The sequence below is a fragment of the Mauremys reevesii genome, linkage group 18, assembly GCF_016161935.1.
Source record: "Mauremys reevesii isolate NIE-2019 linkage group 18, ASM1616193v1, whole genome shotgun sequence".
Classification (NCBI taxonomy): Eukaryota; Metazoa; Chordata; order Testudines; family Geoemydidae; genus Mauremys; species Mauremys reevesii.
The window spans coordinates 4283747-4344044 of NC_052640.1; the positions used below are offsets into that span (position 1 = coordinate 4283747).

General features: G+C 49.2%; 2 protein-coding genes across 4 annotated transcripts; one reads left to right on the top strand and one right to left on the bottom strand.

The window, feature by feature from the left end:
- Positions 1-4227: 4227 nt before the first annotated feature.
- TMEM119 (transmembrane protein 119) lies at positions 4228-42834 on the top strand. Of its 3 annotated transcripts, XM_039504441.1 has the most exons (4): positions 4228-4351; positions 4910-4985; positions 18735-18872; positions 41400-42834. In XM_039504441.1, exons 3-4 carry the CDS (start codon positions 18801-18803, stop codon positions 42321-42323), a joined length of 996 nt encoding a protein of 331 aa, XP_039360375.1. In that variant the 5' UTR covers positions 4228-4351; positions 4910-4985; positions 18735-18800; the 3' UTR covers positions 42324-42834. The 3 variants fall into 3 exon arrangements, with proteins under 3 accessions (XP_039360375.1, XP_039360377.1, XP_039360376.1); XM_039504443.1 differs by lacking the exons at positions 4228-4351; positions 4910-4985; positions 18735-18872 and adding an exon at positions 31232-31342; XM_039504442.1 differs by lacking the exons at positions 4228-4351; positions 4910-4985; positions 18735-18872 and adding an exon at positions 33214-33463.
- Positions 42835-55001: 12167 nt separating this feature from the next.
- Positions 55002-59136, bottom strand: ISCU (iron-sulfur cluster assembly enzyme). The gene is made up of 5 exons (XM_039504456.1): positions 59021-59136; positions 58441-58554; positions 57492-57602; positions 56584-56662; positions 55002-55593 (listed from the first exon to the last, which is right to left on the bottom strand). The coding sequence occupies exons 1-5, from the start codon at positions 59117-59119 to the stop codon at positions 55496-55498; spliced, it is 501 nt and encodes a 166-aa protein (XP_039360390.1). The 5' UTR covers positions 59120-59136; the 3' UTR covers positions 55002-55495.
- Positions 59137-60298: the final 1162 nt, after the last annotated feature.

The window sequence follows — 60298 nt, forward strand, 5'->3', positions numbered from 1 at the left end:
TCTCTGGGGAAACACATTGGCGGGAATGTTTTTACTGAGGTTTGAAAGCCAAGAAATGGAATTTGAGAATAGGAGCTTCCCAGTGTTGGATCTTGTTCATCTGCCTACTAACGGAAATGAAATGCATGGAGCAATAGTCTCTCACTGTTCATGCCTTAGGTCTGCAACTTTCCACAGGACATGTGCAAAGCTGAGCCCTCTGCCTGTGTCCGGGGAGCAAAGTGACTGACCATTTCTCGGGCTGCCCACATTGGCAGAGTTTTCCTCCTGCAGACCGCGAGTAGCAGGAAGAAACCGCCTGCTTTATTTGAGGGGCTTGCTCAGCTCTGAATAAGATGCTGGTTGGTTTTATGCTAGAACATGGTGTTGTCACTAGAGGGCGCTTAGACTTTGCCCATTTCAGGGCTGCATTGGCGAGGTAGCACCAGCCAGTGCACGGAAGGGGAGCACCTGGGACGGGTTCTGGTAGCTTGAAGATTTTTTTTCAATTATATTTTAAAAAACTCATGTACTGAATTTAAAAATACCGATCGTTAAAGTATGCAAAGGGGTTTTCTGCTGTGCTGCCAATGTTAGGAGGGTATTTCCATGTGGGTGGCCTACAGCAAGAATACCAGCCACCCCTCCTACCCTTCCCCTCTCTTCACATGCCTGCCTGCAAGTTTTAGCTTTGCTGCTGCTCCTGGGAAGCACCCCTTGCAAGGCCTGGGGCATAACTTGTATGTGAGCTTGTGCAGGGCAGCGTGGGAGCGACGAGGTTACACTCGGGCAAGAGACGCCCAGTGCAAATGACCATCAACTGGGGCACAGCGTAGTCCGGGAGCAGCCCTAGAGCCGAGATGTGAAGAGTCAGAGCTGGTTAGCTCAGGATTGTTAATAGCATCATTGTCCCTCCTCAGACAGAGCTGATATCGATGGGCTCTGAGACCAGAACATACCCCATCGCTACACAGCCACACACACTCCCTCCATGGCTTTTGGTGATAGCTGGAATGAAAGTAACATGATTATTAACCTCAGCTGATGCTTTCTGCCCATGCCTGCTCATTCCTAGAATTTTCCGTGTAGAGACCTGGCTTCTCCTGTACACCTGCACAGGTGCCCTACCATCACCACTCATCCCAAGCAAAATGCCTCCCCTGTGATCTGCAGGCACCACCTACCTAACCAAACCGTGGGTCTCTCTAGCCAGAGGGTCTGGCCTTCCCCTGAGCTAACAAGCCCATGCCTATCTCAACAAACCAGAAGAACTTACTCAGAAGCTAACTCCTGCTAACAGGTCAGGCCAGGAGAAGACTGTGATGTCTGGTTACTGAATCGGGGCCATAGTAAGTAAAGCATCCTTATTCAGCTGGAGTGGTTTGCTGAACAGGGATGGACGTGAGCACATCTTTAATCGCTTTCCTGAATCCTGGGCAATGTCTATTGTATATTCACTCCTATAAAAATAGCTTCGTCTAGCAACTGCTCTCACACTGCTGTAACTGACTATAAAGAACAGGCCCTGTCCATCCATGACATGATACTTTTGCATGAATAGTCTTGTTGGATGTCATGGACTGCGTGCGAACAGCTGCATTATTTGTAGCTGTATTTTCTTCACTAACTGCATAATTTTAAAAAGCTTTTAAACTCCCAACCCTTGCCATCCACCCAGTTCTCTGGAAAGGACTTAGCCACTCACAATGAGGCACAGATTTGACCCTTTAATCTTTGAGTGTCAAAGCATTTTCCCTCCTCCTGCTTTCCCCGCAACAGCAGCGCCTACCTCCTTTGTTTTTTCCTGGGATAGCAGCTGCTTATCTGAGATCGCTGCCAGCAAAGGCCTGCTTTGCTTTCTTGTTTAGCTAACTAGTAAATATTTCTCAAACATCATGCAATGCTTTCACTCTTCGTTTTGCGTGAGAAACTAGATGGGGAGACGTGGAGCTCAGCACTACTTTTAAAAAGTAATATTGATCATTTTAAAATAATGACTCTCTCCTATGGGGCCAGTTACATTTATGCACTAAATAATAATCCCTAGCTCTTGTACGGCTTTTTTCATCCATAGAGCTCAGAGATTTACAAAGCAGATCAGTATTCTCTCCATTTTACTGATGGGTGACCTTGGGCAAGTCACTTCCCCTCCCCGTCCCTCAGTTTCCCCAACAGGCCAGTGACAAGGCCAGGAATAGAATCCAGGTCTCCTGAGTTCCAGACCAATGTTCTATCCACTAGGCCATACTGCCTCCTGGAAGCCACCTATAGGCCTAATCTGAAATTCAATGAAATCAGTGGCAAGACTCCCATGTGCTGTAAGGGCTTTGGATAAGGCCCTGATTGGGAGTTTTTCTACTTTTAAGGCCTGCTCCTGCTTCCGCTGAAGGTAATTAAAAATCTCTCACTGCTTTCAGTGGAAGCAAGATGAGGCATGAGTGCTTGTGCAGACACTGCAGCCAGGCACTGTGCAAGCTTCTCCCGTGTTGCTCTGCAAGCCTGGCCCAGGATGCTATCACTCCTAGGCATCTCTTGTAGGCAGCCTGAAATCGGTGGGTGGGCAGGAGTTCCTTATCGCGATACAAGGGGGTTCAGCCAGGAGCCTGGGGCTGCAATAATGGAAGGGAGATAGCAAGAAAAATGCCCCGCCAGTGAGATCGGTTTGACTGTGGAAGAATCTCCTAGGGAAAGTGGTTAAATGAGATTGGAGCGACACCACCCTGACCCTGCTCTAGACGGGGTTCCTCTGGGTCTCTGCCTCTGAAATGCCCATTGACCTTGAGACCGTCAGCCTCATTTCACTAGTGGCTGATGCTGGGGGAGGAGGGTCTAGGAGAGGGGTTTGGAGACAGGATTTCCTTTTCTTTAGCCATTGCAACATGTGGCCCACCCCAGATGAGGGCAGAACATGTGAGGCCTTTCCTGCTATTCCAGAAATGCTGCCTCTTGGGCTTTCTGATTGTTGAGATACTGCAGACAGAGGCCAGGATGTTGGAAGAATTTCCCCAGTAAGGCTAACAAGGAGCGAGAGAGAGCGCTTTGGGTGTCCGCCATGCGGATGCCAACTGCATAAGCCACAGAGGGTCTATTTGAAGCATTTCCTTCGTCAGTTGCCAGCAGAGTTTGTGTGCTCCTTAGACCTGTGCTGGCTGCATCTGGCAGACAGTGCCAAGTCACGGGCTCAGATATGGAGGTTAGAGGTTTGAGCGAGGTGAGCAAGCTTGCCTAGGTTGGTACCTGATACTGTTTCCTTGCAGTATGTTATTCAGCCACTTGGTGACTCTGCCTTCTGTACAGAGCTCCAGATGGGGTGCGGACTGCGGTACATGGTGAACAGAGGAGACCAAGCAGGAACCTGAGCTGTGTGGAGCCTGTTTGCATGTGTAGTTGTAGCTATCTTCTGTAATAAATGCCTCCTGTTTAAGATGGACTGAGAGGGCCGAGACTACTGCAGTACAAAAGCACAAAATAGCGCACAGACGCTCCACCCACGGTAGGAATTCCCCATGAATTGTCCGAACTCCTCCTTGCCTGGTCTCCAGTTCAAATTCAGCATAGCCATTACCACCTCAGAGCTGGATGGGAGCCAGTGACAAGGACAGAGGGATGGGCATGTCGAAAACCACAATGATTAGCACCAACTGTGTCCCCCTTTGGGTGCTCTGAGGGGAGAAACCAAGGAATGAATGGGACATGCAGCCGGACGTCTCCTTTCACCCTCAGCAGCTGGTACCTGCTGATCAGAGGTGAGCCCTATTGCCTGGGATGGGTGGGGATGGGCAGCAGATCTACTGGGTGCATTATAGCTATACCATTGATGCACGGCACAATCCAGGGCACGTCTGCAGCACCTTCCATCTGAGGAGCTGAGTGCTCACAGCTCTCCTTGGGGTCTGATCTCTGTCTTGTTTGCAGATGGCTCTGCCAAGGTCGCATTGCGAGTTTCTGGCAGCTCCAGAGACAGAATCCAGCTCTCTTGATTCCACATTCTAGACAAAACCATCTTTCCCCCACTTCTCAGTGTGTAGATAAAACTTCCCGCTCCAGGACTGTCAACCAGGCACTTTTTGCTGAGAGAGGAACTGAACAAGACAAACTCAGATCTCAGCAGTGGTGCCCACTTATCTAATAGATAATTGATAGACATGCTGTCCCATAACAAGCCCTTCCATTCTTGGGCATGAGCTGTAACCCTGAGATTCCGCTCACAGTCCTAGACTTAAATTCAGTCATTTAGTGTTTCCATTTCTAGGGGCTTTACTTTAAATGTTTCCTTTTTAGTGCTAATTAATAGAGGCCACAGTTTGCTCCTGAACTTGAGCCAGATGTTGGGAACATGACACCAAGGCTGTTGACCCCGAAGATGGCCCAGGTAAGTATCCTTTGTCACCAGAGCTAAACTCTGAGCTGGATTTCTTGGTCGAAGTTTGTAATTACACGTGTTATTTCTGGGTCTAAAGTGGCATTGCCACATGGCTGGGAGTGCTGGGTGCAGCCAGCAAAGAACGCTGAGGGTAGTGGGGGGGTGATCCTGGATTTTATGTTTGTAGCTGAAATCGTCCCATGTCTAACAGCGGGAGGGAGACGAATGCCTGTGACACAGAGGCAGCACTCAGTCAAAATAGGAAGGAGATTTAGGATTATTGCTGGGCCTGGATACCATGGGCCAAACTTTTAGAGAAGCCCCACACGGCGTGTGCCCTTCCTCTTGGCACTGCATCTGTTCATCCCATCCAAGTAGCTGGGTGTCTGTTTTCCCAGTGCAGCTCGCATGCTTGCAGTCAGTGTTCTGATGGGGGTGTGAAAAGTTGGCTCTGGCTGTCACTGAGATCACAGCCGTAATCCCAGAGAGGCAAGAAGTGCTAACTGGCTGACTCTAGCTCACCCTCATGCTGATTAACAGAACTGCTAAATCTTCCTTGTTGTTCAGATGGGGGAAGAGACGTACACTGGTTGCCAGCAGCATTCCAGGGGGAGGCAAATCGGAAAAGAAAAGGCTGATAAAGGTTGGTCTTATTTTTCTTACTAATACACCAATTAACGTCTAGGGTACTTAGTCCGTGTAGAACTCATTGGCTTAGGTCATGTGACCTTGTCTCCCTCTAGTGGCGGCATCAGCAAGTACAACGGCGTGCCTGTTACCACTAACTGCAGTTACTCCTCCAGCTCCAGTGGGAGGAGCTTGTGCTGTTCAGAGGCAATGATGGCCAGCGGAGAGGCCACTGGGCTGGGAATTGAGGGACCAGGTTCTAGTCCCATCTCTGCCTTGAATTGCCAGGCAACCTCGAGCAAGGCAACTCTCTGCTCTGCGTCTCCGCTTCCCATCTGTAAAACAGGCACCGTGGTGCGGCCCTCTTAGTCTGAAGTGCCTGGAGAGCTGTGAAAAGCTGCTCTGTTGGAGCTAGCGTAAGTTTGGTGCTAAGGATCCCATGATCAAACTCCATTTACAGCCCTTAGCACGTGGCTGCGGTTTGTTAGACAGAATCGGGCCAAATTTCTGTTGCAGATGACTCTCCTGCTTCGGCTTCCATGGAAGTCGAGGGGAATTTTGCCTGAATAAGGCATGCAAGGCTGGGCCCAGAACTGTAATAAATTGTGAGATTCCGTTGCTGCAATGGCCTTCAAAGGGATGTGGGTGAGCGCAGGAAGATGGTCTGTGATGGAAACTTTACTCGTAATAGCCCTGCAAAGAATCTTCCTGTAAATAGAGAAGTGATGCCAGTTTGGTTGTTTATGTGGGCTGAGGATGGATGCTCCTTCCCCACCCTGTGGGTGCTAACGGCTTATGTTTGTTACAATGCGACTTGGAGCGCAGCTGTGGTCAGCACCATCACCAGTGTCCTCAGAGCTCAGCAGCCTCAGCTTCAGGGGAACTGGTTTGGGGTCTGTTGTGAGAGGGATCGAATGCTGCAGTCTTTCCTCAGGCAAAACTCCTATTGAAAGCAGTGTTTGTTTACCTCTCACCAACTGGGAGCGAACGAATCTGAGCTGTTAGGTGAATGCTAGTGTCACACACTCAGCAGCGGGTTCAGCACTAGCACCTGGTGTGAGTGATGCAGTGCACACCCGCTGTTCTGGGTTGCGAGATCATTTCACTGTAAAGGGATTTCCAAGACTCTTGTGGATGTTTTTAACCAGCCCCATGGCAGGCTGCAAATTGTAAAGTCTTTTAAAATACCATGAGCAAGTTCCCCTCTGAGCTCCAATACCAGTCCTGGCAAAGGGAACTCCGTGTGTGCAGAGAGAGGCAAATATTTGCATCGAGGTGGGATGGGAAGTCTTGCCCTGACATGTATTTTGGGCTAAATTTGGGAGCTTAAATCCCACTACATTTTTTGTTGTTGATTTAGTCCAATGTCCAGCTTGAACCAGCTGTTGCTATTTCGGCTTAAGTCCAAGTCCCGTTAACTTTAGTGAATAGTTTTAAAACATGCAAAGAAGTCTTAGATACAGTGTTTTGTTAGAGCATTGGCTGCAACAGAGATAAAATCTGCCTGCTTTACGAGCTCCATCTCAGAGGCCTAGGCGCTCCTAGGAAGCCATAAAATACACAAGGGAAAGAGATTCATTAGCAAGCTCATTGGTGTTATTTTTTTTGTTTTTTAGCCCTCTTCATCTAGCAAAACCAGAGAGATTAAAACCCAGGACAAAACAGCAGTCGGGGAAGTAAAATAACACTGGAGGGTAATTTTTCCCAGCAGGACACAGAGCAGACCCAAGGGCTGTCTTTTTTGGCACATCGCCTCTGGAGCGGCTATGAATTCGTCTCACAGCGCTGTTCTTCCGAGTAGCGGCTCTAAAAATGGCACGGTCTGGCTCCATGTTTATTGTCTTCTTGACTCCAACTCTCAACTGCGCTTTGCTGACAAGTTGAAAGATGCGGGGTGGGGGTTCTGACTGCCAGCCCAGAAAACTTCTGCAGGGATCTGAGAATCAAGCTGGGTTCCTTTCGGTTTCTGCAGCAGGGTCCTGCAACTGGAACTTAGTTAGCAGTTTTGCAGATGGCATATGAGACCGAATAGAATCCAGCTCTCTTTCCGCTGCTGCAGAGCGAACAGGAGTAAAAAGGGGGTAACGATGTATTTATGTCCCTGAAGTCATCAGCTGTAACTACACATTATTAGCAGGGCTGTGGAATAGGAAAGGCTCATTTCACGTAGCCCCTTTCCAGATTAGAACCACATTTCAAACGACTGTCTCTGCATTAAAAAAAAATTGCTGTTAATTCAGCTGCTTTTGCCTTCCTGGCAATGCCACTGACTGCGAGGCCGGGGGGGCTGACTGAGGAGAGTGGCATGCTGCTAGACCACAGTGGGTTTCTTCGAGCGGCAGAAGACATCTGATACAGCAGCCATCTCTAAAGTGTCTGGGCTGTGGGTGAACTTAAGGCAGCATTTTTTGCTTTCAGGGCTGAGAGTCCTTTAATTTTGGTGAGGGCTGGGCTCCCATCAAAGATCCAGCCCATCAAACCAAAGACGAGGGAAAACGTATATATTTTTTGAGAGGAGCGGTATTTGCAAGCTTCCCACTCACCTTCTGGTCTGACATTCTCAGAATTCAGTCGAGGGGCATCAGAACAAATTGCTTGAAGATCACATTTGAAGATTTTGGTGTTTACATTCATACACTGCTTCAAATATTTTCCATCTGAGGCTAATAAACCTCGCTCTGCCCTCGCTTTATTCTGGTGAATGTAAATGTTTACAAATGAGTCAGCAGCTGGTTAGCCTGTGGCCACAGGAAATGGGAGCTTTGAGCTCGTTAGTTTAAGCCCTGGGTCAGTAGGAATCTGCAGACTGTGATTTTTCCATTGCAGGAATCGAGCCTCGAGCAGCGCTCTGACTTTGCAAATTAAAGGAAAACCAGAGGCCATCCAGATGTTGGCCATGGCGACTTCCTCCCGGGAGGAGGAGGAGGAAGGGGGTAGATAATTTTGCTTAGTTATGCAGCCTTGTATTTTAAAGCTGGGGCAAACGGATACTAAAACATTTCGGTACCTTGAAAAAGAGAAGCGTGTTCCACAGGTAGGATGGGCAGACTGGCACCTGTGCTCCTTCTGAATCCTGCCATCTCTGCCCTTTCTGAAAGATACAACCCCCAGCTCCCCTTGGTAACCAGCCTTTTCTTGAGTCAGGCTTGTCTGTGTATGTAAATCTTTCCCACTGAGAGAGACTATGTAAAATCAGCTCAGGCATAGATCCGTCTGTAATAGTCTTGTCCTCCAGAGACTGGAGTCTTACTCCTTTTCCTTGAGCTCCAGTGGCAGAATTTGGTGATTTGGGAGCAGTGGGGTGTGAGTTCTGCTCCCAACTCTGATGTCTGTTTTGTTTGGAGCCGTGGACCCCTTCGCATTATTTTGGATTGAGGTTGCCCTGGCATAGGTGTGACGTGGGTATTTTAGGTGCATCCAGGAGTACAGGAGTATTTCAAATCTAGCCAGATTACAGATGAACAAAGGAGATGGTGGAAGCTTCATAGCTTGAGCCATTTGACACTGGCCTGGGGAAGGCAGTGAGGAATATGCTGTGGGGAAGGATGCTGTCTCTGCTGAAGTTGTAATGGGTCATTCACATACCCAGCTAATGCACAAATGAGCAGAACTATCTGACTCCAGTAATTTTGTGAGCTGGGTTTTTTTTCAGTACCCAGTGTTCCCATTCCCTTGGTATATTGAGGGCCATGGAATATTGATTCAGTAGAGAACTAATGCCGGTGGTCCCTGGATCTGGAAATCAAACCACCTCATACCTGCACTTCGAGTTATAGGGTCTGAGATGAACCCCTAGTCTAAAGTTCTATTGAGGGTCAGATGATCCCTGCCAGGAAGGGGCTATTTTCCTGCTCTGATTCAGAGCCACCTGCATCTCATGGAAACTGTTCTCATGTGATTTGGCCTCCAGGCTGCAGAAATCTCAGATCAGGGGACTTCTACCATTCAGGGCAGAAATCTCCCAAGAACAGCTCATGGGACTTTTGTGGCTGTTGAATCTGGACCTTTTATCACTGATATGGACTCAACTCTGAACCCCATCCTAAAGCTGCTCCAGACCCCAGCACCACCTGTTTGGTCATCCACTAGTTAATTACACCACCTCCATCTTCACTGAATTTCCTAGGTTTTTTTACAAGAGCGCTCTTCCCTTTACATTATCTTTTTAAAAATAACCTTTCTTCATCACCTAGACCTTTCTGTCCACATGAAAAGTCTGTGGTTCCATAATGAAAGCTCCTGCTAGTTGTTATTACACTGTGTGACTGCCGTCCACCCTGCTCTGCATAGTGTATTTATGGATTATAATTTGGCCATGTTTCCATAATTAAAGTGTTCTCAGCTGAGACACACATCAGAGGAACTCCTGCTACTGGAGATGGCTCTTAGTAGTTCTTCTTTTAGAATTTCTTTAAAAGGCCTGCACTATAATTTCCTACCCCATGAAATACAACATGTGTTACAGAAAGCCCATTTTCCAAAGATAGATGGGAATGCTGCTGTTTCTTGTCAGCTGAAGTTTTTGTCTCATGATGCAAGAAAATGTTTTTTTTATAGAATATTTGTTCATTTGTAAAAGAATTTTCACTACTTTGAAAATACCTATTGTTGGTAAACGCTGGACGCACAGATTCTTGAGTTTCTCTCTCAGCTGTATTCTCCTTCCCCATTTTAACAGCTATTAGGAATATCCAGTGAGCTCCCAGGGCTTCAGTTCTCTGTTTGGAAGTCACTGGAGTGTGTTGGGAAAAGTCCTTCCAAGTTACTTTCAGCAACACATGTTAGTTCCCATCAAGTCCTGTCATGCCAAAGAATTCAGCTTTAAGAGGCAGCTCATATTTTTACAAGGCGATCTGTGAAAGCTCGTCTGCGGAGAGATTTTGAATCTCTTTTGCTTTATTTTCTGCCCCTTCTGTTCGGAGTCCTGCTCGCTCACTTAGACCAGGTGCTGAATTCTCTCCCCAGCCTTTTGGATTTACCTGTCTCTTACCTACACCACACCTTTGCTCTGGCAGCTTTAATTTGCTGTTGACTCTTCTATGCTGCAGCTACTGATGGTTCACGTTATATTGGACTTTCTCTGTCCAGTACAATAATTCCTCCATTTACAAACATGATCACACTTTGATGCTTTGAATTCAAATACTCTAGTTGGAATTTTAAAAGGACTGGACAATATAGTCACATGTGCCCCACTAAGCGCAAGTACCTTCTAAACAGTTCCTTACATGACACAATAATTGGTGCTCCCATGCTCGCAAGCCAGCCTGCAGGTCATGGGGTGGAGAGCCTGGGAGCCCATGGTGTCTGGAGGCATATGGACACAGCCCTTCTCAGTAAACCTGTGGAACTCCTTGCCAGAGGATGTTGTGAAGGCCAAGACTATAATAACAGGATTCAAAAAAGAACTAGATAAGTTCATGGAGGACAGGTCCATCAATGGCTATTAGCCAGGATGGGCAGGGATGGTGTCCCTAGCCTCTGTTTGCCAGAAGCTGGGAATGGGCAACAGGGGATGGATCACTTGATGATTCCCTGTTCTATTCATTCCCTCTGTAGCACCTGGCATTGGCCACTGTCGGAAAACAGGATACTGAGCTAGATGGACCATTGGTCTGACCCACTCTGGCCGGTCTTATGTTCTCCAGAGAAGTTGGGCAGGTGGCTAGAAGGTGTTCCAATCCAGCTGTCACTGCCGCTGGCTTGAGAGCTCTCAGAGCACTGTTTCAAGCCTTAGATCGGTTTCTGTCTTCTGAGGGTCTGTCCAGGGTCCCCCTGAGTTTTCCAAGCCACCCAGACGGGGAAGGAATCAGCTGTCTGTCTTAAGGATAGCATCAAAGGGGCGTGTCCTCCTTTGAGGGGACAATGCCAGAAAGAGAGGCAGATCTCAGAGGGTCTGGTGTTTGGAGCAGCACCCAGGAGTGCTTCTCTGGCCAGCCCAGAGCTCCAGAATATGACAAACCCATGAGAATAAGCCCTGTCTTCTGAGCTTGCTGATTTTCCCCTCCTTTGGTGGCTTTGGAGATGGCCTGCACAAGATGAGTCCCTTACACTGTGTTTCTGGTACCGCCAGCGCTGAGCGGGAAATGAAAAGCAAAGGGGAAAACGGGAAATCAGAGGCTAGGCCTGATGGCGGCTCACACTGGTTCTAAATTAGCCCATCTTGTTCGCACATCCCCCTTTACTGGCGTTACCCCCCGGGGCCAGTCTTTCTGCAGCCGTGTGTGTCTGCCCCACGTCTCCTCTTTGCATTGCTCATTCCCTTACCACAGCTTTGCCATCACAGTTCTCTGTCACAGGCCTGGTCTACACTATGCGTTTAAACCGAATTTAGCAGCGTTAAACCGATTTAACCCTGCACCCATCCACACAATGAGGCCCTTTATATCGATATAAAGGGCTCTTTAAACCGGTTTCTGTACTCCTCCCCGATGAGGGGAGTAGCGCTGAAATCGGTATTGCCATGTCGGATTAGGGTTAGTGTGGCCGCAAATCAATGGTATTGGCCTCCAGGCAGTATCCCACAGTGCACCATTGTGACCGCTCTGGAAAGCAATCTGAACTCGGATGCACTGGCCAGGTAGACAGGAAAAGCCCCGCGAACTTTTGAATTTCATTTCCTGTTTGCCCAGCGTGGAGCTCTGATCAGCACAGGTGGTGATGCAGTCCCAAATCCAAAAAGAGCTCCAGCATGGACCGTACGGGAGATACTGGATCTGATCGCTGTATGGGGAGACAAATCTGTTGTATCAGAGCTCCGTTCCAGAAGACGAAATGCCAAAGCATTTGAAAAAATCTCCAGGCTACGATAGACAGATGCCACAGCAGGGACTCAGCACAGTGCTGCGTGAGAAGCGTAACGGAAAGCCAAAGAGTCAAATGGACGCTCATGGAGGGAGGGAGGGGGTACTGAGGACTCTAGCTATCCCACAGTCCCCGCAGGCTCCGAAAAGCATTTGCATTCTTGGCTGGGCTCCAAATGCCTGAAGGGTCAAAAACATTTTCCCGGGTGTTTCAGAGTGTATGTCGTCAATTTACACCTCCCCGCCCCCTGAAAGAAAAGGGAAAAAAAATAGTTTCTCGCCTTTTTTCAATGTCACCCTATGTCTACTGCATGCTGCTGGTAGACGGGGTGCTGCAGTGCTAAACAGCAGCATCCTCTCCCCTCCCCTCCCCGGTGGCAGACGGTACAGTGCAGAAGGACTGGTATCCGTCCTCGTCATCAGCCCATGAGTGTTCCTGGCTGGCCTCAGTGAGGTCAGCCGGGGGCGCCTGGGCAAAAATAGGAATGACTCCTGGTCATTCCCAGCAGATGGTGCAGAACGGCTGGTAACCATCCTCATCATAGCAACTGGGGGCTGAGCTCCATCAGCCTCCCCCCCACCCCCCGTCATGTCTAAAGAAAAGATTCTGTACTGCCTGGACTAGCATAGCAGCGGGGGCTGGGCTCCTTTCCCCCCTAGCCTTTAATGTCCTGCCTGGACTATCATAGCAGCTGGAGGCTGCCTCCCCCTCATTTTATCTCACTAAAAAGTCAGGGTTTCTTATTCCTGCATTCTTTATTACTTCATCACACAAATGGGGGGACACTGCCACGGTAGCCCAGGAGGTTTGGGGGAGGAGGGACGCAACGGGTGGGGTTGTTGCAGGGGCACCCCCTAGAATGGCATGCAGCTCATCATTTCTGCGGGATCTCTGGGGCTCTGACCCAGAGCGGCTGTGCTCGCTGGTTCTCTAATACACTTGCCCCATATTCTAGGCTGGACTGACTCTATTTTTAGACAAAACATAGGAAGGGAATGACCAGGGGAGTCATTCCCATTTTTGCCTATGCGCCCCCTGGCTGACCTCAGCGAGGCCAGCCAGGAGCACCCATGATAGCAGCAGACGGTACAGAATGACTGATAACCATCATCTCATCGCCAATTTACAATGGCAGACGGTGCAATAACACTGGTAACCGTCTCTGCTATCTTGCAAAGGCAAACGAATGCTGCTGTGTAGCAGTGCAGTACCGCATCTGTCAGCAGCATCCAGTACACATACGGTGACAGTGACAAAAGGCAAAACGGGCTCCATGGTTGCCATGCTATGGCGTCTGCCAGGGCAATCCAGGGAAAAAGGGCGCAAAATGATTGTCTGCCGTTGCTTTCCCAGAGGAAGGATTGAGTGACGACATTTACCCAGAATCACCTGTGACACTGTTTTTGCTCCATCATGCACTGTGATCTCAACCCAGAATTCCAATGGGCGGGGGAGTCTGCGGGGAACTATGGGATAGCTACCCACAGTGCAACGCTCTGGAAATCGACGCTAGCCTCGGTACATGGACGCACACCGCCGAATTAATGTGCTTAGTGTGGCCGCGTGCACTCGACTTTATACAATCTGTTTTACAAAACCGGTTTATGTAAAATCGGAATAATCCCGTAGTGTAGACATACCCACAGAGAGCTCCAAGAACTACGGCATCCAGGCCCTGGGCTCAGCTTGGCTCTCTGGCTGGCCTGTTCCCCAGCTACTCTGGCGTCTCGAGCCCCTCCCCAGGGCTGCTCCAGAACACTGCTGGCTTTCCCAGCGGGGCCTCGTCCCCTTGATTTCCTGCTGATAGGGGCGTGCGGGGAACTGGGGCTGAACAATCTGATCCTGCAAAGTGAGTCTCTGGCAGAGGATCAGACCGAGGAGGCTGCAGGAAACCCTGCCCCTGTGTGAAGCCACAGGGGAGCAGGAGCTGGTGGGAAAGAACCTCCCACGTAACCCCACAGCTGGTCCGATTAGCAACGGGCAGCCCCTGCGCTGTGCGTGCGGAAAGCCCCACGGGAGGCCAGGCGGGTGTCCCTGTGAACTGCCCAGCTAACAGAGCAGGCTGCTGCTAGCACCTGAGGATGTTTGCCTGAACCTGAGACTGCTCAGCACAACAACACACTTCGCCAAGTCCCCTTGCCACCCCCAGTAGCCTCCCTTGCACCCAGGACCGCAGCATGGGATTGAAGCAGAGCCCTGGGCCCAGCCCCCTCCCCAGCGTTAGGGCCAGGGGGGCCAGTCTCCCCAGCTCTGTGCCAGCCAACCCAGCAGCCGAACTCTTCCTGACTCCAGGCTGCTCTAAATCTGGCCAGGAAGGTGCATCGCTCGCGCTGTGGCGAGGCAAGTCTGGCCCGGCTGGGGTTCGGCAGAGGACATCGGTTGAGAGCCTCGGTGGGAAGACAGATCAATGGCCATTGTGCGATCCAGCCCTGAAGCTGCCTCAGGGAACAGACCTGCAGTGTCCACTCGTGGGATTTCTTGGGGGGAGGAGCTGGTTGGGGGCATCTGTTAAACGCCTGCAGCCGATTTTTACCCACTGCAGGAGACAGGTGGGCATAAGATGTGATTCTCCAGGGCTTGGGGGGAAAAGGGGGAGGCTGCTGCTCCAGCACCTGGGCTGGCTGCTGCTAAAGGGCGGCTCTGGGGGCCGCACTCCTGTTCCTAGCGGATGCTGCTGCTGAATTGTTTGATCTTCGATCACTGAGATCAGCCCTGGTGCGGCTGTTGGGATAACAGGCGAGAGATCCCCAGAGTGCTGAAGTGGTGTGACTCCCGGGCTTCCAGCAACATCTCCCGTGCTCCCCTCTCCCTGCAGCTTGCTCCGTGATTCCTTCCTGGGGGCTGCCTAACTGCTGAGCGGGGCCTGGGATCCCTCCCCTCCTTCCTAAAGACGTTATGGTGCCCGGCGCTGCGCCCGTGTGGTTTATCCTGGGAGCGAGGGCGTGAGGCTGATTCAGTGGAAGCAAAGAGTGTAACAATCGGGAGTGCGCAGACGGCAGATCATGTTGAGGGAGCGAAGAGAGCGGTCTCCTGGCTGCAGATGGTGGCGCTGGGTCTCCGCCGCTGCTCAGAGCCATGCAAATGCCCTGCTCTCGTGCAGGGCCTCCAGCAAGCACTGTGCAGCCTGCCAGGCCTCCCTGGACGGGGCTTTAGGAAAGTCACTGAACTGACTTGGCTTCCCCAGTAAAGTAACCCAGCGTGTCAGTTGCAGAACCAAGAATGGAACTCGGGAGTCCTGGCTTCCTGCCCTGGCGCAGAGCCCCTGTGCTCCCTCCTTACATTCGAGATGGAACGAAGGATCCTGAGTTTGACTCCTGCTCTAAGCTCAGGAACCCTCCACTCCCTCCTAGGGTCAGGCTAGAACGCAGAAGTCCTGAATCCCAGCTCTAAACCAGAGTCCTCACCGCTGCCTCTTGCTCTGTTGGATTATTACTAAATATTTGGGACGAATGTAACGATAGGGAAAGGTGCTGGTGTCAATATCTCCCCCACCACCCTGGCTCTGCCTGCACCCCTTGGCCCGGAGGGGCCGTGTCTAGCTTTCAGATGGCAGGCCCATCAGTCCTTGGCTTCTCAGCTGAAATTGCCAACACAGGAATTTTTCTGGTGTGGCCACCTTCGCCGTGGGACATGCACTGAGCTCGTTGCACTCAGGCCCCCGAATAGGAAGAGTCACTGCTGACTTAAGCTGGGTTTGAACTGGCAATTTAACACCAAAGGGCTCTGTAGTCTAGTCTCCATTTCGTGGAGGTATCCTGCCCCGCTGCCAGTCGTTCTGAGCAGAGACTACCCAGCTGCGTGGTGCCTGTGTTCAGAGACCCTCGCGTTCCTCTCAGGAGCTGAGGTGAGAGGGAAAAGGCCATTTCTTGCTGAGCCCCACACATCTGGTTGTTGCTTTTTCTGCATTAGCCGCATGGCCAGCAGCAGCATTCCTCAGTGTAATGCGTAAAAGCAAAGCAAGGATTTTTGTCAGACGTGCCCTTTATTGCTAAGACCAGAGCCCAGCTTTGGGTGGAATCACTTTGTCCTCATACAGGAATAACCCACCAGTGCATTGCTGGCTTGGAGAGATGGCCCAGGAAGGCGTTGCTATTGCAGGCTGAATGGCTTTCCCCGCACACGGGCTCTGAATCTGTTCATTAACTGGCTCGCTGTAGCGAACTCCAGGGCCCAGGAGGGAGTGTACCCAGAGAGGAGCTGATGCCATGTGAAGTAACTCTCAGGCCTGCGTGTGTCACGAACGTGGCCGGGTGGGGCGCCGGAGGGATTCTCCCAAATGGGGCTGGGATGCAATGCAGGCTGTTTGTCAATGGGAGGGATGGATCTGGGTTTTCTCTGCCAGCCCCTTCCCTGCAGCTGGGGAGTGAGGGGCACCTGGCAACCGGTGCAAACTGCGATGTGCAGGGACAGTGACTGGGCTGGATCCTCAGCTGGCGTGAGTCCAGTGGAGCTACAGTGGTTTCCACCAGCTGGCCCATTGTTAGTGTCTATACGCCTCCCCTTGGCACACCTCTGCCTCTTGCTGGGGGTGGCTCAGGCTGGTACCTCCTTGCAGCTGGGGGATGTGCCTGGGGCCAGCAGTGGGTGGGGTCCAGTGGCTTCCCCTTTGTGGTCTGAGAGTGTGGAGGGCATGTGGCTTCTGTTTGCTCGGAAAGCTGAGAGTGACTGTCCAGCTTCCCACGGCTTCGTTCCGGGCGATCTGAGCCCCCCGGCTGTGTTACCGACGTGGACTATTGACGATGCAAGAGGAACATCTGTGAAATCCTCAGGCCGGATCCCTGGCTGGGATCGATTGGACTTCAGCTGGGTTCTGCTGATTGCCACCCTGCTCCCGGGGCCATCCATCCTTCCATCTTCACCCATTCCGTTGTAGGTGTTTTCACAGAGCCTTCCACTGGGGCGTCTCAGGGCTGCTGCCTAGGCCCATCTTCACTTTTCTGAGATTTTGGGCAAGGTTTCGAAGCTGGGAGTGGGCATTAAGCAATGCAGCCGTACGGGCAGCTATCGCCTGGGGGGCTTCCTAGCGCACCGGAGTTCTGATCTCAGCTGAGCCCTCAAGGAGCTAGTGGAAGAGTGAGAATTCTGTTGTAATACAGTAGCTGGCTCATGGTCAGCTCCGTTTGTTCCCTGGAGAAATCAAGAACCAAGGGCAAACCAGGGAGGCTGCAGAATGTCACTGGCTGAGGGCGCCCACCCCGCGATCCCAGCTCTACCAGGTTCGGATAATGGACTCTTTGTGCGTGGGGAAAGGAATCTCTTTGTGCCCTGCAAATTACTTTTCTACCTTCAAGTAATTAAAAATCACATGCTACGAATATTCCATTGTGAGAGCTGTGGATAGACGCCGGCGTCTGTTTCTGCCCCTTTATCGGAGGCTTTGGCTAGCGAAGACACACGTTTCCAGATAACCCCCCTTGAATTCTTTCTGTAAGTCAAAGCAGCCTGAGTCCACCCCATACCCCAATACTGTCTCCTTTTCACCAGCCACGGGGCTGTTACTGTTTGCAGGAACACAGATAGTGCTGAGCCACCTTCTAGACATGGAGAAATGCAAAGCTGCTATTAATCACAGTTTGTATTTCCAGCTGGGATTCATGGGTGTGTGATGTCAGCAATGCAAGATAGTGATATGGCCTCCATCACCATCACATCAGAACCCCATGCACGCTTTACCCTGGGCTGTTATCGCCAGTTTGCTGATGGGAAACTGAGGCATGGAGACTAAGGGACTTGCCTAAGTTCACACCAGGAAGTCAGTGGCAGAGCTAGGAACTGAACTGAGGACTCTTGTGGGCTAGGTTAGGGCCCTAACCACTGGACCATCCTTCCTCATCTGCCTAGCTCAGGGCTCTGTGTCCAAATTCAGCCTGTCAGCTGCAGTATGAGGTAGGTAGGTAGGGAGCTGTTCTAGCCCCCAAGGCACCATGGGTTGAGAAAACAGTCCAACGTGTCCGCTGCAGAGGTAAGTGTGGAAGCCAGCAGGATGACTCTTGTTTCTCTGTTGTACCCACCAGGCCTGAGGCCCTCCCAGATACCTGGGACAGGAAACTCTGGCATGTGCCATCTCCTAGGGCTTCTCTCCGTGTTTCTAGGGCATTGTTCCACTGGCAGGGTTTTTGAGGTTTTCTCTGGGGTTTTGCTCTGAGCTGGTTTTTGTGTGGTGGTGTTTATCCGCCAAGCAATAAGTATCTGAGTGTCCACTTAGCCTTTCCTTTCAGGCCATGTGCTTTGGAAGGGAGGGACTGGGTTCTGAGTGCACAAGAAAAGGGAAAGGGGGGTGAAAGGTATCTTTGTTCCAACATTACTTCCAGGAGATACAACTTCTGCTCCTACAAGTCTGACCTTTTCCTCTGCTAGCAGAGGAGACAGCTAGCTCATAACTTGCGGGAAGAGGGAAAACGATACAGCTAGGTGGCTGAATGATAATACTGAGCATCTCCCAGAGCTTCACACTGGCAGGGCCTCTCCCATCCAAGGATCTCAGAGCTCTTTATGGATAGCGGTTAACCCTCACAGCTCTGCTGTGAAGGACAGGGCTGAAGCCTGAAATTCCCCCGTGTTTTGTAGGGTATGTCTCATAGACTCATAGACTTTAAGGTCAGAAGGGACCATTATGATCATCTAGTCTGACCTCCTGCACAAAGCAGGCCACAGAATCTTACCCATCCACTTCTATAACAAACCCCTAACCTATGTCTGAGTTACTGAAGTCTTCAAATTGTGGTTTGAAGACCTCAAGCTGCAGAGAATCCTCCAGCAAGTGACCCATGCCCCATGCTGCAGAGGAAGGTGAAAAACCTCCAGGGCCTCTGCCAATCTGTCCCGGAGGAAAATTCCTTCATCGCTTTGCAGGGTGAATTCCACTGAAGTACTAGTGAAAAGACACTCCCTGTGAAGGAGAGGGCTTTCTAAGATTCCAGGGCTGTGGGTAATCAGTGTTTTTTTTATCCCCATTTCACAGGGAGGGGAACCGCGGCACAGAGATTATTGAAGATGAAGGTCACACAATGAACGTGCTGGCCCTGTGATGAGCACACAGGTGGTCCTGGCCCCACACCTGTTCTCAGACCATGAGCAGGTGCAATTTCCTCAGCTTCAGGTAAGAAGAGCACCACGTTTCGCTGCACTGCGCCTGGTTTTGTTGCTTTCAGCTGTCCCTCTTCCTACCCCAGGTTTATCTCCATCCCATAAAACCCTGCTGGCATCTCCCTGACACCACAGGAAGTGAGTCACCTGCACAACGCAGCCCCCCTAGAGTGCAGGCCACAGAAGATGCGGTTTATGCAAATCAAACTGATGTTATTTGCAGTCTCCTGCCCTGGTCACTCACTTGTGCCCATCGTTTAGGGCAGGGGCGGGCAAACTTTTTGGCCTGAGGGCCACATCGGGGTTCTGAAACTGTATGGAGGGCCGGGTAGGGAAGGCTGTGCCTCCCCAAACAGCCTGGCCCCCACCCCTATCTGCCCCCTCCCACTTCCTGCCCCCTAACTGCCCTCCTCAGAACCACTGACCCATCCAACTCCCCCTGCTCCTCGTCCCCAACTGCCTCCTCCCGGGACCCCGCCCCTAGCCACCCCCCAGGACCCCATCTCCTATCCAACCCCCCTGCTCCCTGTCCCCTGACTGCCACAACCCCCTATCCACACTCCTGCCCCCTGACAGGCCCCTTGGGGCTCCCACGCCTATCCAACCCCCCCGTCCCCTGACCGCATCCCCTCCCTGAACCTCCGCCCTGTTCCCTGACTGCCCCCCAGGACTCCCTGCCCCTTATCCAACCACCCCGCTCCCCGCCCCTTACCATGCCGCTCAGAGCACCAGGACTGGCAGCGCACTGCCTAGCCGGAGCCAGCCAGGCGGCCGCGCAGTCTAGCACACCGGGGCAGGCCGGCGGCTCTCGCAGCCACGCTGCCCGGCAGGAGCTCACAGCCCCCCCATCCGGAGTGCTGGTGGCACAGTGAGCTGAGGCTGTGAGGGAGGGGGGATAGCAGAGGAGGGGCCGGGGGCTGGCCTCCCCAGCCGGGAGCTCAAGGGCTAGGCAGGACAGTCCCACGGGCCGTAGTTTGGCCACCTCTGGTTTAGGGCCTTTAGACGCTCACTGGGGCCTTGCGGGGATGGGGAAAGGGGGAAGAAGCCTGGGTAACGACGTGCTTTTATGAGCCTCCACAAAGAGTAAACTCTCGGCTGCCCTTGGAACGAGAGCCTGAGTTGAGAAGCTTGGCATCGCCCTGTTTGGCGGCGTTAATAACTCCCGCGGTGTTTGCCAGGTTGGAGCGCAGAACAGAAGAATCTGAAAGCCTAACGCTGCTGGGCCAGAGGGGTCTAGTGAGCTCACTCACTGTCTGCACTGTGTGTTTGTTAGCATTGGCTGGGCTGGGGGGGTTGTTAATAACCAGAAGCTTTTGAAACTGCAGCTTCCATAGAAATGTCAGCTCAAGGCCTGTAGCAAACAGCCCAGGCTGCCTTTGAAACACGGGGCTTTTCCCACTCATGGAAAATCAGGGGGCTCTGGGCATCGTGCTGTATAGTGATAGTGGAAATGGCCTTGGCTGCTACTGAGTCCTTCCGCGCACACGTCTCCGGGCTGGAGCATGTCACGGTCTGGACGTGGAGAACGATTCTGTATTGTTATGAAACGCATAGTTTATTATTTTGATAGCGCCAGAGATAGGCATGGCACTTTGCAAGCACATTGACAAGGGTGATATGCTCCTTCTAGCTTAAGGGCCATGGCCGATGAGGTGCTAGAGCTGAAGGATCTCCGGGCTTTGCCAGATCAGGCCCCATATCATATAACGCAGGAGTTAATGAGCAGACGTGAATGGGGAGCAGCAGCAATTAATAATGGGAAGGGGAAGGTGACAGTGAGGTCAGTTTATGCACAGGAATTCGTCCTCTGTGTGTGTGTGTGTGTGTACACACACACACACACACACACACACACACACACACACACACACACACGTTCTTTATGCTATGCGTAGGGCAGCAGTATAGGCAGCCAGTGCAGCACACGGTTTGGTAAGCTCTCCTTGGAGCTCTGCAGGGAGCTGTGCCAGCAAACATCCACCGAGAAAAGCAAATGACAAGCAGAGAGGGGCTGAAATTTGTAAAATTGCACGGTAGAGCTGAGCCTGGCTTGCAAAGGGTCCCGCAGAGCCCAGACAGCTGCAGGCACCCGCATTTCATCTGGGCTAAATTACAAAGCAGGAGCAGAGCAGCGAGACCTGCCCAGCGTCAGAAAGCTGAGCCACCCCATCCCGCAAGCTAAAACGGCATCCTAATGTCTGGGCTGCAGTGCCGCTGCGCGTGTCGTGTCCAGGCTCTCTCACATGGCTGCCGGGGGCTGACAGTTAGACGGGACCTCGGCCAGAGGCAGCAGAATCAATGTGCGGCAGCTGGGATCTGCTTCCAAGTGCCGAGTGGAGGAGGGGGAGTGACTTAGAGGCCCCAAGTGGGCAAAGGAAACAAACTGATGATGATAAAAGGGGACTTCCCGGGCTCTGTTGGGCACCCCCAAGATACCTTTGGGCATCCTCTTCAGCACGGTTTTGGCCCGCAAGGAAACTCCGGGGTCATTCTGGGTGACCTTGGGCCGATCTCTGTAACGTGTTGATAACGACACTGATCTCCTTTGTAAAGTGCTTTGAGAGCGACTGATGAAAAGTGCTACAGAAGAGCTCAGGATTCGTATTTTCTTCTCCATTCTCTGCACCTGTTTAGCGCATATTCCACACAATGCAGCGTGAGCTGGGCGGCCCGGCTGAGACCTCACCGGCTCCTGGCAGCTGGGCCAGCAGACACCGAATGCATTTCCGATGGCACTAGCCCAGCTCGGTGACCTGAGGTGAGCTAAGTTTGTAAGGTTCAGGGTCAAAACGGTGAGTGAGCGAGCCATGGAAACGCCCGTGTCCCCCACATGGAGGATGGAGGAGCTGGACGTGGTGTCACACTCGTCTACGTTTACTTTACATGGAAAATCTTTTTGAATAGCTCTACTGGAAATACTAAAGGGACAGTGTCAAGGCCCCTCAGGTACCTTCATCAAGCAGATAGGGAGAGGAAAGACTCAGGACTTCCCCTTTGCAATTGCCCGGCAGCTATGCTGTGCGTCTCTAATGCCGAATGCATACGGCGTGGGCCAGTGAGAACCAGCACTGACGCTCCCTTTAGCATTCGGCAGGGTACTCCATGCAAAGGCCCTGGGGAAGAAACTCCCTGTTTTTTTTTATGGTCAGAAAACTGGTGGGGGAGTCAATGATTTGGGACATGCCTTACAACAAAGAATATTGGACTCAAGCAATGGGGAAATCGCGCCTGGCCCGACGAAGAGCTGTGTCAGCGGGACTGTCGAAGCCTTGGAGTTTTTGCAGATCTTACTGATGGGGAGGAAGGAGCCGCTGGAGATTTCCTGCTGTCGTGCTTTGTGGCGCAGCTTCCCAGCATTCTTTGGGCATGTGGCTTGGCCGGTTTGCGTGTGGCATCGATATGGCATGAGTGCAGGCCGGCTAAGCGTCTGGCCAGGCTGTCGCTGATGCTGCCCTGGCTGAAATGGTCCTTCAGCATTCAACACAGCTTCTCTTTATTAAACGAGAGGAAAGAAGAAACTTAGTGGCAGGAAAAGGGCCCTGGGGGCTGGAATCTCCTGGCTGTGGACAGCAGCAGGCCAATGAGCTTCCCCGCACATGCCTCTTGGTCCTGGAATTCACAGCCTCATCTGGGCTGGAGCTTTGTCTCCCTGCCGAAGCAAACCCTTGGCCTCTGGGCCGATCGGTGCTACCCTGAGATAGGCCCAAGCTGCAAAATTCAGGCCTAGATCCCTGTGCGGCTTCCAAACCCTCTAATGGTCATGGGGGGCAGTCTGGGGAGTTTCAAAGTCAGCCTCTTCTGGCAACATTAAAAAATAAATCCTCAAATCGATCTTACTTTTCTCCCTGCTTCTTTTTAGGGCAGGGGTGGAACATGTCTCGTTTGTCTGAAGATTTTATTTGTCATTTATCTGATGCCTCCCATTCCCTTCCTATTGTAAAAGGTCTGGATCCCTAGGGAAGGGAAAATGAAAATCAATTGAAGTCTCTCGTATTTGTGGCTGTTGTTATGCAGGTGTTCGTGGCACAGCAGGTGGAATAGGGCCCTAGACGACTTCCTTGTGGTGGCCCGAGCACGGTGTGATGTTTGCTGGGCTGCTTTTAGCACAGCCAAGATTCAGCATGAAATTCCAAGGGAAAGCGCATCCTGGTGAGCTCAGGGAGGTAGAAGCACTTGTGGGCTGGGACGCACGAGAGGCACCTGTAGATCTGAGGCAAGGAGACTCTTTCTCTGTGAGAAGAAATGATGGATGGAGCATGATTGGCTTGACTAGTTATTGTTCCTTGATCAAACCTGGATGGTTCAGCTGCAGGGCCCTTTCTCAGCTGTGCTCTGGCTCCTTGACCAGTTCAGATGTGTGTGTTAGTACTAGGGGATGTGTATACTCCACGGAGCTTTGACGACTCCGTTGTATATTCATCTGCTCCAGGCGCATGATTTGATGATCCTGCGGCATGTCTTGGATAGCGAGTTTATAGCTGTTTTGCAACCCAATCATCAAAGTATGCAGAGCTCCATTAATAAACTACGAGGACTTCATTTTAGTGGCTGAAATTGTATGCAGGGTATTAAGCTTCATGGCAGTTGCTGAGTTTTAATATACTCCATTGGTCCAGCTGTTTGTGTGTGTCTTTTTTTTTTAACCCCAAACATTGTCCACACCAGAGTGACCAACACGGATTGGATAATCAACTATTTAATGGGCAAACAGCATAATCCTTTCTCAGCCTAAATGCTCATTGTAGTTTGCCTGAGGAAGGACCTCAGGATTTTGCCCTCAGTGAGTAATATGTGCACGTGCACCCCAAATAGTGGAAACTGCAGCTTAACTTGCAACATACGCAGGTTCACACAGATGAGTGTGTAACTCCACGAAGCAGGAGTTAATGGGCTTCCAGCCCTTGTTTCCCTTGTTCTATGTTAATGATAAAACCAAGAGAGTGAAGAAGCCACATTAAAATTCATGCTGCAATGCCGGTCAATATAAAACCAACTCCCTTTGTGCAGAAAGGAAAAAATATGCATCGAATCCCGAGAGAGAGAGCCGTGCTTTTCAAGTGTGGTACGCTTCGGAAACCTTGTCCACTCCAAATTCCAGGCAAGGATGTGGGTAGCTTGATTATGAAAGCACCTTTGTCAAAGTGGGGACTAGCAAAGAGTGGAGGTCAGTAGGTGAAATATGTAGCTTAATCAGCGAGTTATGGAAACAAGCACAAATCAGGTGCATGATGCAGCCCCCGTGCTTGGCAAAGAATGAAGCTTAGGGATAGCATATGAAAATGCACCTACTGAAATACATTGCTCAGGCTGATAAGCATGCAAATACTCCACTGCTACGTTGTTCAGATAGCAAAACACGCCGCTTGGGTGATAAAGCATGGAACTCATCTAATGGGACTTGCTCTTTGCTGCAGAAATATCTTACTTTCTCTAGGGTGCGTCCAAAAAAAGGCGAGGCTAACAGCTTCCAGTGACCAGCTGTGATTTTAAAGCCTGCCATGTCTACGTAGGGCTGGAGGTCCCTTTGGTTTGCCTCCCTCAAACCAGAGTCTTTCCAATGCTGTAGAATTGCACTGGGGGCACTTCACTTCTACTGACAGGGACACCACAGTCTTTGTTTAAAAATAATAATAAAAAAAATTAGCTTCGCCAGTACAAGTGCCTCATGCCCAGCCTCAGACGTCTAAAGCTCAGCTCTTCTTGGTATCAGAGTAGCAGGCAAAGGCGGCTTTTAAGTTTGGAGACTAAAGTGAACAGCAGAATGATTTATGTCTCAAGGGACAAGGAGAATTCCCCTTGCTGACTGAGAACTGCCTTAGAAATCCCCGTCTGCAGAGGACTGCTAGCTTATTATGAGGGCTGTCGATTAATCGTAGTTAAATTAACTGCGATAAAAAAAATTAATCGTGTTTAATCGCACTGTTAAACAGTAGAATACCAATTGAAATGTATTCATTTTTGGATGTTTTTCTACATTTTCAAATATATTGATTTCTATTACAACACAGAATACAAAGTGCACAGTGCTCACTATATATTTGTGATTACAAATATTTGCACTGTAAAAATGATAAACAAAATAAATACTATTTTTTAATTCACCTCATGCAAGTACTGTAGTGCAACCTCTACTGTGAAAGTGTAACTTACAAATGTAGAATTTTTTTGTTACATAACTGCACTCAGAAGCAAAACAATGTAAAACTTTAGAGCCTACAAGTCCACTCAGTCCTACTTCTTGTTCAGCCAATTGCTCAGACAAACAAGTTTGGTTACATTTGCAGGAGATAATGCTGCCCACTTCTTTTTACAATGTCACCTGAAAGTGAGAACAGGCGTTCACATGGCACTGTTGTAACCGGTGTCGCAAGATATTTATGTGCCAGATGTGCTAAAGATTCATATGTCCCTTCATGCTTCAACCACTATTCCAGAGGACATGCATCCATGCTGATGATGATCATTAAAAAAAGTGCGTTAATTACATTTGTGATTGAACTCCTTGCGAGAAAATTGTATGTCCTCTGCTCTGTTTTACCCACATTCTGCCATATAATTTCATGCTATAGCAGTCTTGGATGATGACCAAGCACGTGTTGTTTGATTTACAAACATTGTAACTGCAGATCTGACAAAATGCAAAGAAAGTACCAATGTGAGATTTCTAAAAATAGCTACAGCACGTGACCCAAGGTTTAAGAATCTGAAGTGCCGTCCAAAATCTGAGAGGGACAAGGTGTGGAGCTTTCAGAAGTCTTAAAAGAGCAACACTCCGATGTGCAAACTACAGAACCTGAACCATCCACCCCCCCCCCAAATCAGCGTTCTGCTGGTGGCATCTGACTCAGATGATGAAAATGAACATGTGTCAGTCCACACTGCTTTGGATTGTTGTCTAGTAGAATCCGTCATTAGCATGGACGCATGTCCTCTGGAAGGTGGTTGAAGCATGAAGGGACATATGAATCTTTAGTGCACTTGGCACGTAAATATCTTGCTACACCGATTACAACAGTGCCATGTGAACACCTGTTCTCACTTTCAGGTGCCATTGTAAACAAGAAGTAGGCAGCATTATCTCTTGCAAATGTAACCAAACTTGTTTGTCTGAGCGATTGGCTGAAGTAGGATTGAGTCGACTTGTAAGCTCTAAAGTTTTATACTGTTTTATTTTCGAATGCAGTTATTTTTTTGTACATAATTTGACGTTTATAAGTTCAACTTTCATGATAAAGAGATTGCACTGCAGAACTTGTATTAGGTGAATTGAAATATACTATTTCTTTTAAAAAAAAAAAAAAAAAAAAAAACTACTTGTAGCTGCTAAAGCTCACTTCTTTAGCATAGCATGGGGAGATTCTAACATAGGCAGAAACATACATACAGGGACACACACAGAGATAACATATGCATACCAACATGGAAAGGTGGAAGTATTGAGATGAGCAGCAGGATCAGAGGAGGAAAAAAAGAGAGCAGGAGGATAGGAAAAAAAAAAAAAAGATTTTGAATATGAAGTTAAGATGGTGAGAAGAAGGAAAGAGAGTAAAATGAAAAAATGACTCAAAGAATCCATTGACCCATTTTTTCCACAGTTCAGTTTTATTATTATGGTATATTCATTCAAGTCTAGCAGTCTCTCTTTGAGTCTGTTTTTGTGTTTTTTGTTTTTTTTTTTGTTTTTGTTGCAAAATTGCCACCTTCACTTCTGGTGTTGAAGGGTGGTTTTTGAATGTTGGTTTTTTGATGGTTTTGAATGTGTGTTTTTTTTTTGTTGTTTTTGTGTCCATTTATTCTTTGTGTACATTTTGGGTTCATGGCACTGGCACAGGGCCAAGTCAGTGGCACTGCAGGGGTTCGCATGGCCTGCATGGGCATATGGCATTTTGCCTCAGTATGCCAACATCTTTATTTTGAACAACTCCCTCCTACTCTACTTACTCTTCCCCTACTTTACTTACATTCTTCACTGACTCATTCATCATCTGACTCATGGAAAATGGAAAGAGAAGATTTTCATCGATTTTCAATCCCACCAAATCCCACCATCAACCTCAGCCTAGACCAATCCCACCACCACCTGGACCATTCCCTAGATACTAAACTATCACAATATATACCTATAAATACCATAACAACCACCACCTACCTATACTTACTTTATATATCCAGCCTCACATCACACACACCACACACATCCACACACCACCTCTAAGCTCTATACAAAGCTCTAAGATACAACCTCTCTTGCTCAGAACACAGACACAAGAGAACTCACCTACTATCATCTCTTCAAACCTACAATACCTACAAAACAGAGTGAAAAAAACAGAGAAGAACAGAGCCAGAAGAAAGACAGGACACTACTAAAAAGCCTAAAACAAAAAAAAAAAACAGACCATACACCACAGCCACTCACCTACAGCCCAAAACTCTCCAGCGCATCATCAAGATTTTCAACCTATACCTTAAAGATGATCTCACTCTCACAGATCTTGGAGACAGAGCAGCCAGAGTAGCCCTTGCTAGCCCAACCCCCAACAACATGAAGCAGCAACCAACACACCACCATACAACATAACAAACCCAGGAACCTATCATCTTTGAAAGCCCGATGCCAGCTCTGTCCACCCATCACTGTCCACACATCCACACACCATCACAGGACACAATCACATCAGACATCAGACACACACACACACACATACATCCTGCAATATATGCAATCATGTGCCAGCAATGCCCTGCAGCCATGCCCATTCTGCCACGCACAGTCCAAACGCACAAAAAAAAAAAAAAAAAACACAACATCAGGAAATCATAACATCAAAAAAAAAAAAACCAGAGAACACTTTTCTAAAACCACCAGTGTGACATGTGAGAAGCAAGGTGGCAAAAAAAAAAAAAAAAAAAAAAAAAAGAGAGAAGAGAGAACTTGAATTTGAATGAACTACAATTAATTAACTGTATAACCTGGTCTAAATAAAGACTGGGAATGGTGGTTAATTCATTACACCAATTGATTCTATTTGTATTGTAAAGTTCTCCTCACCTTCTCTGGGCCATCTTAATTATCACTTTTTTTTTTTTTTTTTTTCGATAGCTCATCTCAATCTCATCTCTCAATTGATGCCTGTTTGTATGCACACCTTTCACTTTTTTGTTTGTATGTATTAATATCTCCTGTCTGTGTGTGTGTTCCATTCTATCCGAAGAAAGAAGAGCTTTAGCTCACGAAAGCTCATGCTACAATAAATTTGTTAGTCTTTAAGGTGCCACAAGTACTCCTGTTTTTTTTTTTTGCGGATACAGACTAACACGGCTGCTACTCTGAAAACTATTTCTTTTGTTTTTTTTACAGTGCAAATATTTGTATTAAAAATAAATAGAAAGTGAGCACTATACACTTTGTATTCTGTGTTGTAATTGAAATAAATATATTTCAAAATGTAGAAAACATCCAAAAATATTTAAAGAAGTGGTATTCTATTGTTTAATAGTGCGATTAATTGCACAATTAATTATGATTAATTTTTTTAATCACTTGACAGCCCTACTTATTATAGTTAGAAATGATGGGTGACAGCCCTGCCTAAACATTTTGAATACACAGAGCTGGCCAGTTATTTCAGTCACTGGTGAATTTGATCCAAACCTCTGGAACCTTTCTGCAATACAAATAGCGCAGATTTCACCCTTTGTTCTGATCCCTTTCAGGAAGGGATTACAAATTAGTTCTCAGTTGTAACCTAGAGTAATTCTAGATCTAATGCCTAGAGAAAGTTGTTGTGTTATTAACAAGCAAGGAGACAGACTTCAGACTTAAAAAGAGCCCAGGAGGAAGCCAGGGTGATAACATTCTGCAATGAAAAGCTCTGCTGTTCAGACTCCCAAAATTATGGGCTCAATGCCCCAGGCTCTGAAGTTGATGGGAGCTTTGCCTGTGGCAGCTGCAGGACCATCCCCAGTTGAGCTCCCTAGCCTCTGCCATGACCTTCCTGTGCAGGCATAAAAGTATCAAGGGTTTATTTCTAAGCGGCTAGAAACAGACTTGGTTGGAATCAGGACGGACGGACTCTTAAGCACGAACTTGACTTGAGAAAGGCTAATGGCTCAGCAGACCAGAATTGGGAGGGCACATGTTAAAAATATTTAGTGCTTCTCTAGTGCCTTTCACAGGATCTCAAGCACTTTAGATCTATGAATTAAGTCTTGTAATGCTCCTGTGAAAGAGGTAGTTATTTTTGTCTGGATTTTATAGGTGGGGAAACTGAGGCAGAGAGCGGTGACATGGCTCCCCTCCAAGGTATCATGGTAGATCCATGGCAGAACTAGGACTTGAAGCAAGATGTCTTGACTGTCAGTCCACGCCTTAGCCACAAGACCATCCTTCCTTCTTTTCCCACTAGGGAACGCAACATTCAGCAAACTGAAACTGGCGTTCCTGTTCAGATGGGCTGTGATGGGAGATGCTGCTCCCTGGCATCATGGTGTCACTCCACTATGTTTCAGGGTGGGTTGCTGTAGCACCCAGTTCTGCTCCATTCATTTAGATCCTCATGCCGAAGGCAAGGGAGAGGGACCACCTTCAGAGAAGGCCCTTTTCCAGGCTAGTTAAATGCTGGTTTCCTGTTCCTGAGTTTTTTTTTTTTTTAAGAAACTGACAGCTCAGCCTCACCCAAAGCCATCTGGAAAACCTTGCAGTAGGGACTGACCGAAACCACAGACTCTGTTCTCATGTTGGGACTGGTCACTACGGGTTAATGATGGACCAGACCTGAGGGACCTGAATGATAACATCTCTCCAAGCGGTGCGTCGGGCGCAGGGAGGAATTAGTGGCTGTCCCCAGGGTTGCTGTCTGGGGGCGCTGACACAGAGGCACCCAGACAGCTAGGCCTGAAAACTGAGGACAGACAGAAAGTCTCCCAACAGTGCCAGGTATCCCTGGAGCTCTAGCGAAGCTCCACCATACTGACTATTACAGGAAAATCAAGGCTGCCCCATCTCCCCATTCTATCCCAGATTCCTAACAATACATTTCTGGAAGCAGGGTCTTGAAACCTTTCAAGTGCGGCCAAATTAGTTCAGAGAAACAGAAGACTCTCCACAGCTCTCTTCCTTTCCCCCCATCTTTCTTTTTCCTTCTCTGCTTTCCTGGAAGGCTTGGGCCCAGTTATTTGATGCACAGAAGAGCGTTCGCAGCAGCTGGGGTGAATTATGCTGCTGGACGCAATAATTGGACAACGCATAAGACTGACTAATTATTTCTGAAAGGAATGAATTTGATTCAGTTTGGCAACATGGGTGAAATCTGAAACCCAACGGCTTTCCTTTGAATTGCCCTGGGACCCAAGGATAGTACTGCAAAAATTCCAGCAGGGAGGGTCAAGGATTACAGGGCTCATATTTCCATCTCAAATCATCCCAGCACTGCAATAAATGTCCTGGGTGCAATGTTCTCACAGCCTAAATCCCCTCAAGGAGGCATGTTTGCTCCATTCCTTTGGGAAAAGAAAAGGGGAATGAAATGAAGAAAGTGTTTTTTATCACAAGCTTTTTAGGGGGTTATTTAAAAAATGCTGGGAAAAAGCTCAGAAATAAAATACCAAGTGGATGAACTCACCCAAGGACAGTTAACATGTGTCCCAAACAATTTCGCTCATTGCATGGGACAACGAAAACGTATGTCGTTCGTTGTAATGTTATGGTCTTGTTTGGGAAAAAGTGTAGAGTTATTAGGAACCTACAATCACCCATCGTTAAAGCCCAAAGCAACAAGGGCAACTTCTTAGCCTTACGCTATAATTGTCTCTTCTATTATAGCTGTAACTTTGCTCAGGTTGTGCCTAGTATGTAAACACCCCAGGGTTTATTACTATTTTGGCTTTTCTATTCAGGGCTCAGTGACCTGAGCCTGAAGGCCTCTATGTGCCTTCATGACACAGCAGCCTGTTCAAAGCTAATAGGCGATCTGCCCAGATAAACTCCAGAACAGGAGTGAGGGCACGCCAATTTCCAACAAATCCAGGGCTGCTTTCGTTGAGTCTGCAAAACGTGCAAGCACGTCAGTTTCACATGCACAACACCAGCATGCGCGTGGGGCAGAACCACGTGGATTTTTAGCCCACTGATCCCAGCAATGAATACGGGAAACACCCAGCTTGGAGGAGCTTAGCTGAGAAGGATGCCACAGATGGGCTGATTAGGGAAAATACCCTTGGTCCGTATAAAAAAAGAGCATCAGATGGGCCTTAATCTATGCCAGTTTTGCTAGTGGGGAGACAAATGCATCCTTCTTAGTACAGGCACTTTCTGGCTCAAGCTTTTGGGAAATGGCCTCTTGGAGACAAGGAGTTCAGTGCCTGTCAAACTGTGTCCTACAAGAGTGACTTTTCCAGCAATGCTTCCAGAAGAAATCCAGACACCCCTCCCCTTCAAGAGTTTAACGGCGCACCCCTGGCCCTGCCTTGGGTTAAGGCCAGGTAGGTAACTTTTTAACTCTTTATTTCTCCTTTGTGCCCCTTGCAAATCACTGGTTCTGAATGCAAGGCTGGCTCTGGAGAGCGGTTCCCCTTCCCCCATGTTCTGTACGGCTCTGTCTCCATTGGAAGCAGCGCTGGGTGGCCTGCAGGACATCACTGAGCTAACTGGAGATGCACTTTGCTGAACTCTGTCAGTGGCTCGATGCTAAACTCTTCTGCGGGTGATTGGCAAGTCCAGCAGCCAAGGGGAAACAGAAAGCAAGGGAAACGGACTGATGGAAGCAGCCCCAGGGTTAGCAGGTCAAAGGCTGACCTTTTTGTTTCTGGAATTTTGGATGAACTCCAGCCTCAGTTCTCGAGCCAGATGCCTGACCTCCGTTCGGTCTCTGTTAAGCTGTGGTTTAATTAGCAGGGACCAGCTCCTGAGAGGGGCTTTGCGTGGGCCGAATCCTGAAGGGCCTCCTGTTGGCAAACTTCTGTTGATTTCAGCAAGAGCTGGAGGGTGCACTTGGGCCTTTCCAGAGGCCTTGCAGAGGGCCCCAGAGTTGGCCAGAGTGGGAGTGGGGAGCGGAGCAGCTGCTTGCAGAGCCAATGGCTGGTGGGGGAGGATGGCGGGAAGCATCCCGGGAGAGGAGTGGGGTGTGTGTAGGAGGAGTCCCCTGGAGGGAGGAAGAGTGGAGGGGATGTAAAGAATCTGCTGCTCCCAGGTAACACTATGGAAGTATGGATGCCTGGAAGTGGCTGAGGCTCTGAGCAGGCTGGCCAGGCCCAGATTTTGCCGAGCTGAGGGCTGCACGGGCAGCTTGCTGGGCAGCCCCAGGGATGGAGTGAACGTGCATCAAAAGGAGCAGGTGGCAGCCGTCCTCCACTGGATTGCAGAGGTGACTGGTCCCAGAGGCGCTTCTACATGTGCTTCGGGGGCTGGGGAGATAGACTAATCCTGCACCTGTGTTTTAAATCCATTGCTTTGCATGCAGGGGAACCCAGAGGTGCGTGTCTGACCGCAGGCGCCCTGGCAGACATGGGCTCCGCTCCTCTAGGCCAGGACTAGGAGGAGCGGAGATCGGGTGGAGGCTAGAGCATGTGGGGGTTACAATAGCTCTCCTGCATGCTGGAGGTGACCTGCCCCCCTCTGAAGATAACCTCCCTTCAGCACTATCTTGGGAGGGGGGCCCCCCTCTGTCCTGACAGTGGGGGCTCAGAAATGTCCAGCTGCAAGGGACCACATGGGACCATCATGCTGGGCACGTTCCTGGTCACCGAGCTCTCCTGGCAGCTGGGGGACCCATGGGAAGCTCTCCTAATGCACTTGACTTTCTTAGGAGTATGTCAGAAAATCCATAGCCTTCCGCTGCTCGTGTCCTGGCCAATTCGCCCACGTGGACAAGGTGAAGAACAGCTGGGAGGGATGGCCGGGCATGCCAAGCCAGGGTTTTATCCCCCCCCCCACCACGCTTTCCATCAGAGTAAGTAATAAAACCTTCGTTAGCCCCCCCAGGCCCCATCGTCACCCCTGGAGGCTCCCAGAGCAGTTCAATAGTGGTGCTGTGAAAGGGCGTTTGATTCCTGTTCTATCCTGGTGGTTAATGAAGGGGCACTACGGGCGAGAGAGATTTGCTGGAAGGAATTAAAGACAAAACTTTCCCCAGATTGCTTTTGTCTGGGGCTGCAGCTTTGATGGGGCTCGGGCTTCGCCTTTGACAGATCTCCAGTAAAGAACAAGCTCCTTGCCTCTGCCTTCCCCCCCCCCCTCCCTTTTGCAGATGTGGGAGTGAAAGCTCAGGACTTCCCAAGCTTGGAGGGAGCTGCCAGCAGGCGGGGGAGACACTGAGGGTCTCCCTGCCCCCTCTTCTCTCCCTCCCTTGTCCCCACATGAAACCAGCCTTAATGAAAACAAGCTGCTCCGCAGCGATCCTAGCCAGTGAGCTCAAGGCTGCAGAGGAGGAGGGCTCCAGGCTGGGCTCAGATAGACACCGTCCCAAGGAGCCAGAAGAAACTGGGCAAGGAGTGCAGGACAAGCAAACTTTTCCCCTTTGCTTTTACATTCTTTCAAGCTCTGTAGACAGACCCCCCTGGCAGGAGGGTGCTGGGAAACTTTAGCCTCTGTCTAACCTGCAGCTGGTGAGTACATGCAACTCCCCCATCTTTCAGATCCTTCACTTTGCTTTACAATATTTAATCTACAAACAAAATTGCATTGGATCCCCCCTCTCCAGCAACCTTCTCTTTTCCTTTTTTGAACTCCTCACTGCAGCTTTCACTGCAGCACAGTCCTGGGCTGGTTTTACTGTTTGTTTCTTTGCCGTAGAGATGTGTATATATATTTCCCCCAGTGTGTTGATGTTAGGATTTCATGCCCATTTGTGAACCAAGCTGAGTGTGCTCAACTAGACAGGCAGGCTGGCGGAGTTCTCTTTGGAATAAGAGTTCAGCGTGGTACAAAGATTTCATCTTGGAGTTGCTTGCAGAATACCAGAGAGACAAAGGGAGCCAGATGCTTAGCTCTGGACTCTTGCAAGAACTTCTCAAGTGCTACTGAAGCGAGCAGACTGAGCTTGCCTGGGCAAAGCAGGGTGCGCGTGTGAGAGGCCAGATGTGCATTTGCATGAAGGGAGCAGAGCTCAGTGGGCTGGGGGGGAGTGGGGGTTTGCCAAGCAGAGGAAAATTGCGTTCGATTTGCTTCCTTTGCTTTACAATTAAAAATCCCTGCTGTGGCTCGAAGCAGGCGTTCGGGGAGAGAGGAGTGTGTTGGGGGCTTGGGGAAATTTGAGGGGTACATTAGGGTACTGGGGAGGAGTTTGGGACTCGGGGAGAGGCTTGGGGTGTGACTGGACAGGAGTTTGGGGGCAATGTGCTGAGAGGGCCGGGGGAGGGCTGGCGCTTGGCTGGGCAATGGGCTGCCCAGGCAGTGGGTGCTCAGCGCTCCATGTCTCTGTACTTTCTTGTGGTCAAAGGAACATGGCCCAAGCAGCATGTGCTGAGGGGTGCGACGGCTGGGAAGGACGACCCACCTAGCAGGGCGCAATCTGGGTGCAGGCAGGTTTTTGGGTGGCAGGGGAAGAGAGTGAAAATGTGCAGCTTCCCCCTGTTCTCTTTTTGCCCAGGCTGCACGTTGCAAAGCATTGAACAGAGTCGGGTGCCATTTTAAAAGCGGGGGGAAGAGACGCGGGGCTCGGCCTTCTCTTTGCATTAAGCTTCAGTGGCTGAAACCTGCCGCTGCTCCCTTCGTAGCTCAAGGCTACTAGATGGCTTAGTTTTGTTGCAGCCAGGAGGTCCAGCCTTCTCGCTGCTATACCAACGACCCCTTTGGAGGGGAGGCCGGCCCTGAACTAAATAACACGGGGGGAGGAAAACTTCACTCCAAACGGAGCTTACGGTGTAATCCAAGTGGTAGTGAAGCCATTCAGGGCTACTGGTCTGCTGCCGCAAAACTGCCTGTGAGATGAATGTGGCGCCAACGCTGCGCAGACTCCTGGTGAAGTCACTGGGAGTTTTGCCTGAATAACGACTGCAGGATGTTGGCCTGTGGCTCCTGGAGTATAATATCCCGTATCTTTGCCAAGTTTAGCTCCAGCTGTGAAGCTCCCTCTGAATTTAGGGTGTGGGTGGTTTCATCATGTTGATCTGGGCCCACGTCGAGTTCCTTAACTCCGCTTTGCTCAGTGCTTTATAAAGGGGTGTGAACGAAGGCTGAGTGGGAATCATCATTAGCCTCCTCGTTTCTCCTGTCGGTCCCTGCTCGGGGCTTTTTTGCTATGTAGTTGAGGGTCGCAGCACAGCGCCTGGGTCCAGGAGGAGACGGTGGGGCTGGAGGACAAGGCGACCAAATGGGAAAAGTGTTCACAAAATAAACACATTTGATTTAATAAATAAATAAATATATATAAAGGCCACTAATAGCAGATTAGAAGGACCCTAGCGCCCCTGAGAGCAGCAGCTTGCTTTGCTGGTTGCCATGACTCTGGCCTTCAGAACAAAACCCTGGCTCCCTGGCTGACTTTGGAGAAGTTGGGATCTGGATTTACGGTGACCAGATGTCCCGATTTTTATATGGACAGTTCCAATTTTTAGGTCGTTTTCTTATATAGGCTCCTATTACCCCCCACCCCCGTCCCGATTTTTCACATTTGCTGTCTGCTCACCCTATCTGGATTCAAAGTTTGCAGCTTGAGCTGGTCTCAAGCACGCACCTGGGTGACCACAGCAGCACATGCTCCTTTCCTCCTTGCTAGCTGCAAAGCCTCTTTGCAAAGATAGGAGAGGAGAGACGCTGGTCTTTTTTTCTGTGTTTGAATGGGAACCGGATTTCGGGGAGAGTTACTGTGGGGGTTTTTTAAAGTGCAGCTTCTGTTTTCTTTTAATTTTTTTCAAAATATGTTTTCTTTTGTTTAAAATCAGCTTCTTTTTTTTTTTTAAACAAAGGCTATAGGATGGGGTGGGGGCACTGAAACTGGGGACGGGCACACTGGGAATGGAGTGCAGCTCGGTCCTGGGGTTCCCTGCGGGCTGACTGCTGGGGCAAGGAAGGCAGGGAAATCTGCTGCTGCCCATCTACGGAACGTGGACACGCTCCAGGGTGGCCGGGCGACTGCTCTTTGTAACTCATCGCATGCGGAGAGGGAAAAATAGAACCGCTAATGGCAGAACTAACCCAGAGCGAGGCTGTTCGTTCTTTAGCTACTTCTCTGGCACCTCAAGATCTTTATCCTCATAACACCCCTGTGAGAGAGGACACTAGCTTCATTTTACAGATGGGGAAACTGAGGCAGAGAGTGGCCTAAGATGGCACGAGAGCTGGGAAATGGAGCCTCGGGCCAGCAGCCTAACCGTGGGGCCATCCTTCCTCTGAGCTCTTTCACTGAGCCAGCTAGTGATCAGTGCAGGTGAGTTCAGGCGTGTGATCACTTCTCCTTTAGGAGCGAGTCAGTGGTGAGAGCTGGGTGAGATGTTGGCTGAGGGCTGACTCAGCCGTGAGGATGCTAGGTTACACCCTGCCTGACCACATGTGGGCTACGCAGATCTGGGTGGTCGGGGGAGTGACAACATAGCAGGGCTGAGGTGTGCTTGCATAGCTCTGTCTAGATTACACTGATCCCAGGTGAAATCCATCCCAGCAAAGAGAATGGGGAGGATAACACACAGGAGCAGTAACAATGGAGGGGAAACCCCTCCCTAAGTTAATCAGCTAGCTGAGTCGGTGTAGCTACTTATAGGGCGTGAGGAGGAACTGTGTGTGCCGGTCCTTGGGCCAATACGTGTGAGCATTTAGCTATCTGGGATCTGGATGGTTTCAGAATTCCCTGCTGACTAGGGGAGAGGTGAGATCAGGGGCGGAGTGCGCTCCCCGTCTGAGAGAAATACCCCTTCCCTGTGTGGTTTGCCTGAGGGAAGCTGCAGGTGTCCATTCTGGTCTATCGTGTCACTGATCATCCCTCGGTGGCTTGCGGCCCATGCTCCTTGGAGAGCAAGAAGCTGCTCACCGCAGCCGGAGTGTCTTTCCTGTTGGGGGTTAAAGCTGGTTGCCTGGGGATGTGGAGGCATTACACTGGTCCTGCCATCCCAGAGCCTCCCGTATGCACTGGCAGGGTGCAGTGACTCCGTGCAATTCGGGAGTGGGCAAAAGGGGAAATGCTGTTGGTTGCGATGACCTGCAGCAGTCAGGCCATGAAACAGCTTTGGCAGAACAACATGGAGATCTGAGGTCACACCCCACACACCTCGAGAGCTGTTCCTGCCTCCTGCAGGGTAATGCACATGTAACCCTGCTCACTAAGCACCACTGCGCATCGCCTGGTGAGCCCAAATATCAGTCTTGGTGATTGCAGGGACATCTGGGTTTGCTGGCAGGGCAGGAACCCCCCCAGGCTAACCTCGCCTCTAGCACGAAGGGGCTAATCCCTCCACAGTGGCAGGTGACTGGGAGAACTGAATGGTGCTGCCAGATCAGCTCCCGCACTATTAGCCAGGGAGAGCTCGCACCCAGGATCGGTGTGGTGCAGACAAGGCTCCAGCAGCTTGTGGTGGTGGTTTTTACCTCCTGCACTGATTTACCAACGAAAAGGCCGTTTGCACTCGTCACTCTGGTAATGGAACTGAGACCCACAACTCACTTCACACAGGCTGGTCCAAGGGCTGGCAGATGCGGCGGCATTTGGTTACCACCTGTACCCTGTTACCAATACCCTACGCCATCCCATCCCTGCTGCACCACTTCTACTGGTGTAATGCAGAGATTCTACAGGGCAGCAAGTCAGCAATGAAGCTGGGAAACGGTCTTTGTTATCGCTCTAATATACCCCCCGTGCCCACAGGGAAACATCATTTGTACAAAGCACTGCCCGAGGTCGTGGGTAACGTCCTTCTCTGCTGGGCACAGCATCATTTCCTCTAGACAAATGTGAGTGCACCTTACCTCTTGTTCTACATCATTCCTGATGAAGACTATGAGGCACTGGCAGCCTTTGTTTGCTGAACATGTCAGGTCCTCCTGTAATGCCTCTGTTCAAGGCACACAGGGTCAAGACAGCGAAAGTCACTGCTCTCATAGGCACCTGGCAAACGTTACCCTCTTGTCCTCCACTGGATCAATAGCTGTAATATACGTAAGTGGTCCTGCTGGCAGTTGGTTTCTCCAGGGCTGTCTGAGGCAATCGTGTCCAAGGGGAGTTCAATCATTGTCTGAATCTGTTTCTAACCATGCATGAGGCTGCTGATCATTGCACCATTGTTCCCGCTACACACGTGGCTCTAACAATTAGTAAACAAAGCGTGGGATGGATCAGTGGAGCTGCACGTTTGCCCTTCTGTAGTTAAGTCTGTTCAAAGTTTCCATTGTTAGCCTCAGGTTTCAGGAATTTATTAATCAGCCAAACTAATTTTGCTTGCGCCAGTATCTTGGCACGCAGCACTCCCACCCCAGCCGTGCATTTATAAATAACACGAAGGGGAAAAAAATCATTTCATCTGTTTTTAAAGTACGTCAGCGTAAAACAGATGGAATGTTGCACTTTACAATGCTTCTTTGCAATCACAAAAATGAAATCAAAGTTCGGGCTGTTTTTTCTTTAAGAAATGAAACTTGGCAAGTAACTCAGTGCCTAAAATAATCAACACTTTCGTTATTTTGGAAAGAAATGGCAAAAGCAATACCATTAAACGTTTAAAAAGGGTTGCTTGGTAGCTGCTGTGTCTGCTTTGAATGTGATAATGTAAGCTGCACGTTGTGACTCTCGGATGTTGTTATTGAAAATTGTCCCGAGAGAGTCCAACGGCAGGGTGGGGTGGCAGTGCTGTGTGTGTGTGTGTGTGTGTGTGTGTGTGTGTGTGTGTGTGTGTGTGGTGGGAGAGGCGAGTGGAATCCCTAAGAGGTTGCAGATGTGGCAATAAAAAGGGTGTTTTATATTGAGCTGGGTTGCTGCAGGGTGCACTGCTTATCCCAGATTAAGATACTCCCCCACTTTTTCCAGACGACTTTAAGACCTCTAAGGTGGGTGATAAATCCAGTCTTTCGGTGCCATCTGCTGGTGTTATAACCAGCCGTGTATTCTGCTCAATTATGTGGCAAGAGCAACCAGTCAAGCATACTTTAGCCTAGCAACCTGGAGGTCGAGACACCTCTTATCAAGGCCTGCCAGCAAGGGGCTGTACCTGGAAGGGCGTGGCCTGCTGCCACCGACTGTCGAGGAATTAGTTAAAGGGGCCCCTGGCTAAAACCATGGCTGGGCAGGTGTGCATTGGGGCCCCTCCTACCCAGACCCACATCCACATGGCGCAGTGTGGCAGGCTCCCAACCCATCCAGTGTCTGGCCACAGACCGCTCTCCCAGGGCCCGAGCCTTTCAGGGCCCAGGGACCCCCCAGAGTCCCTCAAGCTGCAAACGCACCACACCCGCTACTATTTAAAGAGCCTGGCCTCCTGGCTTCCCCCTCTGGCTTCTGCCTGGTAAAGGAGTTTGCAGCTCATGGCCAGGAAGAGCTGTAATCGACAGGGGAGTGCAGCATACAGCTTCTTCCCCATAAAAATAAGCAAGCGGGAATTATTTGTCAGTTTCCTGGGGTGTGCTTGTGTGTTATCTTTTGCAAATGCACTTTCTGTTGTGAGACATGCCCAGGCCCCACGGCGCTTAAAGTAATTTATTGCCAGGTCTGGTTTCCACCAGAAATATCTTTATAGCTGCTAGAACGCACAGAGCTTCCCAGGGTCTAGTGAGAGTTGCACAGCATCAGCCTCCCAGCCATACAGCCGTTCCCCTCGTTAAAGGTGGGTTTGAGAAATAGCCCGGCACAAGCAAAGTCAGGTCACTGGGAGTTCCAGGGGTTGTAACCTCCAGAACAGGGGCCTCGTCCAGGAAGCAGGATACGATGTGTTTGGAGGTCTCGCGTCAAACCACTGCTTAAACTGTGCAGCCTGTTTACTGGTGGGCTGGGAGGCTTCCTCCTAGCAGAGGGCCACATGGTTAGAAAATGCCAGGCACACGGGGCTGAGTTAACGATGCTGTGGTGGTCTCCATTGCGAGATTCCTTGGGCTTGGTGGTACATCTTCTGACGGTCACGCATTTCCACTGGCTGAATGTCATTGCTAGTCAGTGGGTGGCGGTAACATTGGCTGGGGAAGTTCCAGACAGCTTGGTCAATGGGTTGAAGCCCAGCCCTGCTTTCTTGGAGGTGCAAATCGGAGCGGCGCTCCTGAAAATTGGCCCCAATCGTCCTCCGTATAAAAAAAGGAAGCAAAACGGAGTAGAGGATTTGCAGCTTGTTGAGTAGGAGATTTTGGATGCACATCCACCTGCATCTGATCGTGTGGAAATGCACATGTACGGGGTGTGTGTGGGGGGTCCTCACATTCTTCTCCCCTTCCCAAACTGAGGATACACAAGCTTTGGCTAGAGGGAGTCACTCACTGCTCCCTGCATCTTCCTCAGCGTTCAGCGTGCTGCCTCCACAGTGCTCCTAGCCCATGGTGATCCACCAAAGGGACCGGGCTCAGGATCTGAACTCGGCTCTGGCGAGGGGCAGGTGTCCCATTGCCACGACTCTGCTGTGGCGTCTGTCATACGCAGTATTTGCTCTTTATCGTTGGCAGTACATCTATGCAACATGAATAATAAAAAGCTTGGGTTGTAGCTAGCGGCATGGAGGGCATGGGCAGGGGGTGCACTGAAATATCAACAGTAGCCATGTGCGCTCTGCAAGATCATGAAAATTACACTCAGGATAGGCAGGTGCGGAGGGCCAGGGTGCTGATCGCAAAGTCCAGCTAAGAAAGACAGCTCAAGAAAGTGCAGCTGCTTCCTCTGGCTTCTCTGCCGCACCGTTTCCTGAAGCTCTGGCTGATGTTTAAAGCAATAATGTCCTGAGAGCTCCTTTTCCCACCCTTTCTCTATCATTTATTATAGAGGGACCTGATAGCCATTCCATTGTTAAGGTTATGTCTTAATGTGGGTTGACAGTGGAGCATAAATTCCTGTTTCACTCCAAAAGCCTGAGGCCAATCCATGTGAAATTTCATTCCGGGTTAGTTTTATGTCCTTTGAGTTTTTTGGGCAGGGTTTCGTTTGGTTTCTCATCGTACGTTTTTAATAGAAAGTCTCTGAAATTGGGCTGTGGCTGAAATTTCTCCTTGGAAGCCCTCCTATTTTACTGGTGACCACTATCTCTTAAAGACCCATGTCCCAAAATAAAACCCCACCATACTCTAGCTACATAAAACATAGCAGAGAGATGGACCTACTGCGCCCCTCCTGCAAACTAACCACCCCCACTTAAAGCATTAAAATAAACCTAGGAAATGAATACACCTGAATGGTCGTTGAGAAGCAGTCAGGGTTGCTTCACAAGCAACGTACCTGACACAAACCACTAAATCAAGGGCATGGAAAGTGAAGCCACCTGCCAGGTCACACCCTTCATTCTTTTACCCAGAAGCACACACCATACCACAACTCATTGTCATTGTCCATTGACCATTGTCACAACTCCCAGGCACCTCAGACCATGCATCAGAACTTTGCCCAGGACCGATACTAACTTGTCCCTGTTTTCTTTCTGTTTGTGGCAGAGTCCTGTCTGGGAAATGGCTGCTCCAGCTACGGTCTGTGTGCTCCTTATGCTCATGGCACCTCTGTGCACCACGCGATCGACACGCATCAAGACATCTGTCCTGGATGATAATAGTGGGAGTGGAGACAATCCGGGTGCCTCCATCCTCCCCTCTGCGAGCGTGAATTTGGGGGTGAATCCTACATCCGGGACTATTGCTGTGAACTCTGTCAATGGCACCTCGACTTCAATCAACATCTTCAATAGGATTGTGAACTTCTTTAAAGAGTACATGCTGCTAATCATTGTGGTAGGGTCCTTAGTTTTTGTGCTGCTCTTCATTGTATGTGCAGCTGCCATCGCCCGGCAGAAACACAAGGCCTCTGCCTATTACCCATCTTCATTTCCTAAGAAGAAGTATGTGGACCAGAATGACCGGTCGGGGGGTGCCAAAGCTTTCAGTGAAGTTCCTGAAAAGGCTCCCGAGACGCACCCGGAGGAGCCCATGGACTCATCCAAACAGCTGCAAGCTGATATATTGGCTGCTGCCCAGAACTTGAAATCCCCTGCCAAGGTCTCCATGGCAAATGGAGATGGGACCAAAATAGAGGATAAGCCCCCGAAAGAACAGGAGGAAGGGACCAAAGTGGAGGACCACAAACAAACAGCTGAGTGTGTTTCTAAAGAAGAGGTGGCTCCCCAGGAGAAAGCTGAACCAGCAAAAGAGACGCCAGCTCCAAGTTGCACAGCAGAAACGGAGGCCAAAGAAGAAGAACCTCCCTCCACTGAGGAAGTTCAGCACGTGCAGCAGGCCAATGAGTCATTACCGGAAGAGCTCAAAGAATGCCCTGGGGCTGCCGATCCCGTCATGCAAACCCCTGAAGGTGAGAAGCAAGATGTGTCTGTTCCAGCAGCTCCTGATACCGGTGCTGCAGGTGTCTAACACAGGAACTCGGGCGCTAGAAAAACGGACCTTCGTTCCTAAACAACACTAAAGCAATGGACAATCTCCATTCATCAGCTGACCACGTTAATTGATTTGGAAATTGATTCAACATGCGATGGGCTATTTTTCTATTAAGTGGGCACAATAGACACCCCTGTCATTATACCAGCCATGGTGCCCAGCTCTAATATCAAAACATATTCGCTTTAGGACAGTGTGTTTTACATTAACAGACCGTTCAGTTACTGTGTAATTGCTTAGTAGCTCTCACTTACAGTAAGTACATATGTAGTGGTTAGAGGTAGGCTTGATCAGAATCCATGACTTAGCTTTCAGGGTGAGTGACAGATCCGGAATGAAATGTTGGGGCTTAAGCCTGTCTCGAATAGCGGACTTTAATTATATATGGTATGACCAGTCATTTATATGGCGCAAATCCTGTGATTTCTTACCCAGGTATCTAGGGGAAATCAATGGAAGTTTTGCCTGAATAAAAACTGTGTGAGCACCTATGGATTCGAACTCTACTTGGTGGGAAATCTAGGGCCTTTATCCATTAGGGTCAACATATAGTTCAGAAGAATTTCCAGGCAATTTTTGGTTCTCTGTAAAATAAGCTGTTGCTGGCTTTCTTGCAAATGTTATTTTTCTAATTCATTTTTATACTATTTGATGGAGGACTTTGGGTGGAAAAGAAATTGTGTGTGTGGAGCGAGTGACACTAGATGGGATTTTTGGACCTCATCCTCTTGACTAGTCTGAAAAGAGGAGGGTGCTTCATATAATGGGCAGCTGGACCATGTAATTCCATCTAGTGTGAAGAATCTTGTTTTCAAACATAACCTCAGACTTGTCGTCTGGCATCGTAAAGGCTTTACCGATATTTATGACCTTCTGTGATATTTTTTTCAAACATCCTGATCTTCAAAGGACTATGAGAGGGAACCTGCAGCTCTTTGTAGACTTCCACAACTGATAGTTTTACAGTTGTTTTCTTTGGCCTCCATATTTTGTTGCAGTGTATAATAATTATTATAGATTAAAAAGAGTGAGCTTCTTATATCCACTGATTAACTGTTCCAGAAAGATGTTAATATGACTCACAGCAATATATTTTACTCAGGGTTTCCATTAAAAAAAAACCAAACACAACCATAACAACTTGACTAAAGATACTAGGTAATGGAGGGGGGAGAAGGAGAAATCTAATGCTCAGACGTTAGCTTTTAAGTTTTATGCCAACATTCCACTCATTTCTTAAGAAAATTCCTGTTTTCAATTTTGTTTTTTTTCTTGCCTCCCTTTTCCACCATTATTAATAAAGAAATTTTCTATGCAGATTTGTTTTGTTTCTGTGGCCTGGAAAATGAGGAGGGTGACTTGTTAGTTTGGTTATTGTATATTTGTTTTATGGGGTTGCTTAGAAGCCCCGGTCACGCTGTCTGGAGTAGTTCACAACCTTGAGTGCCTACCTCAGGGCAGAATGTCAAAAACAGGGCAGACCCCTCAAACTGGTGATGTTCTGTAATTAGATTTCACCAAGCCAGTAAAGTGCTCCAGGAGTTCACATAACAGTCTTACCAGGGAGTCACAGACAGTCCCCTTAGACCCTCCAGTGCATCTTGCCACCCAGGCATGCTGGACTTAGTGACAAATGGTCACTTACACCAAAAATCACTAAATATTCAGATTGCTTCCAGTCCCAGGCGACCAGTCACTCACCCAGATCAAGTGGTACCCTAGATCTTACACCAAGGACAACACCTGTAGCCAACCCGGTAATAAACTATCTAAAGGGTTACTAACTAGGAAAAAGAAATAAGAGTTTTTTACAGGTTAAAGATAGCAAACACACACACACAAATGAGTTACCATCTAAGGTTCCTAAAGATGACAGAGACATGGTAACCTGTCAATTCAAAATGTCTTTCAAGATGGACCCACAGGTAACCCCTGGGGATCTCTGCCTTAGTTCAATATCTCTGGCCCTGTGAGAGTTCAAACAGCATAGAGATGAAAAATCTTCATGTCAGCTATTTTTATGTCCCTCTTCCGGCATTCAAATCACTAAGACAGGGCCTTCTGCACGTACTTCTCCATGGGTGGATGGAGCAATTAACAAAGCTTTTGTTTTCTGATGGGGGTGGCGGGGGGGGGGGGGGAGAGGGCAATTCCCATGTCTGGGTTCACAAGTGCAGAGCAAACATTTTCAAAGTTATAAATCAAAATCAACGTATTTCCTTATAGGGTGGAATACAGACATGAAAAGTGAGATTAATGCACGCAGCAATTTACACACATTTCATAGTGTCTAAATACTTCCTCAGAAGACTAATGCCTATTTTGAACAAAACTAACCTAGAGGTGACCAGGTTTGGTTTCCAGCTATGAGTTTGCCAGTTCTTAGCTAATGCCTATGGCCTTGGCCAGCGTGTCACGGTCCCAGCCAAGAGCAAGGCTCAAGATTTAGTGCATACATTGCATACACACATATGCATGGCTACACCACATCAGGCAATCTGCCTACCAACCGCCACCCCACCCATCCCTTGTGATTCATTATCTGTCCAGCTCTCCTAAATAGTAGCAAACAATTTTAGTGGCGACTTCTGCTTAAACCTCAGAATGTCTCAGTGCCACGTCTGGAAAAAGCTGCCTTAAATGTATTTCTCCCTCGGGATTAAAACAGGAAATAGCCGGCATAGCTCTGGCCATAGGAAAGAGCTGAGTGGGAACAGCTGAGAGGCCTTAGTACAGATTTCCTTTGCTTTTAGCCTGGTTCTCTGCAGGCGAGTAACGCTGGAGGGCAAGGGGAGCGTGAATGGTTACTAGCCACTGCAGTAAGACAGGACTCTTTCCAGGAAGAGATTTTCAAATGGATTTCTCTCTATTTCAGTCCCGGTGTCGCTGCAGCAGTTGTCAAATTAAAGAGTGAGCCAGCAAAGCTGAGATAAATGGTACAACCAAATCAGCACTTTTTCTACTCTCCAGATTTTGTGCAATGTTCTACTCTCTGTTTCAGCTGTGTGAATCCCCCATCAGCCCACTGGCTTCACTGGTATGGGGGATTCACAGCAGAGATTGGCATGTGCACTGTGGTCAGGGCCCCCTCTCAGCCCCCACCTACAGCCTCCTCCACCTGCAACCACATCTGGAACGATGAACCAGTTCCCTGATCCTACAGTGAGAGATGAATGGGGAAAGCATTGCAGGACTGGATCTTAAGGGCTCAGTCCCAGATCCTCAGAGGTATTTAAGTGTCTTGCTTCCATAGGTTAGGGGCTCTGGGTCTCAGCCTCCATCCCAGGGCCAAGCATTCCACCAGCAGATGACAAAACTCTGCAAATGTTGAGAGCAGGATCCAAACACACCCCGTGTGGCTTGCAGGAGTCTCTGGAGCTGGGGCTTTCTTTGGCCTCACGACAGAGATGGAAATCAACAAGGACGTCTGGAGATGAATTCAAAACATACAGAGTTTGGAGTGTCTTGGAGTACCCTGTCATCGAGTATGGTGTAAATTTCGGAGCAAGGGTAAGGGAAGGGGAAATGTATTGAGGGTTGTATCACTAGGAGTAGTGGGATGAAATGGATAGAAAGATCAGGATAAACTCCATGGACTGAGGGATCATCTCTCAAGTGAAGAAGATGGGGAGCCCCAATGCTTAGAATGTCTAAACTAGACTGCACAGAACCTTGGCGAGTAAGGGACATCCCCAGTTCCCACCCTCTCTCCAGGGGGTGGGCTAGATGGGATGTAATAAGCCTCTTCCACCTCTAATTACTATAGTCTTCAGATGTGGACAATAATGAATGCAAATAAGACATCAACAGGGCTGGTCAAGGCCTTTGCCCTGTGATGAAGGTTAATGGGGGCAGAAACAAGAACATAAACCACACCTGAGCCTGGCAGTTTTTGGCTTCTGCTCTATCCAAAGTGTGCGTGTCTGTGCGTATATATGTGGATATATATATAGCTGGAGGGCAACTGCAGTCTTTGTCACATGGAAAAGCACAAAAGAGGTAGGGGGTAGTCATGAGTCAACTAAAGTGCTATAAATATGGGGGAGATTTTTAAAGTCCTTTTATCTCTGCAAAGAAGCAGCTCCTTACTAGACCCTGGAGTCTTAACCAACCTGCTGCAAAACTCAAAAGCTCCCCTCTTTGGCCCCTGGCTAGGAGAGTGTGGGGTGGGGGCAGTGTGTATGGGGGAACACATCTGTGAATGGGTTTATGTCTGGGGGAAGTGCATGCTGGCATGTGGGCCACGTGTGTATGTATGTGTGGGAGGGTGTGCAGGTAGGGGCACACGCATGTGGCTAGGTATGTCTGTGGGGGCATGCACCCACCTTTTCAATTGTTCCTCCTTGCTGGATTGAACTACCAAATCAGAACCTCTCTCCAAGCTGGGGCGACATGGCTTTTTGAAGCTTTCCCTTGGTTTTAAACACTCCCTCTCACACCTGTGTTTTAAATGGAGCCTATAGGAAGCAAACTGTGGTCACTTTAATAAACAGCTGCAACACAATTAAATTAATAGTCAAAATGCTCTTAATACACCTCCTTTGTGCCGTGCCAATGGAAACCGAACAAGGCCACTTCCACACCCACCCTCCGCCGACCTACTTTCCCTGCCTCTTTACATCCTCTCTCTTTTATTCCAGGGCTGTTGCTACAACTCAGAGTTCTCCCGCACTGTTCAGCGCTCAGTTCTGCCATAGGCCTCGCCCGTGTCAGGGCACGGCTGGTAGTAATTTAAAGTAGCTTCTCCTCTAATATGGGAGCTCTGACTCTCCCCTCCAGTGACTCTAAACCTGGTCTCTGTTTAGTGACCTGATTATCCCACTCCTACAACTCTTTGTGGTCAGAGCCCACAACAATTTGCACCCATAACCTACAACCCTTTGCACCTGTTTGATTCTGAATGTGTGATGAGCGAGTGGGAGGTGGATTTTTGGTGAGGCTGGGAGTTAGGATTGAGGGAGTGTTAGGTGTGGGTCTTGGGTGTTGTTAGCCACTAGCTGATTTTTTATTATTTGGGCTGTAACCCCCTGGATGCATGGTGACCTAGACAAGAGAGGGAAAAGGGGGCTTTATGTAATTTGAACCCTTCACAATATAAAACACACCCCAGCATCAAATGCTATGAGGCTATGAGAGCGAGGGAAGGAAAGGATTGGAACCTGTGCCCAGTAGAAATGATCAAAGGCTGATGACACATCAAGGGGGACCAGATAAATTGCAAAGAAACGCAGCAGCCCTTTGCACATAAAGGGCCTCGGGGTTTTTTGTTTTCTTTTCTTTTTCTTTAATTAACCAGTCACCATGAGGAAATCTGGCAGTTCAGTTCCATGTGTCAGCTCACGGCTTTGAGGACACAGAGCGGAAGTGAAAGATGAAACGTTTGCTAATGGACAGAGCATATAAACAAGGTCTGGCAAAAGGCAACGGAGCTGCACTTAGCTTTTTGGTAAGTTTTATGTGCTCTGGGATATGGATTAACGGTCTTTGCTCAATATTTATGTGTGTTTCCCCTGCCTTGGAACTGGAGGGCTTTGATAAATGCATTGAGACATGGCTAGTTTCACCGTAACTCTGGCTAGTGCCTTTGCATCTTGCACCTCCCTGCAATTCATACTGCACTGGTCTTCGGTAAGGGCCTGCTCCTTCTCCCACTGAAGTCAATGGAAAAATTCTAACCCAGTGGTTGGGGCACTGGGAGTGAGGGCATAATGGGTGTGTTAGCAGGTAAGACCGCTTGTATCGTAACTGCTTACATACCCAAAGCACAGCTGACTCTTCTGACCGGAGGCATCAAGGGGACTAAAATAAGAAGCCATGCAATTCCAGTGTTAGTGCAGGCACACAACATGTAAAACTGGCATCCGAACCCCCTTCTTCAGAACCAGATTCCATATAACTTCAGTAGTGGAAGAATCCCAGGAGATTCAGAGCTTGGATGATTATTCGAACCTACAGAGGACTCACCAGGTCTCATAGGGCTCTGGCCCCATAAAATACTTCTCCGCTCCCATCTGGTGGTTTCCCTCTCCATCGACTTTGCTGGAGGGAACTACTGTCCCTTTCAGTGGCTAGAGGGGGCCACAAGATGGGTTAAGACCCCTTAAATTCCTGGCCCTTGTAGGGGTAGAGCGAGATAAACAGCCCTCTTCATGATGCACAGGGAGGTAGAAATGAATACAGAGCCCCCATCAATCACATACCCAGCCCCAGACGGTCATTCAGGCTTGCTGCATCCAGCACCAGTCACTCGAGTTTATGCAAACCTGGTTGAATGCTGAGGAAGGGAAGTGCAGCGAGTGGTGAGTGAGGCCCTCTGGCCAAAGCTTGCGTAGCCTCAGTTAGAGGAGGCTTGGCCTGTCCCAGGACTTTGCAGGGCATTGGCAGGGGAGTGAACGGGAGAAGAATGCACAGATGCAGGATCTCTAGACATGTATCATGCTTCCTTCACTAGGCCCAGGTTCCTGAGGCTACAGAGACTTTTAGCTCAGAATCTCTTTGCTTTTGAGGGTTTATTTCTCAGAAGAGATTTATTATTATTATTTATTATTGTCAGGAGGTTTTTATAGGTTTCAGAGTAGCAGCCGTGTTAGTCTGTATCCGGAAAAAGAACAGGAGTACTTGTTAGTCTCTAAGGTGCCACAAGTACTCCTGTTCTTTTTGAGGTTTTTATAGTACTGCAAACCCAAACCATTCAAATATCATGAGTCAGGACCCCCAAAAGCACCCAATACTAACTGGGTTTTTAAAATTGCCTTCTGGTTTTCAACCCTTTATGGTGCACTTGTTTCATGATTATAACGCTCTTCTCTGCAACCACGCGGGCTAGAATCTTTATTTTGAAAAAAATGAAACTGAGACGCTCATGATTCCAACAACTGGGGATTTAAGCAAAACACCAATTATTACATAGCCAGAGATAAAACCATGCGAGGTGGCAGTGCTGGATCCGCTTGCAATGGGAACTACGTTTTGACTTGCAGGTGATGCTGTGAAGCTGTCACTAGACCAGGGGTGGGCAAACTTTTTGGCCCAAGGGCCACATCGGGGAATAGAAATTGTATGGCGGGCCATGAATGCTCACAAAATTGGGGTTGGGGTGTGGGAGGGGGTGCAGGCTCTGGGATAGGGCTGGGGATGAGGCGTTTGGGGTGTAGGACGGTGCTCTGGGCTGGGACTGAGGGGTTCTGAGGGCAGGAGGGGGATCAGGGCTGGGGCAGGGGTGCAGGAAGCAGTGCAGGTTCTGGCTGGCGGTGCAGGCTCTGGGGTGGGGCTGGGGCTGAGGATGAGAGGTTTGGGGTGCAGGAGGGTGCTCCAGGCTGGGACCGAGGGGTTCTGAGGGCAGGAGGGGGATCAGGGCTGGGGCAGGAGGTTGGGGCATGGGGAGAGGCTCGGGGTGTAAGCTCTGGGTGGCGCTTACCTCAAGTGGCTCCCGGAAGCAGTGGCACGTCCCTGTGTGGCGGCGCAGCCAGGCGGCTCTGTGTGGTGCCCATCCGCAGGCACCGCCCCTGCAGCTCCCATTGGAGCGCGTAGGAGCCATAGCGGGGCCATGCCGTGGCTTCCGGGAGCCATGTAGGGTGGCTCCCGACCCAGTGTCCTGGCCAGAGCGCTGGAGCGGGGCCGAGCCATATGGTGCGGCTCATGGGCTGGCTTAAAACGGCTCGCGGGCCAGATCCGGCCTGCGGGCCATAGTTTGCCCACCCCTGCACTAGACCCTGAGAAGTGACCTGCACTGTAGCATCTGTAAAGATTTTTCTGTTGGAAACTGGAGCAAGCAATGAATTATTTCAAGTGCTGCAGGGCCCATGTGCATCTCACACCAGCAACTGGCCTTTGCAAAACACAACACAGATGAAGTGCTGTCAGCTCTTGCAGTGTCTATGTCAGGCATGTGATGCAGGCTGGCGCTTCAGTCTCCTCTGATTGGCTGCTTTTCCCAATTCCCTGCCTCCTTGGGAAGAGCAGCCAATCATTGCTGCTGCCAGTGGAGTTCTACCCCGCTTGTGAGCAATGGGGACAGGCTAGTTCCTCTGGTCCTTCCCCTGCCTCCCTGCAACACCCAGCCCGGGAAGGTGGGTGGCGGGAGAGGGGGGGTTAAAGAGGAGCAGAGGTAGAGGGAAAGGGGCAGACTTGATGGGAATTTGGGAGCAGAATGGGGCATGGTCAGATGGGGCTGAGAGCACCTGCAATGGGGGCCAGAATCACCATGATCCATTTGGGAGGGTTGTCACATACAAGGAGAGGAAGGGGCCAGCTGGGCCTAGAGAGGGGCCCTGTATCTACGGTTCTGGGCCTGAGCGTGCTCCATCGTCCCCTTCCCCAAACCTGCATCAAACTGACCTGCTAAGGTCACTGGGAAACTCATGCAGCGATGGGTGGTAGGGCCAACACCTTTGGGATGTCTGTACCGTGAATGCAGCAGAGGGACGGGGGATTTGCTGAGCCTGCTTCAGAGTTTGGGACCCCACCAGGCAGCCTTGGTCGATAGCGTGAAGGAGCCTGAAGATGGCTGTATGCTGGCTTCCAGCTGCCCTTACACGGGTTCGAGGGTGCAGCCGGCATGTTGCTATTCCAGTCCCCTGCAGTGCTGCCATGCTAAGCAAGTGACTCATGACTAAGGTGGAGACGTGGGCTCACCTGCCAGAGCATCACGGCCAGGCAGTTGTGCTGCCAATGGAGGGTGCCCCACAGAATTAATTGGTGTCCATTTGGGGATTATGCTCATGGGTTTGGCCTGCCCCTGGGGGTGGGGTGAAGACAGCTCTTCCCTCCCAGGGTGTAGGTTGGGAGCCTCGGGGTTCAAGCCTTGGCTATCAGCCCTGTTCCTCAACTCAGCTGAGGAAAGTGTTGCTCCCTGGGCCAGCTGAGGGCACTCACCAGGTTGGTTGCACGTTGGAGACTGGGAGGAGAGGGCAGGACTAAGGTTGGGGGTTGGAGGGACAGGGAGATGGCAGATCTGGGGGAGAGGAGAATTGATGTGGGGCAGAATTAATCCTGGGGCCTGGAGGACAGGCAGATGTGGGGGCAGAACTGAAGTGGAATCTGGGGGCACACAGGGAAGTAGCAGGGCAGGTGCCTTTGAGGCTCATGCTGGAGCCATGGGTGGTCTTGGTGTGGAGCCCCCCCATGCAGGAATCCCACACATGCTTCCCTCGTGTGGGCAGGACCAGTGGTGCAGGCTCTGACCTAGTCAACACCAGCCTACCGGAGTTGGGGTGGGTTGGGTGGCTCTTGCCTCCCAGCATCCTCCCCACCACCCTCCTTCTAAGCAGCTTTCTCTCCCATTTCCCCCCGTGAACAGCCTCAGCCCCTGCAGGACTAATGGGCTAGTACCCTGTTCTGCATTAGACCGGAGAAGGGACGGCCCAGTGCCCTGCTCCCTGCATACGGAAAGGAGGGGATGTGTAATATGTGATACTAAAGCCCACTTTGTTCTTGCTATAACGCTGCCTATAGACAAACACATTGTTCCCACCCCCCAACCCATCTGGAGTAACACCAGCTTGCAGGACTCAAAACTCATTAGACAAAGCCCCACCAAACAAGAATTTATTAATAAAATGTGTTTTTAATTTGCCTTTTTAAGGTGGGAGGGAACCAGAACTTTCTTCCTCTGAAAACTTTTGCATTTCTAAATCTGAATGGAAAATCAGAAACTCAACATTTTCCGAGGGAAGGAAAATTTTTTAAAAAAACTAATGAACAAACCCAAAGGGCATTTCTGGAAAAATTCCAGGCACCATGTGGCCAGCCTGTCTGCCTGCCTGGAGAGCTGGCCCGCCAGGGAACCCAAGAGCCGAGGGCTGGGCTGGCCAGTTTCATGGCCTCATCTGTCAGCCCAGGGTGCAGGGCAGCCTGCAGAGGTTGGCAGCTGGAAAGCTGGCTGGCCCACTTCCCCACCAGGTGGGAGAGGCCTAGGTAATCAGCAGCCCACCACACAGGCTGCTGAGAAGCCTGGGCAGGGCCGCCCAGAGGGGGGGCAAGAGGGGCAATTTGCCCCAGGCCCTGAGCCCCACAGGGGCCCCCACCAGAGTTTTTCGGGGCCCCTGGAGCGGGGTCCTTCACTCGCTCTGGGAGGCCCGGAAAACTCTTGCGGGGCCGGACGCAAGAGCTTCTTCTGCTCCCGTTCTTCGCCGGAAGGGCCCCCCGCTGGCAAATTACCACTGAAGACGGAGCGGGACCCGCCGCCGAAGTTCAGCTCGGTCTTCGGCGGTAATTCGGCGGCAGGGGGGCGCTTCCATTCTGGGAGCCGCCCCCCCGCCGCTGCAGAATTACCGCCGAAGACCAGGCTGCACTTCGGCGGCGGGTCCCGCTTTGGCGGTAATTCGGCGGCGGGGGGTCCGCCGCGGGTCTGCGGGGGACTTCGGCGGCGGGTCCCGGAACGGAAGGGCCCCCTGCTGCCGAAGACCCCGGGCCCCCGGAATCCTCTGGGCGGCCCTGAGCCTGGGAGTCCCCATTCCCAAACTCCCAGCCAAGTGGGCTGCTGCACAGTCTCTACAACCTTAATTCAGCCTCTTTGTGCTGATGCATGATGATACATTTAACTACATGATCACACTTTTCCCCCCTTACCAGCCCCCTGCCTCATTCAGTGCATGGGATGGATGGTGCTCACTTAATGAGCAGCTATTCAGTATTTTGTTGGTCAGGGTGTGGCCTCATGCTTTACTTACTGCTGACTGTTCTGACCCTGCGCTGGAGAGAGACTCGACTTTATGGGCATTCCTACAGCCTCCTCCCTATAGTATCTGAGTGCTTTGCAAATACACATTTATTTTCACAACACCCTGTAAGAGGGGGCATTGTCCCAATTTTACAGAAGGGGAACAGAGACACAAAGAATAAAGTCAAAAGTATCTGCTAATTTTGAGTGTCCAGTGTGAGTCACCTAGGACCGGAGTGATTGTGTAATTAGGCTGTAATGCTTACAGGGGATGAATTAAGATTTTATAGGCAACTTTAACTCTGCCGTTTCCTAACTTTTGATTGGTGGACTTTGCAACATTAATGTAGTTTTATATATAATAGGTTTCTAGGAGTTGGGTTTTAAACAATACAAGATCTAGTTGAGCAGACCTCTAATACCAGTGAGCAGGGGTTCTATAATTAGGTGTCACTTTGAAAATGAAGACTTGCAGGTGATGAAACAGCACCTTCTAGAAGTTTCTGGACTAGTTAAGCTGAAGCTCTCTGGTATCCTATAAGGTGAACAGTGCTGTGTAATGCAAGTTAAAAGCATCTCAAAAAGTGCATCTTTGCCAGTGAGTTTATTTTAGAGGAGGAAAGATGTTCCCATTTTGTGGAGATTTATTTTATATATATTCTACATAGTACACGGCCTAAGATCATTCTCCCAGCCCATTGCTAAGCCTTTAAGAATCCTGCCACTGGCTCCCCATGCTCTATTAGTCTCCCCTCCTGCTCCCAGCTACTCTCTCTCATTCATCATCAAAATGTCAACTCCTATCCCCACTTGTTTTTCAAACAAGCACCTTCATGCTTTCTTCCATAATGGCTCGTGTTTGGGAATAGCTCTCTGTAAACCTCCCCACAAGTACTTCAATCTTCAACTCTGTCCGTAGCCATAATGCCTATAAAAAAAACCCCTCAACAGCTCATGGTACCACTTCATATCATGCTGACAACTATTGTTTCACTGTTTGCTTGTTTCCCCTAGCTATATCCCTCTGTTGTTCATCCTATACTTTGGGGTAGAGCCAAAGTTTATACAGGGCCTAGCAAAATGGGGTCCTGGGCCCCACTGTAATAAACAAATAGTAGTTAATGGAAGATCTCTTCCTGTATCCAGCATGAAAGACAGCATTAAGGAACTCGCCGCATACAAGCCAGTTTTGTATGAACAGACATTCTACTATGGCCACGGATACCAGCAGGAGACACTCATTGTATATATAGCAAAGTCAAGCCTTTATAAACTAGACTGCTTTTCCTCCATCCGATTGTCATCCAAGAAGGAAGGTGCAAAGGGGCAGGGTGGCTAGCTTTCTACTTGTCTCAAGTTAGACACTAAGAGCCTCCTAGACAGTTAAGTGTTTTCTTGAAGTCGGTTGTAGTACCCTGTTTCTGAAACCCATCAGTTTCAATTGGACTTTATCAAGGCCTTTGAGAACTTTAATGATAGGAAATGGGAACTATATGGAGAGTTCTGTTTATTCCCTACAATTAGATCAGGAAACATTATAGGCTAGAAGCAACAGCCCTATCATCCTAAACAAGAATGTCTCGCTTAAATTCAGACATGAATCCACATTAATAGGAGGGACCCAAACTTGGTAGACCTTACCTGTTACATGTGACCTAGTGTTCAAAGGTCCACCTCTCACGTTTGGTACCCCTTGTTTAAACTACTGCATAGACTGATAGCAAAAGTGGTACTTGAACTAGAAAAATCAGTATATTGTTCCTGCCTATTCTTAACAGCTTATGAATGTACTGCCTTCTAGTGGCCATTACCTGCTCTTTCAGTTCAGTTTTTGATTGTTAAATGCCACAGGATGAAACAGGGTTGTTTGTTTGTTTTTTCAAGTAGCCTCTAAACAGATATTCCCTAAGTTTTGAAATGCTAGGAACCGAACTGTAGGGTGGATGGATATGAATGCCCTAAAGAGTCAGAGAAATGGACTTTCAACACAACTGTACCCAACAGGAATCGCCATAGACTGTTTAATATATTATATACAGCACATGCAATAAAACTGATCTCCAATTTCCTGCATAAACATTCAGATCAAGGCAAAACACTTTCCAATATAACCCTTCTCTATACAAAACCTTAGGCAAAACTATACATTTAGTCTATGAATTTTAGCCCTTCCAACATTTGAAACCCCAGGATTTTCATTGCTGAAAACTCAACTGTCACACTCAGAACTCTGTCTCCTTCACCTGTACACTTAATAAGAACAAGATAGGACAGTAGTGTGTGCTGAAATAAGCTCAAAAAAATTCCAGTAATTTGAGCACCACAACGGTGGTTTAATACACGTGGAACAGTGAAACATTGTGCGTCTCTTATGTGCGTCTCTTACAGCTTCATTTAGTACTGCACTGGTTCTCATCTCTAACATCAAAGTAATTGCACTGTATATTTAAGTGGAATGAGAAAGCAAGCTTTACAGTCTCACACAGGTTTAGGCTTTGGCTGCTTTCTTCTCTGGCTCTTCTTTCTTAGGATCCTGTTTCAACTTGTAATCTGCCAGAGCAGCCTTGATTGCATCTTCAGCTAGCACTGAAAAGCAAAAGAGAGAATGAGCACTTTGAAATTTGTTTGTAAGTAGGGGAGGGGGGGGGGAGGGAGAAATGATCCACTTTCTAAAAATGTGGAAAATACACTGTAAGACTATACAGTAGGGACACTAGCAGAAACAGAGAAGGCGAGATCTTCTTGCAGGTCACAATTGAGATACATGAGAAGAGTTTCTACAGCAAAGCTTGCCCTGGCTCCTGCCTGCACTATTCTTTAGTTGAGGAAATGCTCTTAATTTTCTGAGGAATTAACTGAGACACCCCCGGCTTCCCCCCTCTTCCATTTGCCAATTGACTGCACATCTATCTCATTCAACATCCTTAATCTGGGTTATGTTCCTTTCAAGGGAGCCAACAAAGGAGGTTTTTATATATATATAAACAGGGCCTATGCCATCTTTTCTGCTTTGCCATACCAGCTTCAGAAACGTCAGTTCTGGTCGTCATTTGTTTCTGAATTTACACTGAATCTTTAAAGACCATGACTAATATTTTGGAGAAAGGAAAACTGGTCAGACAAGACTCTTTCTGATTAAATGCTCAGGTTTCAATTTTTGGCTCTTTGATGTCACTTCACTAGTACTCTAGTCACCACAGACTCTTCTAGATGAAAGACCTGGTTTCTAATGTAAAAATAAAAGCAGAATGTCTTCTAGGCCTTCATTGTACCCCACAAAGCAGCCAACCCCCGATTTGTTTCTTTTGCAGGTCACCTTTAAAAAGGGATCAGTAGAACTGGGCACTTGACTTGGGAGAACTTATGGCAGACTCAAAAGACCGGTAACACTAGGTACATCCTGATGCACCCATGTAAGTCCTCTGCAAATACCTAGAGACATCAACAGTAAGAGCTAGAGTCTAGAGTCCAATTGCAGTAAGTTGTACCATGTTTCTGGGCTTCGTCAGACAACACAGATTTTAATTTTTAAAATAGTTCAGTGTTTAAACAATCTGTATTTAGCTTGTGACTTACTAGAACAGTGTAGTTTAACTGGAGGAAGGCAGAGCTCTTTAGCAATATCAGTATTTCTGATCTTCAAGGCTTCATCAACCTGAAATGTATAAACCTGTTAATACAAGATTGACTGCTTGTCACCAAACACCTGAGGTGGCGTACATGCGCCACAGATTTGTGAAAGGGGTGTTTTGAGGACTAGCCTTCAGGATGGGGTTTCAGAGAGAAACATAGGAAGAATTATTTTGTTACACTCAATGATGGTGCACAAGTATTTTAAAGGATTGTGTATAAACAAATTGACATAACCACCCCATCAACATCTTTCCCATTCTCCTTCCATCCCAAAATACCAGATTTAAGGAAAAGGTTTTCAAATGAACAGTCGCAGATGACCAAAGTCAAGACACACACTAGTGTTCCAGGCTGTGACCTTACAAGGAACCTATATTGGCACTTTGTGCATTTACAGCTGTGTATTAAACTGACAACTTGATTTTTAGACTGATGGGAAAAGGATAGGTAGAAACCTAAATAATCTCATAAGAGCTTCTTATTTGTTGGAAGAAGTCATGGTGCTTGTGGGGAAGAGAATATACATAAATTATTTCTGGCTATGTACGCTATGGCCATTCTGAAAATCATCAAGCTACCTAAGTAAGAGCTGCCTTTCCAGAAATGGAAATTAAAACTACTGAACTATAAAAGTCAAATTCCCATGATAGGGATGGAAAAGATTCTTAATCTCCCTCATTCAAGAAAAAAAATTCACGCTAGGTAAAATGTAAACTCCACACTATGCTTTTCAGACCACTGTTCCACATATGGTCTCTGATAATGGATGGTGTAGCATTAATAGCAACCTCTGGAGACTGCTGCCAGCTCCTGTGTAATATGCTCTTTCATAGGTGTGAAGTCAGTTTTACCGTTTTTCCTTTAATCCATTCTGTGGCCAATGAGCTTGAGGCAATTGCTGATCCACAGCCAAATGTTTTGAATCTTGCATCAATAATTTTTCCATTTTTATCCACTTCAACCTGCAAGAGTTTCAATGACATCAGTTCCGTTGATATCACATTCTTGTACTAATAACACTGAAGAGGACTCAACTGGATAATGGTTTAATTTGAGCCTAGTCATACAGAAGTCAGGGGCAAGATTCCCTTTTCCCTGGTGTCCAGTGAAGCAGGATAGGTAGGGCCTATGATTGAGTCAAGGAATGTTGTAAAACATTTACATTTTAGTTCTAGAAATAGAAAGTCATTTTACTAATGGTTTAAGCTGCAGTTACTGGTAGTCTTCAGAGGACATAATCCATTTACAGTCTACTTAGGTGCAAAAGGTGAGTTAAAAACAGTCTGCAGATCTGAAACCTGCCTCTGAATCCTCCTTTTATTCTTTGTGGTTTTACCAGAACATTTTCCTTTTTTAATCCCCCCCGCCCCGGCCTTATGTTGTGTGAAGAATCCACAAAAATGACAATACATGGGAAACAGTGAACATTCACAAAGTGCTATCAGATGTATAAACAAGACAGAAACATCTCTCTAGCATAAGGTGTCACTTGTAATACCATTAGATGAGAATTCTCTGACAGAAGTGTCATGATTAGGTGGCTCTCACTTAAGAAAGCTCATATTCCATAGCTTTCCATTTTGTGATATTACTGTGTCTCATCATCAGCTGTTCTTTCTTGCAAACAACTCATGATTGTCAATATAATCAGTGTGGTCAATTCATAATATTAATTATACTAGAATTCTCTCTGTGACTAGAGCTATAAATATATACAGCTTAACTTCAAGTCACTAGATAACAAAATTAGCATTTGTTAGCGACAGAAATAAGTGAGACGTTATGTATTTGTAAGCTCACCTGTAGTTTCATCACATCGCCACAGGCAGGAGCACCCACTAATCCAGTGCCAACGTTCTTTGCACTCTTATCAAGGGAGCCCACGTTTCTAGGATTCTCATAGTGATCCACTACCTACAAGGGAATTTGATCAGCAATGACTATGGTGTCTACGGTCCCCGGCCGGGAAAGTGCTCACATGCATCAGACAAAGCCCAGCGCATGGCAAGGCACTCGGCTAATAACCCCCACAGCTGACCCATTCCCCAAAGATAGGGGCTCTCGGCCAGTGCATGGGGGTTCATAAGCCCCCTTGTCCCCCAACAGCCAGACCCCCTCCCTTCTCATCTCCCACCCCCAAGGTCCCCATACAACTCTCAGGATCCCTTCCTCGCCCCCAATGCTGCTCCCACTCCCCCAGTCCCTTACCCCTCCTCACCCCCAACCCCCAATGCTGCTCCCACTCCCCAGTCCCTTACCCCTCCTCACCGCCAACCCCCAATGCTGCTCCCAACCCCAGTCCCTTCCCCCATCCCCAATGCTGCTCCCACCCCCAGTCCCTTCCCCCATCCCCCAATGCTGCTCCCAGTCCCGCGCCGACCTTCTTGTGATACCCCGCGGTGGGTCCCGCCAGCCCCATGGGCCCGGGTCTCAGCAGAGCGGCAGCAGCCCGGCCCCCCGTTACCCGCAGCGCCGCCATCTTCTCGAAATTCCCCCCCCAACCCCTCTGCGCACTGTTAGGAGAGCGTTACGTCACGCCCCGCCCCACGTGACCCACACGTGCGCCGGCACCGCCCCCTCGCGAGGAGGTCGCGTACCCGCCCCCATTCCATCCCCGCTGCTGCGGCTGCGCGGGGCCTGGGAAATGGCCCCCTCCGCGCCTGCGCACTTTGCAGGGTCCCCCTGCTGACAGCGCTGTACCCACCTAGCCGCCTCTTCAAACCCCACTGCCACGTGCCAGTTACACCCTAGCGGAGCCAGGCCTGGCCCGTGGCGCCCTCCGGGAGTGACTGGTGCCATTCACCGGCGCCTCGGTCCCGCGCAGAGGGATGCGTGCAGGTGGAGAGAGCGAGGGGACTAGGAGAGGCACAAAACCAAACAAACCAAAAGTGCTGTTGGTTGCAAATGCTAACAGCTGTGCCCCCTGTCTGGCACTGGCTCCTCTCCTCCAGTGACAGGTCTCAAGTCTTCTCTGTCTGTGTCCAGTGTCCCTACCTCTACAGGACTCACCCGCTCATGCTGTTTAGCCCAAGCCTGAACAGTGTTGTAGTTTGACAGCGAGCTGGTGAGGATTCACTATCAGACAGCTAAATGCAACAGCTCTCTTGTTGGTCTGTTTTGTTCCTTACTGGCGGTTTTATTTGGCTTTGGGGGAGTGAGTGCAATAGATGATCAGGGTTGGAAGCGATCTCAGGAGGTCAACTAGTCCAACCCCCTGCTCAAAGCAGGACCAATCCCTTGATAGATTTTTGACCCAGATCCCTAAATGACCCCCTCAAGGATTGACCTCACAATCCTGCGTCTCAGCAGGCTGATGCTCAAACCACTGAACTACCCCTCCCCTCTTTAAGACCTTGCTGTCATATGATGTGTTGCTATCCTATCAGTTTTTTAGACAGCATCCTGTACACTGTGGTTGGACAGGCTGGGGAGGGCTTTGCAAATAGTTATTTTAATTTATTTGCAGCGTCCCCAGTAAGGGGCCAAGTGGGATGGGGGAGCTTTGCAAAGACAGTACATATAACTATATTTAATTCCCATGCCGTATCTCCTGTGTTGCAGCCGAGGGGACTTTATAAATACAATAATGAGTATTTAATTTCCGGTGCAGTGCCCCTCCCTCCCGTGTTTACTGAATTTTCAGCTATTACGATGAATC

What these genes read in the sequence shown, in the direction of transcription:
- ISCU (XM_039504456.1), bottom strand. Translation starts at nt 59,119, where the DNA reads ATGGCGGCGCTGCGGGTAACGGGGGGCCGGGCTGCTGCCGCTCTGCTG. An exon ending in CCGCGGGGTATCACAAGAAG is followed by an intron (nt 58,555 to 59,020) that starts GTCGGCGCGGGA and finishes ATTCCCTTGTAG; the next exon opens with GTAGTGGATCACTATGAGAA. An exon ending in AGTTAAACTACACTGTTCTA is followed by an intron (nt 55,594 to 56,583) that starts GTAAGTCACAAG and finishes TTTGCTTTTCAG; the next exon opens with TGCTAGCTGAAGATGCAATC.
- TMEM119 (XM_039504441.1), top strand. Translation starts at nt 18,801, where the DNA reads ATGAGCACACAGGTGGTCCTGGCCCCACACCTGTTCTCAGACCATGAG. An exon ending in TGCAATTTCCTCAGCTTCAG is followed by an intron (nt 18,873 to 41,399) that starts GTAAGAAGAGCA and finishes TGTTTGTGGCAG; the next exon opens with AGTCCTGTCTGGGAAATGGC.